Source organism: Tachysurus fulvidraco, chromosome 3, assembly GCF_022655615.1.
Source record: "Tachysurus fulvidraco isolate hzauxx_2018 chromosome 3, HZAU_PFXX_2.0, whole genome shotgun sequence".
Lineage (NCBI taxonomy): Eukaryota > Metazoa > Chordata > Actinopteri > Siluriformes > Bagridae > Tachysurus > Tachysurus fulvidraco.
Genome location: NC_062520.1, coordinates 32,437,933 through 32,503,019, shown reverse-complemented (window position 1 = coordinate 32,503,019; position 65,087 = coordinate 32,437,933). Strand labels below are relative to the sequence as shown.

At 42.5% G+C, this 65,087-nt stretch overlaps 1 protein-coding gene and 1 long non-coding RNA gene across 3 annotated transcripts; both read left to right on the top strand.

Moving 5' to 3' along the window:
* The first annotated feature begins 22,495 nt into the window (after positions 1–22,495).
* LOC125140907 lies at positions 22,496–23,913 on the top strand. 2 transcript variants are annotated; one of them, XR_007140227.1, is made up of 3 exons: positions 22,496–22,559; positions 23,012–23,128; positions 23,864–23,913. It is a non-coding gene; the product is annotated as an uncharacterized LOC125140907 (long non-coding RNA). The 2 variants fall into 2 exon arrangements; XR_007140228.1 differs by lacking the exon at positions 22,496–22,559 and adding an exon at positions 22,775–22,834.
* Positions 23,914–24,585: 672 nt separating this feature from the next.
* On the top strand, positions 24,586–33,490 carry LOC125140905 (NLR family CARD domain-containing protein 3-like; the record flags this gene model as incomplete). Its single annotated transcript, XM_047811738.1, has 4 exons — positions 24,586–24,636; positions 24,866–26,636; positions 30,055–30,231; positions 33,325–33,490. Coding segments are annotated over exons 1-4 (2,151 nt in total), but the record flags the coding sequence as incomplete, so codon positions are not given.
* Between the last annotated feature and the right edge of the window lie 31,597 nt (positions 33,491–65,087).

Here is a 65,087-nt window from a genome sequence, read left to right as displayed (position 1 = left end):
AAATGAAAACTGGAAAGTTTAGAACTTCATGCCCTCACCATTGGGTTGGATGGAACCAAACGAAGGAAGTAGGAGAAATCACTTACCTGGGAGAAAGACTGTCTGAAGAAGGAATACAACCAGACAAAGAAATCAGAGCAATAGACGAAATGCCAGAGCCAAGAAACAAAAAAGTCCTCCAAAGAGACTTAGAGTTAATAAACTACGCAGGAAAATTTGTGTAACCCAGAGAGATTACAGTAGGAAAAATAAAGAGAAAATGGAAATCCTGTGGTTCCCAAACCGGACTCCCTCCGGCCCCAGACTGCGCCTAGAAATCCTGTCCATATAAGTAATGAACAGGACCGGTGACAAAGGGCAGCCCTGCCGGAGTCCAACATGCACCGGGAACAAGTCTGACTAACTGCCGGCAATGCGAACCAAACTTCTGCTCCGATCATAAAGGGACCGGACAGCCCTTAACAGAGGGCCCGGACCCCATACTCCCACAGCACCCCTCACAGGTCACCATGAGGGACACAGTCGAATACCTTCTCCAGATCCACAAAGCACATGTGGACAGGTTGGGCAAACTCCCATGCACCCTCCAGCAACCTGGCGAGGGTATAGAGATGGTCCAGTGTTCCATGACCGGGGCGAAACCCGCATTGTTCCTCCTGAATCCGAGGTTCGACTATTGGCCGAATTCTCCTCTCCAGTACCCTGGCATAGACTTTTCCGGGGAGGCTGAGGAGTGTGATCCCCCTGTAGTTGGAACACACCCTCTGGTCCCCCTTCTTAAACAGAGGGACCACCACCCCAGTCTGCCAGTCCAGAGGCACTGTCCCCAACCTCCACGCGATGTTGCAGAGGCGTGTCAACCAAGACAGCCCAACAACATCCAGAGACTTGAGGTACTCAGGCGGACTTGAGGCGGATCTCATCCACCCCCGGTGCCTTGCCACTGAGGAGCTTCTCAAGTATCTCAGTGACCTCAGCTTGGGGAATCCACGAGTCCACAACTGAGCCCCCGCCCTCTGCTTCCTCGGTGGAAGACATGTCGGTGGGGTTGAGGAGAACCTCGAAGTATTCCTTCCACCGTCCGAGGATGTCCCCAGTCAAAGTCAACAGATTCCCACTGTAAACAGTGTGGGCAGGGCACTGCTTCCCCCTCCTGAGGCGCCAGATGGTTTGCCAGAATTTCTTCAAGGCCAAACGATAGTCCTTCTCCATGGCCTCACCAAACTCCTCCCAGACCCGAGTTTTTGCCTCCGCGACCACCCGGGCTAAAGCTCGCTTGGCCCTTCGGTACCTGTCAGCTTTCTCCGGAGTCCCCCGAGCCAACCAGGCTCGATAGGACTCTTTCTTCAGCTTGACGGCATCCCTTACTTCCGGGGTCCACCACCGGGTTCAGGGATTGCCACCACGACAGGCACCGGTGACCTTACGGCCACAGCTCCGAGCAGACGCATCGACAATGGAGGTGGAGAACATGGTCCACTCGGACTCAATGTCTCCAACCTCCCTCGGGATCTGGTTGAAGCTCTTCCTTAGGTGAGAGTTGAAGATCTCTCTGACCGAAGACTCTGTCAAACGTTCCCAGCAGACCCTCACAGTACGTTTGGGTCTGCCAAGTCTGTCCAACTTCCTCCCTTGCCATCAGATCCAACTCACCACCAGGTGGTGATCAGTTGACAGCTCCGCCCCTCTCTTTACCCGAGTGTCCAAGACATATAGCCGGAGGTCAGATGAAACAACCACAAAGTCGATCATCGACCTCCGACCTAGGGTGTCCTGGTGCCATGTGTACTGATGGACACCCTTATGCTTGAACATGGTGTTTGTTATGGACAAACTGTGACTAGCACAGAAGTCCAATAACAGAACACTCGGGTTCAGGTCAGTGGGGCTGTTCCTCCCAATCACGCCCCTCCAGGTGTCACTGTCACTGTGTTGAACTGTGCGTTGAAGTCCCCCAGTAGAACGACGGAGTCCCTGGTCAGAGCACTTTCCAGCACCCCTTCCAGAGACTCCAAGAAGGTTGGGTACTCTGCACTGCCATTTGGCCTGTAAGCACAAATAACCATGAGAGACCTGTCCCCGACCCGAAAGCGCAGGGAAACGACCCTCTCGTTCACCGGGGTGAACTCCAACACATGGTTGCTGAGCTGGGGGGCTATGAGCAAGCCCACACTAGCCCGCCGCCTCTCACCATGGGCAACTCCAGAGTAGTAGAGAGTCCAGCCCCTCTCAAGGAGTTGGGTTCCAGAGCCCAAGCTGTGTGTGGAGGTGAGCTCAACTATGCCTAGTCGTTATCTCTCAACCTCCCGCACCAGCTCAGCCCCCAACCCCACCCCGACCCCAGTGAGGTGACATTCCATGTCCCTAGTGCCAGATTCCGTGTCTGGGGATTGGGTCGCCAAGGCCCCCACCTTTGACTGCCACCCAATCCACATTGCACCGGCCCCTTACGGTTTCTCCTGCAGGTGGTGGGCCCACAGGAGATCGGCCCCACGTCGTTCTTTCAAGCTGAGCCCGGCCGGGTTCAGGACCTGTTTGCCTTGGGAGACCCTACCAGGGGCAAAAAGCCCCAGACAACATAGCTCCTAGGATCATTCAGGCACGCAAACCCCTCCACCACAGTAAGGTGGCGGTTCAAGGAGGGGAATTACCAAAAGTAACATATGTAATTAATTAAAGTAAAGTTAAAACTTTTGATAAGGGAGTGTGTTTTTTGTTATTTTTTGGTTTTCATATGTTGAGTGTAAGACATATACATAAGTAATGTTTCTTTAAGGAAATGTGAGTTCATTGCCGACGAATCAGGAGAGCAAAAAGCGAAGCAAGCGGATGACGTCACCGTCTAGCGCGAAAAGAGAGAGAAAGAGATGATGCAAGCAGAAAGATTCTGATAAAAAATATCAGTGATTTTGAGCAAAACTCAGAGAAAATATTTTGGAAGACATTCATTAACCATTGGACTGGACTCTATCCTCTTTTTGGGCGATTTTGAGTCATTTGAGTTTTTTCCATGTGAACACGGCAAGGACACGTGTAGAGTTCGTCGCCTCGTGGAAAATCGCGAGCCTCCCAGCAAACTTTGATTTCACCACACATTTTCAGCGGATTTACTGCTAGTTTTCCCCGGACGGAGGAAAAGAAATTGTGAGTTGAACTGAAGTTGAATTGTTTTTTTTTCTCCTTTTTGCCACATTTTCTGTTCATTACAACCGAAGGAGGCCTGGACTGTTGCATCCAAGTTTCATTCGGTGTGGACAATTGTTTTTTCTCTTTTTCTTTATTCAGAGTCTGATAATTGAAAAAACTATTGAACCTATTGGTATTTGAATCAAACATTGACAATTGCATTGTTTTTTTTTTTTTTTGTTGTTGTTGTTCCTTTTGTCATTTCTTGATTTAAAGATGTTTTTTTTGGGTGACACATTTGAAATATTTTCTTGCAATAATTTTATTTCTGAATTGAATTACACACTCAAAGTTAAATTTGATATAAAGCACTAAAAGATAAATAGGAAAAGGGAGAAATGAATTGCCACTTAAACTAAAGACGGTCTTAGTTAAAAAGATTTAAAAGCAATAACTCTTAAAGAGACCTTAAGGAAGGCTAATAACAGTTCATGGTAAGAAAAACTCAGAGCCCAGTTTAAGTGTTGTTCCATTTATTCAGTAGCCTCATTGTTGTTTTATTGACCACTGTCTGTTTTTTTTTTTGTTTCTCCGTTCTTCCTGAAAGAGAAACAGTTGATTAATTCAGTTCATTTATTATTTTCATTATATAAATCTTACAACAAAAATTTAGACTTACTTATGTTGGCTGTCTGTTCTTTCAATCTCTCACCACTGCTCCTTATGAACCTAGAAATACTGGTCCAAGTTTCCTCTAGTTTAACTCACCTGGGTGTCCATTTAGCCGCGGTATCCTGGTGACCTGAAGGAGGCACTACAGTTTTGGTGAGCCAGCTAGGAGCAGTGAGTAGAGAGATATCTTAATAACATAGAACAGACAAATGTGAAGAGATATTTCACTGTAGAAATGGAAGTAATTGAGCAAGAGAATGTTAAGGTCCCAAACTCACTTATTGTGAGCGGTATTACAAATACAGAGAGAGATAACGATCTTACTGAGCGTCTCAGCAGATATTTATGCATTGACAGGATTGTTCACATTGACACTCCTGGAGTGGGAGTGCACTGAAGAGCTTAGAGCCTCAGTTGCCATTCATTTTTGAAAGCCCACATTGGCCCAATATCAAGTATGAGATTAAAGCTTTGTCCAGTATCTATGTACAAACAGTCACTAGTAGCGCCACCAAGGGCTATATGGAGGAATTGAAGCGCATTGCAAAGCTGAGTGGTAAATCTTTTGAGGAGCTTTTAAATGAGGAGTTTTCAAAATGCAGAGAACCTGTATCTCAAAATAAAGATGACACTGAGAAAACACTTCAACCACCCAATATTACACATGCTATGCATGAGATTCAAACAAACCTTCCCAGGGTTAGTTCAGTTCAGAGAAATCGTGAAACACTCAGTGATCCTGCATTTTTTTCATTAACCAAAATGCCTTTTTCTAATTTGAATCCCCCAGAAGTACAAGGTGTTGTAGTTGAACATATTGTGAAGAGTGAGGATGCTGCTACTCGCATGCATGCTCCTCTCAAGCTACGGTTCTTTTCCGGAAGGTCCCCACGCCAGGGAATGAGGTGGACTATGATTCATGGCACAACAGTGTCGAACTTATGCTACAAGATCCCGCTCTTTCTGATCTTGTCAGATCTCAAAAAATTCTTTACAGCCTTTTGCCTCCAGCAGCAGACATTGTGCGGACACTGTGTTTACATGCTACACCTAGAGCATATCTTGATCTTTTAGATTCAGCTTTTGGAGCCGTGGAAGATGGTGATGAATTGTTTGCTAAATTCTTGAACACTCTTCAGGACGCTGGAGAGAGACCATCTCGGTTCTTACATCAACTACAAGTAGCTTTGACGCGGGCCATAAAAAGAGAGGGATTGTCTTCTAGTGAGGCTAATAGACACTTGCTGAGACAGTTCTGTAGGGATTGTTGGGACAATGCTCTCATTTCAGAGTTTCAGCTTGAACAAAAGAAAATTGACCCTCCTTCTTTCTCAGAACTTTTGCTGCTCTTGCGTACAGCAGAAGATAAACACAGCACAAAAGAGTTTCGCATGAGAAAGCATCTTGGTACATCCAAGCAGCGCACTTCATCTTACTCCTTGTATGCTACTTTGGATGAGGTGTCAGCTCAAACATCGGTTTCTGAATTGAAGAAGCAAATTTCAATGCTTCAGGTCCAGTTTGAGAGCTTAAAGAAGGGCAAAGATCAAACCAAGGATTCTCACGAGAGTATAAAATGACTAAGCCACAAAGATGACTAAGTCACAGTCTGTGCAAACAAACCTGAGTAAAGTTTCTCACAGCTCTTCCTCTAAGCAGACTAAACCCAAACCATGGTACTGCTTCTGCTGTGGCAACGATGGCCACATTGTCTCTACTTGTGATAATGCTGCAAATCCTTCACTGGAAGCATCCAAATGGAAGTTTCTAAAAGAAAGACAGTCCACTTGGGAGACTCATGGGTGGTCATACCATTCTGCTCCTATAAACTAGAACCAGCTCCAGTTGTGGGACAAATGGGGGCTAAAAAGTGTATGGGGTCCCAAAGATTATGAGAGCAGAAGCTGCACTTGGCATGTTAGCACCAGAAGAAAACCATTTGTTCTGCCCCAAGGATTGGTTGGGGCAAAGTGCACGGCTGAAGTCATGATTGCAGGGCAAAACTGCAGTTGTCTTCTGGATACAGGCTCACAGGTGACCACTGTTTCGCAGTCATATAATGAGAAGAATCTGTCCGACTTGGAAATTAAGCCTCTTGAACACCTTCTTGAGGTGGAAGCAGCAAATGGTCAGCTTGTTCCTTACCTTGGGTATATTGAAATTGATTTAGTGTTCCCCAAGGAACTCCTTGGAGCGGAGGCCAAAATTTCCACTCTTGCTTTGGTCACTGCTGACATTAGCCGTAGTGCGCAGTCTTCTGTACTTATAGGCACAAACACACTTGACTTAGCCTATGAGAGTCATTCTGAATCTGAAATCTCATTACCTTCTCAGACTTTACCTTATGGGTTCAAAGCAATTTTGAATGTGCTTGGACACAGATTAAAGCAAAAGTCCAATAGCATAATTGGGTCTGTGCGAGTTCGGGGTACAAAGCCTGAAGTCGTTCTTGCTGGACAAACTTTTGTTCTTGAAGGTTCAATCAGTACACAGGAGCCATCTTCTGAAAAATGGGTTCTTATGGAGCCTCCTTCTGAGTCGTCTTTGCCAGGAGGTCTCTTGTGTGCCTCTTGTCTTGTCACACTTCCAGCAAAGACAACACGGAAAATTCCAGTGATCCTAAAAAATTAAACACAGCATGACATTTTAGTCCCTGCAAAGACTGACATTGCGGAATTACATTCTCTGCAAAGTGTGATCACTAAACAAGCTGTAACTGAGAGTGGCAGTCAAATGGAAGCTGCTAAGCCTTTCACTATTGATTTCAGTGACTCACCAATTCCTGGGGAGTGAAAGGACAGAATTTCACAAAAACTATGGTCAATGCCAGAAGTTTTCTCCCTTCTTGATCTTGACTTTGGTAGAACTGAAAAGGTTACACATCAAAGACAAAAGGTATATTTGCACGAAATGTTATTCCAATGAGTTTCAAGCACATAACGTGAAGCCCTCTGTACCTGCAGTCCAACGATTTAGCAGAGAAAAGAGTTCAAATAGTGAAACTAAAAAAAGCCACTGAGACAGTTAGTGATCCGTACCTGGCTATTCTGAATTACAGAGCTCATGAATATGAAACTACAGACAAAGCTACCGTCGGTAAAGCATCAAATGGTACGGAGTAGGTGGAATTCTGCAAATGAAAGACAGATTAATCACTACAACAAAACAGCAAGACCACTGAGCCCACTTGCCCAAGAGGAAATTGTATGAGTGACATGTGATGGGCAGTGAGGACCATTGGCCAAAGTGATTAAAGAGACTACGCCCAGGTCACACGAAGTGCTAACAGAGCATGGGACAAAAATGAGTAGTGATGGGAAGTTCGGTTGTTTTCTGTGAACCGGTTCTTCCGGACAGTTTGTTTTAATGAACCAGTTCAATAATCCAGTTCACTAGTTGTTTTACGTTCTGGTGTAATTCACAATGACGTCATGCTTTAGTTGAATACGTTTTGTACATTTAAGTTTTGCAACTAAAACACCCAGTACAGGCATTGATGTGCAAACGTGGGTGTTTTACGTGTCTTAAAGATATAAAGTTAATAAAATAATCAACTTACAAAAACTTACAAAAAAAAGCATAATTTTGAAATGTTTCTTTTGCTCCATCAGTTGTTTCAAAAACTAATGTAACTGAGTTAAACACTCATACGTCGATAAGACATTAAATCATAACCATTTACATTTGTTGCTGTATCAGTTAAGTGATTTCCGCATGCGCAGTAACAACAGCTCATCAGTTCTCAGTAGGCAGGAACTTATTTCCAGGGATTTCAGGACAGCATAACAGATATTGCGTCATCGGGGAGGCGTGGCCTATTTGATAATTTGCATAGGTCAACGATCATGCGCAGATTGTGAGGAAAGCCGTTTGCATACATTGCTTCAGATAACGTTACATGTCCGAGACGGTTGGTGTCCTTTTTTTTTTTTTAATTATATTCATACTGTTATAACTTTAGATAACCTTTCCGCAGTCGCGAGTGTTTTGTGACATTCATACTAATAAAATACCTGTCCTGATCTCAGGTGTTTCATGTCAAATTACATTGACAGTTATAACTTCAGATACCTGTCCTGATCTCAGGTGTTTCATGTCAAATTACATTAACACGGTTATAACTTCAGATACCTGTCCTGATCGTTCCATGTTCGCAATATACTATTCGGTTATGGTATGTCCATTTCACTGTTTTTAATTAAAGCTTTGATAACTGCTAGCTTAAAATATTTTAATTTTAATGTCACGTGACTTCACGTGAAAATAAAAAAATTGCACATGTGGACATGTGACATGTGGACATGTGGACATGTGGACATGTGGACATGTGACATATCAAAACACTCAGCACAATGAGGGTAACTGCCTCACGGGTATTCGGATCACGTCACATGCTCATGTCTGCACGCCTCCAAAAGTATTGGCACCCTAGCGGTCCTATTAGCTTTCACAATCTTTTTGTCCACTTGCCTCCAAAAGTAACGCTGATCCTTATGTCCACTCGCTCCCAAAAAGCACCGGCCTTTGCAAATACTTGCACCGTTAAAGCCAACATCAAAGTTTGTCATGCCGAACTTTACAAATCTAGTTAACGGTGCTTGCTAAAGCAACATTCTTATTCTCTTGCATACTTATTATTATTATTATTAATGTTGCTTGCAAAGCAACATTCTTGTTATTATGCAAACTTATTATTATTAATGTGCTTGCAAAGCACATTCTTATTCTCTTGTAAAATAAATATGTTTTTTTTAATATTCATGAATGTCAAAAATCACATTCTCTAAACAGAAAGAACAGTTCAAGTTCAAGTGCAACTTTATTTGTATAGCACATTTACAAACAGCCAAACGACTGACCAAAGTGCTTCACAGTGCATTTGACATTGCACATACACTTAAAAATACACAGATACACAATAAGATAGTTCAAGAAACTAAAATATGAATTATGAATTGTGTGACATGAATATAAACCATAAGATATAAACAGACATAAACCCCTGGGCAATCATGAAAAGGCTAGAGAAAATAATTGGGTCTTTAGCATGGACTTAAAACGAGAAATGGAGAGTGCCATCCTAATCTCTAGTGGCACGGAGTTCAATAGTCTAGGACCGGCCACAGAAAAGGCACGCTCTCCTCTACGCTTGAGCCGTATACGAGGGACAACCAACATAGCCTGGTCAGATGTACGAAGACTTATAATAGGAAAGTAGGGATGAAGAAGTTCAGATAAGTAGAGAGGAGCGGTATTATGGAGAGACTTATAGACAAAGAGTAAAATCTTAAAGTGGTAAAATCAAGAAAATTTAAACCGCCCCTTGTCTATGGTATTCATAAGTACAGATTTCCTGACAAAATTAGTTTTATTCTTCCGTACAAAGTTGAAGATCATTGTATACATTTTTTTAAGAATGGCGGCGTCGACATTCAGAGAAAGTGCGGAATATGTTAATAAGCCCTCATCTTTGGCAAGTAAAATTCTGCCCTTTACATTTACATTTACAGCATTTGGACACCCTTATCTAGAGCGACGTACATAAGTGCTTAAATCTCTAACATTGAATACATTAATGCTGGCTCACTAGGTTACCTACTTAAGATACCATGAGTTTATGAGTAAGGTGCAGTGCGAGGAGTGATGAGGGCTTTGAGGTAAGAGGGATCTGGTCCATTTTTGGCTTTGTAGGCCAGCATCAGTGTTTTAATCTGATGCATGCAGCTACCGGAAGCCAGTGGAGGGATCGCAGCAGCAGGGTGGTGTGGAGAACTTAGACAGGTTGAAAACAAGCCGGGCAGCTGCATTTTGGATCATTTGTAGAGGACGGATTGCGTTCATATGTAGACCTGCCAGCAGTGCATTGCAGTAATCCAGTCTAGAAATGACGAGACTGAACAAGTACCTGAGCAGTCTGTGTGGACAAAAATGGCCGAATCCTTCTAATGTTGTAGAGAAGAAACCGACATGAGTGAGGAACATTAGCAACATGAGAGACTAGTCCAGAGAAAGGTGGTTCTACAATGTATTGACTTTCTCTGGATGAGTTGTAAAATCTCTTCTGCAGCTACAGTTGAGAAATGCGAAAACGAAGGTGTAGGGGAATCTAAACTAGGGTTGCCACCCATCCCGTGAAATACGGAATCGTCCCGTATTTACAGGCAAAAACGATTTGTCCCGTATTTTACATAGGTCCACATTATACAGCATCCCATGCAAATCACCCCACCTGCATTGTGTGGATACGCGTCCTATTCTGCCCCTGATTGGGTAATACTCGTTGCCATCGTTGGTTTTATTTGTTTGTTTTACTGTTAAGGGCCATGAATCACGGCCAATCAGAGTCAGAGGATGGCGGGATGCCGCCTCGCCGGTTCTTTTGACAGAGTCAGAGTGACAGAAAATCCATATGAAACGATGGCATCTCCAGATACCTGACATGCTCCAATACTACACACTACTACTTCTGGTCCGCTGATATTCACTGATACACTGATATACATCCACTGATGTTATTATGTTCATGATGTTCATGGAAGATCTTTTGCAAGTTTGCAAGTTATAATTACTAAGTTATTGATCACACTTTGTTGGTGTATATTTATTATTGTCATAGCTGTGTATTCTTTATGACTACCTAAGTTGTGATAATGAGAGACTGTATCTGTTCACACTGATTTCAATAGCAGATATCTTATTATAATGTCCATTGGTATCAATCTTAATATTTTTATGAATACATATGATATACCACCACTGGCATGCCATCGGGACTGAGGTCATCGTGGCCCCGAGGGGTGTGGCCCCCGCTGCGGCAGGCGTCCCTTATTTTTCTGTATTGAAGTTGGCAACCCTAATCTAAACTCTGAGATGCAAGTGCAGTCAGGGCTGAAGTGAAGGTTTTTTTGAAGTGAAGGCAAATTTCCTCAAACTTCTCCTGGTAGAAAGTAGCAAGTCTTCTGCAGTCAGGGAGGATGAAGGAGGAGGAGCCAGGAGGTTGAGCAGAGAAGAGATGATGTTGTTGAATTTCCGAGGGTCATGTGAGGAAGCTTCAAGCTTTTCCTTGTAGAAGGAAGTCTTGGCAGAAATCACATCTGAGGAGAACTTGGCAAGGACTGTTCGGTAAGAATTAAGATCTGCGTCAAGTTGTGATTTCTTCCACTTTCTCTCGGATGATCTTAGCTTTCTTCGATTGTTGCGCAGCACATCCGAAAGCCAAGGAGCAGAACAAGAAGTTTTCTTGAGTTTAGTGGAGGAAGTCCATAGTTGAGGAAAGAGATGAGAGGAAAGTATCTGTGGCTGAGTCCAAGGGGGATTAAGGAAAAAGACTCAGGATCAGGAAGAGAAGAAAGAGTGCCAGAAGCTACAGAAGAAGGAAAGAGTGAAGGTTGCGGCGGGTAAAAGCGAGGGGGTGAGAGATAGTTTTAGGTAGGGTAGGGAGAGTGATGGTGAAAGATACCAGGTGATGATCAGAGACGTGTAGAGGGGTAGCAGTCACGTCTGTAGCTGGAGAAGGACGGGTGAAAACCAGGTCCAGGACATTGCCTCCTTTGTGTGTGGGGATGTAGCTGTTGAGTGTCAGGGCGAATGAGCCGAGAAGAGTCAGGAGGGAAGAAGATTGAAGCTTGTCAGAAGGGAAAACACTAAGTAGTGTGTCCATTTCTTCCAGGAAGTCTCCCAAGGGACCAGGTGGGCAGTAGACAACAATGATAACAAGGTTGATTGATGATGTAAATGAAATGGCATGGAATTCAAAAGAGGAGATGGTTAAATGAGACAAGAGTAGAGGTGTAAAGCACCAACCTGTACCACCACCTCTGCCTGTTTCTCAGGGTGAGTGAGAGAAAGCATAGGCAGAGGGTGGAGCAGCTGGTGTAGCAGTGTTCTGTGGGATATCCAGGTCTCTGTTAGCGCAAGAACATCACAGGAGTAATGGGAAGTTAAGGCAGAAATAAAATCAGCTTTCTTTACAGCAGACTAGCAATTCCAGAGCCCACCTACCACCACTGTGTGAGACTTACACAACAGTGGAGGGTAGATGAGGTTACTAAGATTGTGAACTTCGCTCTGTAGACGAAAGCGTCTGCGACAGTAGGGTTTGAGTACAGAGATGAGTTTGAGGCAAATATTTGCAGTCAATCCAAAAGTGAGAATTATGGTATGGTATAATATATCAAAACAGTACTAGACACTTTTGTTACAATGTGAGATAGAGAGATAATTACAAACAGTGGAGAACCTTCAATTTAAATAGGTAAGCCCTGCGCACAATTCACACCTTAAGGAAGACTGAAAATACTCAAAAACTGAAAATACTCAAAACAAAATTCAAATCACACTTCACTAGAACAAAGTGAGCTAAGCAGATAGTATACAAAAGTCAGGAACCTACTTTACCTGAAGACAATATATTCTAATGTAGAGAGTTAAAGCACACAGATAACAGTTAAAGCACCTTTAATGTCACTATGTGTAATGTAATAATAATACATTACATACATAATCACTATGTTTTTTTGTAATAATAATAATACCTAAATAAGATACCTCATCCCTATTATAAATTTCTGTGAAACTACATTCTTTGATGGACATCAATTCACATTTAGAAAGGGTCAAGGATAAGCCTGAAGTCTTGGAGAATTGTTGGATATTCTCTAGTGCTAATGGAACTTGCTTAGCATCTTGCAAAAAAAGTGTGGTATCATCAGCCAATTGAATGATGAGTATTTGTTTGTTAGCAATAGAGATACCACAAAGACTATTAGAAATTGTAAGAAATTACACATAACTGTACCCAAATTCAACTCCAAGATACACATCTAAAAGAGCTTACAGGGCTGCCAACTTTTGAGTTCAGCTTAGAGTGAGATTTTGGGGGCGGGGCTTGGTGTGAAAAAAATACAAACACAAAATCTTTGCATTAGCAGAAGTGTATTAAGTATATACTGATTGTCAAAGTATTTAGTACAGAATTTTTGGGGAGATTTACATTACATTTAATTTTCACAAACATTTTACAGAAATAGGATTAACATGTGATTAACATGTTCACAGATTAACATGTGTGCTATTGTAAGTGCTGGTGGGTGATTTTCAGCCTTAATCATTGATGTCGTTGACTTGACATTTTGTTCTTAGAAAACAATAATTAACATTAACTACTAAACATGTCCAGATATTTGTAATCTGGAAATGCTTTTGTACTTTTTTTATGATAAAGTTATGTAAAATAACTGCTCAGTGCTGCAAAACAAACAACTCTGCTAATGCTAACTTCATTCTATATAAACTATATAACAGCATAGGCCTATTAGTTACTAGTCTAAACTGGACTTAAGTAAAGTTGGCCACATATTCACAGATTGGAGTTTCCTGAGTCAATAACTCCTGAGCTAAACACTTTTATTACACAAATAACACCTCTTTTCTATTGTAGTAATGTAGAGAAGCAGCTACAACCCAATTTTCCTTGGTGGACAAAATACATAAGTCTCTATGTGCAGATGACTGAGAGACAGATTCCAAGGGACCACCTGCAAAGTGCAAAACCCGAAAAGCGAATACTAAAAAACAGTCAATAACTTCACTGTAATACACTGTACTCGTAAGGAACTCATACTCATACTCGTACTCATCCGTCGCTTGGACAGGGTAACCCTCTTTTCATTACCAGAAAAGATTGTTTTATGCAACTATTCTCACAATTCCCCTCTTTTATCCATGATAAACTTATAATGGATAAACAACTCATATATGATTATCTATCTTTCTCTAGAAGCCAGGCTAACCGAGTAATCAATATTAGTATGTTGCCTAGCCTGGGCCAGACCCTCAGTCACTTCTCAGAATTCGTTGTCATGAGGATGCTCTTGGATGGGTAACCATGTCCCAAGGCAGATGATCAAGATGAGGAAGATGACAACCATACTGGTCATTGGTTGTGTGTCCTGTACTCAACTAGAGGTGGTCGTTCAGTTCTTTGCAGCCTTTTCCGTCACCTCCTGCAGCTGTAATGATGTCCGAAGAGCCGGCACAGAAGGGTTCGTTGGGTCACTGCTGAGCATCGTGGAGGGATGATGGCAGAAGCCAGGAGATTGAAAGCACCTTCTAGAAAACTCATGGAAGGGTTAAAAGTCTGTATCTCTGTAACATAAAGAAAATGGTATCACACAGAGTACACTTTTATACATTCACAGCGGAGTCGACCCCTGGAGGACATCTCTTAACCCTGGTAGCATGGATCCACTATGGAAAAAGATCAGTTAGTACACCTGTGCGCGTAGTCGTGACTATTTCCACTGGCCCATCATATTTATTTTTGCCCAATGGTTTAGATTTTAATGTTTTATTTAGGACCATATCTCCCACTTTAAAGGGATGTGTCGGCTTAGAAATGACAGGAATAGCTGAAATTTGTTCATAATGTTTTGATAAAATGTCAATCAGGGCAGCGGAATACTCAGCGATGTGCACATCAAGATTAGTTGTACCTATAGCTGGCTTACCCTTCTTCAAGGGTTTGGGAAATGGACGACCAAAAATAATTTCTTGTGGTAATAAATGGACGTCTTTTTCATTTCTGCTAGAACAGCGGGTAAAAAGGCAACCCAATTTTCGCTACCCGTCGCCTGCATAGCTTTAATCAACTTATCCTTAATTGTTCGTTTAGTTCTTTCCAATATCCCTGAGGATTGGGGATGATAAGGAAAATGAAAGTGCATTGACAGAGACAGGTACAGTACTTACACAGATCTTGTGTTATTTTAGAAGTAAATGGGGTTCCTTTGTCTGAGTCAATAGTGTGTGGGACACCATACATCGGCAAGATTTCTTTGGCCAGAATACGTGTAACAACCTTAGAATTTTCTCATTGACAGGGGAAAGCCTTTACCCACCTTGAAAACTTATCTACTGTACCATCACCAGTAGATATTTAAAAGGCCCCTGTGGTGGCATAAGTGTAAAATCAATTTTAAAAAAGTCATTCAAAAATGGTGCAGTTATTGGAAGATTTTCAGGTTTAGCTGTGCTTTTATTAGGATTATTTTGAGCACAGGTCAAAAATCTAGATAGGATTAAGTCTATTGTACCTTTTGAATTAGCTACACAAAAGAGTTTATTCATATCTTCCCATACCCTTCTTCGGGCATGATGTGTAACACTGTGAAACTCAGCCACGACCTGCACATGTGAAGAGTGGGAAATAAGTTTCTTCTCTGCAAAGCAAAAGCCACGTTTTTGCCAAATTTGTCTGAAATCATTAGCAACGCCAAAAGCATAACGTGATTCAGTGTAAATTGTTACATCCTTACCCTCAGAGAGAATACACGCACGAGTTAGAGCAAAAAAAATCAGCTGCCTGTGCAGACATAAAAGGTAAAGAATAAGCTTCAACAACAACATCAGGCAGAGCACACACACAATACCCACACAGAAAGTGACCTTCATGTGTCTTTGAACAAGAGCCATCAACAAATAGCAAATCGCCTGTATTTAATGGAGTGGAATCTAAATCAGGGCGAATGCTAGTAGAGTGAATGATTTCAGCACAGCAATCATGCGGAGTGTCGTGCAGTGTGGCATCCTGAGTTCTAACTAGACGTGCAAGACCTAAGTATGTAATGAGGAGATTACTTAATTCTTAGATTACTGGTTGAACATAAGATAGATTCATAACCTGACATCTTTTGTGCCATCATGTGTTGAGTCTGTAAGTTCTGAAGTACCTGTTTTACCTGATGTGGTGAATGTAGGATCAGGGGATGAGACAGAATAATTTTCTCAGCATCTTGTACCATCACAGCACAGGCATCCACAGCCCGGAGACATGCTGTTAAGCCCTGGGCAACAGTATCAAGTGTTTTAGACAGGAATGCACATGGTCTCATGCCCCCTATGCTCCTGGGCCAAGACTGCAGAGGCAGTGCCCTTATGATCGCAGGCATAGAGATGAAACTCTTTCGCATAGTTCAGGAGCCCCAGAGCAGGAGCGGAACATAGAGCCGTCCGCAGAGCCTCATACACTTCGAGCATTTCAGGAGTCCATGTTAGCAGACGTTGTATTGGGTCCTTGTGGGAGATTGTGGACCGGAGACATTTGTCATTGTAAGAACAGTAAGGTATCCATTGACGGTAGTAGTTTAACAGCCCCAGGAAAGCCATGAAAGCGTGTTTTGTGTCAGGACGCGAGGCTTGTTCACAGAGTTTTTTAGAGGCTGCGGAGACTAAGAGGTCATCTGCATACTGTAAGACAACAGAACCAGTGGGGAGAACATGATCACATAATCCCTTACAATGGCAGAAAATACTGCCGGAGAATCAATATACCCTTGTCGTAGGCATGTCCACGTATACTGCCGCCTCCTGTGTGTGAAGGCAAAGAGAGGCTGCATCTGCTCTTCGACAGGAACACTGAAAAAGGCAGAACTTAATTCAATAACAGAAAAGAAAGTATGTTCACATGGAATTGAGGTGAGAATTGAGGCACAACAGGTGCCACAGGGATGATGATGTCATTTATTTTCCTCAAATCTTGTGTGAAGCACCAGGAACCATCCGGTTTAGGGACGGGATTAACAGGAGTGTTGTATGAACTTACACTTCGTTTGACTACCCCCTGTTGTAGAAGAGATTGTAAAACTCCATCCACACCCTGCAATTTAGCTTCAGACAGAGGATATCTAGCACCCGCACCGTCAGCACTGGCGCCCCCCAGGGCTGTGTTCTCTCCCCACTACTCTTCTCCCTGTACACAAATGACTGCACCTCTAATGACCCATCTGTCAAGCTCCTGAAGTTTGCAGACGACACCACACTGATCGGCTTCATCGAGTCTGCTTACAGACTGGAGGTTGAGCGGCTGGCTGTCTGGTGCAGCCTTAACAACCTGGAGCTGAACACGCTCAAGACAGTGGAGTTGATAGTGGACTTCAGGAGAAACCCCCCTGCTCTTCCCCCACTAACCATCATGGACAGCATTGTTACAGCAGTGGAGTCATTCAGATTCCTTAATTCAGATTTTCATTAATTATGTTTACCTTCTGCTCTATGTTTATGTTCTGTAAAGCTGCTTTGAGACAATGTCTATTGTAAAAAGCGCTATACAAATAAACTTGAATTGAATTGAATTGAATTCCTGGGAACCACAATCTCCCAGTACCTGAAGTGGGACATTCACATTGACTCCATTGTGAAAAAGGCTCAGCAGAGGTTGTACTTCCTTTGTCAGCTGAAGAAGTTCAACCTGCCACAGGATTTGCTGAAACAGTTTTACACTGCCATGATCGAATCCATCCTTTGCACCTCAGTAACTGTTTGGTTCAGCTCAGCCACCAAATTCGATCTCAGAAGACTACAGAAGGTAGTCCGGACTGCTGAGCGAATCATTGGCACAACTCTCCCCACTCTCCAAGACCTGTACTCCTCCAGAGTGAGCAAAAGAGCAAAGAAAATCACCCTGGACCCCTCACATCCAGCACACTCCCTCACCCTGGACCCCTCACATCCAGCACACTCACTCAGGACCAGTCACATCCAGCACACTCACTCAGGACCCCTCACATCCAGCACACTCCCTCACCCTGGACCCCTCACATCCAGCACACTCACTCAGGACCCCTCACATCCAGCACACTCACTCAGGACCCCTCACATCCAGCACACTCCCTCACTCTGGACCCCTCACATCCAGCACACTCACCCTGGACCCCTCACATCCAGCACACTTCCTCTTTGAACTGTTGCCATCTGGTCGGCGCTACAGAGCCCTGAGCTCCAGAACGACCAGACATAGGAACAGTTTCTTCCCTCAAGCCATCCACCTGATGAACAATTAACACCATGGAACACACAACACATAATATTTGCACTATGTATACCTTAATTGCACATTTCATACTTGCACTCTGTACATACATGCATACATATTGTCTGTACTGTTTACTCCAACTGCACATTTCACAATTGCACATGTGTACATACAAATTGTATATATTGTATACTTATTTGCATATGTATATTCATATGTTTATTTAAACTGCACATTTCACACCTGTAAATGTGTACATACAATCTTTTCTATACTGCATATGACATCCTGTTACACTGTGGAGATTATGTCACTAAAACTAGTTCCTCACATGAGTAAACATGCCTGGCAATAAAGCTGATTCTGATTCTGATATTGTTTAACAAACACAGGGTCAAAATGTTTTAACTTAGCCTCACAGGGTGTACACTGCACGAGACCCACATCATTCTTATGATCAGCCCACAATGAGGGTGGTAGAGTGTCTAGTAAAGCAAAAGATGGGGATGGTGATTTCTGTGTGGTACAGAGAAAACAGTTGTTAAATGTCATATCAGATAAATGTGACAGTGGAGCAGACTCAGGAACAGAAACAACAAATTTAGAGCCTGAAAAGCTAATAGAAACGTGTAGCCTGCTCATGAGATCACACCCCAAAAGATTAAAAGGACACTCTGACATATAAACAAATCAGTGATATAAAAAATGTTAGGATCAGAAGGACATGTGAGGAGGAGGGCTGGAATAAAAGGCGTTTTTTTTGTGACCCCTTCTATTCCCACAGAGCTAACGGATCCCCTGAAAGAGGACCCTCATATTGCTTCCCCATTACTGACATTGTAGCTCCTGTATCAAAGAGGAAAGAATATACTGTGCCACTTACACATAACTCAAGAAAAGGCATTTCATTTACCTGATGTGATTGATATGTACAATGTAGTATGGTTGGGGTCGCGCTCTGTTGGCATCCCTATGCGTGATAAGGATTTGCCTGCATCCCGGTGAAAGGGCAGGGTGCAGCCTGGAGTGGTTGGGGAGGCAGTGCTGGAAGGGGACCTACGGGAACGTCTCCCATCTCTCTAAGTCTTTTCCTACATTCATTAATCCAATGCCCATTCCATACAATAAAAACAGGCGCCGGGGCTTCAGGAGTATGAATTACTTCCTCCTCTTCCCCGGCCTCTCCCTCGGGCAGAGTCACCATTATATACATTGCCTTCAGCCACAGCGAGGCATACTTAAAACTCTAGGAGAGAGAGTGCGCACCATGGAAGGCGATGGTGCGCACTCTCTCTCCTAGAGTTTTAACTATCATATTGCCATGATCTGTGAGCTGATATTTAAGAACCTTCTGCACCTCAAATCTACAATTATGCATGAAGGTTGTGAGGAACAAAGGATTAGCGATTTAGCTTTAGTTTGAGGATCAAACTTCGGAAGAAATTTTAATACTTTTTTTTTTTGAGTTTAGAATAGAGTGATATTTATCCCAGATCAGTTTCATTTCTAGCCATTTCTTATAACCGTCTGTCATGTACTGATAATCCCAATCAGGATCCCCGAAGCCGTCAAGAATTTGAATGTAAACAGATGGCTTAGGATAATTTGTTCCTGAATTACCCATGTCCAACTACAGGTACAACCAATATTGTTACACACAAACAACACAACACAATTGACACAACACAATTGACACAACACAATCAACACAACACAACACAATTGGAGACCAGCGACCGAGACAGAGAGGGCGATCAAATAAATTTATAGCCTCTAACTGTCAGGGAGCTCTCTGACTCTGCAATCAGTAAGCGGCTCGCCTGCTTACTGATTGCTCTCACCTGACTCTCATTTCACTCTCATCAGCCACCATATATAATCCCCTCTCTCACTCCCACTCACCGTCAGTTATTATCCATGGTTTCACTGAACATTTCTCGACACTCCCATGTTCATTTTCAGCTTCGTGCTTCTCCCACGCGCTCCCGTGGTTAGTACACCGACTGCCTTTCATCCCCTACTCTCTGGACTTTGTGGGCCGCGCTTCCACCGCGCACCACCGGATTACACAGACTGCCTTGCTACTCTGGATCTTTGTGGGCCGCGCTTTTCCGCGCACCACCGGATTATTCTACTTCCGTGTTTTCACAATAAACTCTGTTTGCTTCCACTCCGGCTTCCTCTTCTGTGTCTAGCATAACACTAACCTTAGAGACATTGTGCGCGCTATTTCACTGTTTCAATAACCAGTGACGAATTCCCTTACACATCGTGCATACATTCTACACACGAATATGGATATCAGCACAGTAGTGCCTACACTTTGAACAGTATGACTAGATACCAATCAGCACTTGCCCGCACTTCTCATATCCCCCAGTATAAATACCAGTACACGAGGTAAGTGCCTACACTTTAACTGGTATGACAAGATACCAAATCAGCACTTACCCGAATTCTGGTATCCCGGACGAGCCCCCAAAGAACTGTAAGGAATTCTCATCTGTTGCTTGGATAGGGTAACCCTCTTTTCATCTGCCGCCTGGGCAGGGTAACCTAAAATTCAGCTCGGTTTCTGTTCTCCACAAGGCCTTGGGGAAGTCTCAATGAAAAACACACGTGTCAGTCTTTCAAAGAGAAGTTCCAAAGTTTATTAGGACAAGGCAGGAATATATAGTCGTACAAGAAGAGGGAGGGTGTAGTGAGTGTGTGTGTTGGTATGTGTGTATGGATCTGTGGTGACCTCTCAGTTAGCCCAATGAAGTCATATCTTATCAGGGAAGTGAACCTATACTTCCCTTAGTTCCCATGGTTGGTAACATAAAGAATGATTATGGCAGGGCCATCTGTGGTAAGGCTAATTATGGTAGGGACGAGTGTGTCTGTGTCTGTCTGTGTGTGTGTGTGTGTGTGTGTGTGTGTGTGTGTATGGGGAATGTATGTCTGTGTGTGTGTCTGTGTGTGTGTGTGTGTGTGTGTGTGTGAGAGAGAGAGAGAGAGAGAGAGAGACAAAGAACAATGTGCTCTTTACAGTGCTCTTTACTGTAAAGATAGTCTATAACATTACCAGAAAAGATTGTTTTATGCAACTATTCTCACAGTACTGTCACCAGGCCACACATCACTGAAGTGCCACTGTACTATCACCACTGATACTACAACACTTACTTGGTGGAAATGTCTTTTGTTTAATTTTTTATGATTTTTCATAATAAGAAAAATAACACGACTATTACTGAAATTATATTCAGTAACTTCACTGTAATACACTGTAATGTCACCAAACTCAGATCACACATCACTGATATTATAGTTACACTACAACACTTGACCTTTTTTGTATAATTTTTATTATTTTTCATTAAAAAAATCAATAACTTCACTGTAATACACTGTAACTATCAGTTCATCAGTTATGTGTGAGCTGAATTTGATGACAGTACAGTGTATTACAGTGAAGTTATTTTTTTTTCATTATGACAAATCATAAAAATTTAACAAAAAGTAATTTCCCCCAAGTAAGTGTTGTAGATGTCTGATCTGAATTTGGGGACAGTACATTGTATTACAGATTTTTTTGTATTCACTCTTCGGGTTTTGCACTTTGCAGACGGTACCTGGGAATCTGTCTCTTAGGTGTTCACACCTATAAGTAGAGACTTATGTATTTGAGACATGGGATTCCAATGACTGTGACAGTTTGCAAGTCAGAGTTTCAAGCACATAACGTCAACCCCTCTGTACCTGCAGTCCAACGGATTAGCAGAGAAAGAAGTTAAAAAGCCACAGAAACAGGGAGTGATCCATACCTGGCTATTCTGAATTACAGAACTTCACCACTGGAGAATAGACTTTCACCGGCAGAAATGCTCATGAATAGGAAACTACAGACAAAGCTACTGTCGGTAAAGCATCAAATGGTACGGAGTAGGTGGAATTCTGCAAATGAAAGACAGATTAATCACTACAACAAAACAGCAAGACCACTGAGCCACTTGCCCAAGAGGAAATTGTATGAGTGACATGTGATGGGCAGTGGAGAGATTGACCAAAGTGATTAAAGAGACTACACCCAGGTCATACGAAGTGCTAACAGAGCATGGGACAATAATCAGGACAAACACAAGACATTTGCTAAAAGTGCCTCAGAGAGAAATAAAAATCAATGAGAGTGAGACAAATGATGTGGAAATTGCAAAGCAAAACGAACAATTAGAAATGCAAAGCAATACTAAAGAGTCTGTAACTGTAAATAGACAGGATACTGTAGGACAAACAAAACGTCCTAAGAGACAAATGATAAGGCCAAAAAGACTAATAGACGAAAAGAGGAAATGTTACAAATTGTGGATAAATGAAAACAATTTGGTGTAATATTTGTAGTCACGGGCGTCAGAACCATTACATGACCAATAATATTGGACCCACACACTTTTACTGTCTCTATTCAGCACATATGTCTTTTTTATTACTTTTCAGAGCGCCGACAGTCAAATCCATTCTGCTTGTGGAATGTCCTAATAAATTAAAGTCCATTCTGTGTTTTACCTACAGAAATGACCACGCTGCTGCTTCCTGACACCCATGGGCGTTATATATATGTGTGTGTGTGTGTGTGTGTGTGTGTGTGTGTGTGTGTGTGTGTGTGTGTCTGCTTCACTGCCCTTCCCCCCTCTGCAGTATAAACTGTAATGAAAGTGAAAATCAGCAACTCCATTTTATGTGGAGTGAAAAATAAAAGATCTCATATAATATAATCCTCACATTATGAGTCCACACACACACACACACACACACACACACACACACACACACACACACACACACACACACAAACACACACGTCAGCATAAACCAGACAAACCACTTAGACCAGTGTCAGTAAGAGTGAAAATCAGCAACTCCATTTTGTGACGAGTGAAAATTAAAAGATTTGAGGAGTAAAAACACAGTGAGTATCTAAAGCTCTAATATATAAACACACTGAAGTGACACTAGATACAGAAGAGTTTTGTGGGTTTGTACTGAAGCTTTAATGTACACAGGTTGTTTTATAACTTGATAGCGTGACTATTTCCTGTAAGTGAACTCTGTGCTGATTCAGGGTTTAATTTAACACACCGATGTTGGAGTGAAGTAAACGTGTGTCCTGCTGTAATCTGGAGAAGGAGACATGACCTCCAACATGAGTGTGTCTGGGAAACAGGACTTAAAGAAAGACGAGAGGTGACTTACTTTTACATTCACCAGTAATAAATACACACCGTCTCATGGGAACACATCTGTATCTCTAAACACTCACTAGTTAACACAGGAAGTCAACTTTAAGGTGTTTAATGTTTAATGATGAACACATTGTTTAACAGTGCTGAGTATTAATTATTGCTGATACTTCTGTTCTAGATTGATGGAGGGAAAGAGATCAGACTCACCAGAACCCAGCTGTGTGTCCATGAAGAGTGATGCGTCAATGGATTTTCATATTACCTTCAGAGACGGAGACAGTTGTACTGATGTGAGGTCAGTATAGTGAGGTGTTTTACAGCAGTGTTCCACCTGATCAAACTCACTCGTCTCATTATGAAGCCCTTCATGAACTTTATCAGGTGTTGAAGCAGTAAAACACTAAACTGTGCAGTGCTGCAGCTCTCGGACTGGCAGTGAGGAAAAGTGCTTTAAGAGTTCAGTTCAGTCTGCAGTCCCTGAGCTGGAGGGTCTGTGGTGCCAAAGAAGAACATTTACACCTGGGACATTAATGACTATATAAAGATTTTATTCATTTATTCAAACATTTGTTTCTAAACATGTTGATGTCAGTTAGGAAATCCTGAAATCAGTGTATTGTGTTAAGAGGATGATCAGGACCCGGACGGAGGTGGATTGGAGACAGACCCGTACGCAGGATAGCTTCAAATAAAAGGGGTTTAATACATGAGGAAGACAAACATAATCCACAACACACGGGGAACTAACATTATTATTAATGAAGCCGCGCTGCCTAAGGCAACGCGGCTCACGAATATACCGACAGGGACAATCACACACAATGGGGAACAGGTGTGATGACCGGGAGGAGCAAACATGGACGGGGCAATCACGTGACACAAACAAACACAAACGCACATGGCCATAAGTCTGCGCTGATCCGTGACTAGGATAGTGTTAAATATCTGTGTCTGTATTTATTAGTGTGTGATTTGTGCAGCTATGAATACATATAGTCCATATTACATGATGGGTTTTGTTTGTTCACAGACCACAAAAATCAAACATCAGCACAAATCAGCTGGACTCTATATTCAAGGTGTGTGTGTTGTTTTTAAAGTGTGTAATGTGTGTGTTGTGTTTAAAGTGTGTAATGTGTGTGTTGTGTTTAAAGTGTATAATGTGTGTTGTGTTTAAAGAGTGTAATGTGTGTGTTGTTTTTAAAGTGTGTAATGTGTGTGTTGTGTTTAAAGTGTGTAATGTGTGTGTTGTGTTTAAAGTGTGTAATGTGTGTGTTGTGTTTAAAGTGTGTAATGTGTGTTGTGTTTAAAGTGTGTAATGTGTGTGTTGTGTTTAAAGTGTGTAATGTGTGTTGTGTTTAAAGTGTGTAATGTGTGTGTTGTTATTAAAGTGTGTAATGTGTGTGTTGTGTTTAAAGTGTGTAATGTGTGTGTTGTGATCCTTGTAATGTCTTGATGTGCAGCAGCATTATGGGTAATCAGTTGTATGAGTTTTAAATGTGATAATAAAAATAGACTTTTCTTCTTGTGATAAAATAAAAGTCTCTCTCACTGTAACATGATAATATTTAGATCTGTTCCTGTGTGTTTCTAACCAGGAGCTGGAACACAAAGTCATCACTCTGATAAAGAATGAGCTGAAGAGGTTTAGGGAGCTCCTGAGTCCAGATTACCCAGCATGCACTGAGAGGGAGGTGGAGGATGAGGAGGATCTGCACAGTGTCAGAGACGGAGCGCTGAAGATCACACTGCACGTCCTGAAGAACATGAACCACACAGATCTCGCTAATACACTGCACAACAGTAAGAGCTCTGAGTCATGACTTTATTCCATCAGCTTCACTTTAGAGAGAGGAAATAGTTTTAGATATGAAGACTTTTAGTTTTACATTTAATTTTAATATCATGTTGTATCTGTTCATGGTCCAGCTTCAATAATATTTAGTCCATCAGTCAGGAATTAATAGCAGCGTTTGTACGATTTTGCATTATAACTATTTATTACTAAACTAGATATTACTTTGTTTATTAGAACTCGCCCCTGTGTATCAGACAAAGTTGAAGTCCAATCTGAGAAAGAAGTTTAAAAGAATTAATGAAGGAATCACACAGCATGGAAACTCAGAGCTTCTGAATGAGATCTACACTGAGCTCTACATCACAGAGGGTTGGAGTGGAGACGTCAATAATGAACATGAGGTGAGACAGATTGAGGCAGCGTCCAGGAGACCAGCAACCCAGGAGAAACCCATCAAATGTAATGAGATCTTTAAAGACAAGTCCATCAGAACTGTGCTGACTAAAGGAGTTGCTGGAATTGGAAAAACTGTCTCTGTGCAGAAGTTCATTCTGGATTGGGCTGAAGGAGAAGTAAATCAGGATGTCACCTTCGTGTTCCCACTTCCCTTTAGAGAGCTGAATCTGATGAAGCAGCAAAATCTCAGTCTGATGAAACTTCTTCATCACTTTTTCCCAGAAATAAGAAAACTAGAATCAATAGACTGTGACTCCTACAAAGTGGTGTTGATCTTTGATGGTCTGGATGAGTGTCGACTTCCTCTAAATTTCCAGAAGAATGAGAGATTGTGTGATGTGACAGAGTCAGCCTCAGTGGATGTGCTGCTGACGAACCTCATCAAGGGGAATCTGCTTCCCTCTGCTCTCCTCTGGATAACCACAAGACCAGGAGCAGCCAATCAGATCCCTCCTGGGTGTGTAGACCAGGTAACAGAGGTACGAGGCTTCAGTGATCCTCAGAAAGTGGAGTACTTCAGGAAGAGGATCAGTGATCAGAGCCTGGCTGATAACATCATCACTCACCTGAAGTCTTCAAGAAGCCTCTACATCATGTGCCACATCCCAGTCTTCTGCTGGATCTCAGCCACTGTTCTAGAGAGAATGTTGGGTGGAGCAGAGGGTGGAGAGATCCCCAAGACTCTGACTCAAATGTACACACACTTCCTGATCTTTCAGATCAAACACAAGGACCAAAAGTACCATCAGAAATGTGACCCTGAACCTCAGCAGACCAGAAAGAGTATCATGGCACTGGGAAAACTGGCTTTCCACCAGCTGGAGAAAGGAAACCCGATCTTCTATGAGGAAGACCTGAGAGAGTGTGGCATTGATGTCAGAGAAGTGTCAGTGTACTCAGGAGTGTGTACCCAGATCTTCAGAGAGGAGTTTGGGCTTCACCTGGGGAAGGTGTTCAGCTTCGTACATCTGAGTGTTCAGGAGTTTCTGGCTGCTTTATACACATTTCTCTCATTTATTAGCAGAAATGTAACAGAACATCAAACCTCTGATCTGTCTGATCTTTTCAGGAAGTCAAACCTGTCTGATCTCCTCAGGAGTGCAGTGGACAAGGCCTTACAGAGTGAGAATGGACACCTGGACCTGTTCCTCCGCTTCCTTCTGGGTCTCTCACTGGAGACCAATCAAACTCTTTTACGAGACTTAATGCCACAGACAGGAAGCAGATCTCACAGCAAACAGGAAACAGTGGAGTACATCAAGGATAAGATCAGGGAGAATCCATCTCCAGAGAAATCCATCAATCTGTTCCACTGTCTGAATGAACTGAATGATGATTCTCTAGTGCAGGAAGTACAAACTTACTTGAACAGTGAAGGTTACAGACGTCTCAGTGACACCAGACTCTCTCCTGCTCAGTGGTCAGCTCTGGTGTTTGTGTTACTGACCTCAGAACAGGAGCTGGATGTGTTTAATTTGAGGAAATATGATCCATCACATGAAGGTCTTCTGAGGCTGCTGCCAGTGGTCAAAGCCTCCAGAAAAGCTGAGTGAGTATTTTTATTTATAACTGTATTACTGCATGGTTTATTATTTTAATGTAACACTGAACTGCACTGTTTGGATTAATGTGTGTTAATAGTTCCTCTAATCATCTTTACACAAACCTCTGGTACTTTTACAGAAGATTGTGTCACTTTGAAAATGTTCAGCTCTATCTTCTTATTATGTTAGAAACAAGCTAGGCAGCGACCTCAGATGTGTGATGAAGATTTTCTTTCTCTAACAGTGACCTGTTTTTAGACGATGGAGTTTAAATGTGACTTTTTATATGAAGACATTTATTTTGATGGGGTTCTTTGTTCTTTGCTTATCAAGTGTACAAGCAGGTAAAAAGAGAGAGGATGAATAATTTGTCACAGGTGAGTGTAGTGTCGTGACCGCTGTTATTAAAAAGTCCTGTTTTGTTCTACTTGGAGCTGGACAAAGACACCAAACTGTTAATGAGCGATCACATTCTTGTTCTTGGGGCGTGATTGTTGTTAATCTGTTGTGGTTGAATTATAGACACAGTCTGTTGTCTGGTTCATTGCATCAGAAGATGGTGGATGTGGTAAAAACAGACGGTGAACACAAAGACGGTTGCACTTGACGGTCGGTCAGGTTTATCACCGTTACTGTTGAAGAGACATCAGGATTCGTTCTTTCGGTTCGTGTAGTGGCGGCGGCGGCAGAGCAGGTGGCCAGGGCGGCGCCTGCAGAGCAGGTGGCCAGGGCGGCGCCGGCAGAGCAGGTGGCCAGGGCGGCGCCGGCAGTGCAAGTGGCCAGGGCTGCGCCGGCAGAGCAGGTGGCCAGGGCGGCGCCGTGAAGAGCAGGTGGCCAGGGCGGCGCTGGCAGAGCAGGAGGCCAGGGCAGAGCCGGCAGAGCATGAGGCCAGGGCAGAGCCGGCAGAGCACGAGGCCAGGGCGGAGCCGGCAGAGCAGGTGGCCAGGGCGGAGCCGGCAGAGCAGGTGACCGGGGTGGTGCTGGAGGTGGAGCCAGAGACCAGAGTAGGACCGGAGACCAGGGTGGTGCTGGAGGTGGAGCCAGAGACCAGAGCCGGACCAGAAACCAGGGTGGTGCTGGAGGCGGAGCCAGAGACCAGAGCAGGACCGGAGACCAGGTTGGTGCTGGAGGCAGAGCCAGAGACCAGAGCCGGACCGGAAACCAGGGTGGTGCTGGAGGCAGAGCCAGAGACCAGAGCAGGACCGGAGACCAGGGTGGTACTGGATGCAGAACCAGAGACCAGAGCAGGCCCGGAGACCAGGGTGGTTCCACAGGTGTAGCCAGGGACCAAAGTGGAGTTGGCGGCCAGGGTGATGCTGGAGGCAGAGCCAGAGACCAGAGCCAGACCGGAGACCAGGGTGGTGCCGCAGGTTGAGCCAGGGACCAAAGCAGAGTTGGCGGCCAGAGTGGTGCTGGAGGTGCTCTTAGCCTGTAAACAGGGAGAGGAGGTAGAAGGGCTGGCAAATCTAGTGAAACAAAACACAGGACAGATGCCACAGGAACATTGGTAGGTTCAGGCCAGGCAGAGACTTCAGGGATTTTGGGTGTAACCATGTCGACTGCGTTCTCTGACTCAGTCATTTCGGTTGACCTGGCCGGTTCGGCTGGTTCTGTCGACCCAGTTGGCAAATCTGGTTCCGTCGACCCGGTCGGTTCGGCAGGTTCCATCAACCCGGTTGGCCCATCTGGTTCCGTTGACCCGGTCGCTTCGACAGGTTCCGTCGACCCGGTCGGTTCCATCAACCCGGTCAGTTCAGCTGGTTCCGTCGACTCGGCAGGTTCCATCGACCCGGTCAGTCCGGCAGGTTCCGTCGACCCGGTCGGGCCGGCAGGTTCCGTCGACCCGGTCGGGCCGGCAGGTTCCGTCGACCTGCTCAGTTCCGTCGACCCTGTCGGTTCGGCTGGTTCCGTCGACCTGCTCGGTTCGGTTGGTGAGGCTGACAGCTTAGGGATGCCGGCCGCCCGAACTGACCTCATCGGGGCATCTGCCAGTTTGGAGATCAACCGGTTCACACGGACCCCAGCCGAGCTTGCCGGTATCGTAGCCATGTGAACCGGCTCGGTCACGGGTGTGTACAGGACTGGGCTAGACGGAGGTACTGTAGGGCATTCGGGCGTCCGTGGCTGGTTTGGCTCCGTAGCCCACGGACCCCGATGCTTGCTGCCCCCCCCAAAAATATTTACGGTCGGCTTCAGTCTCTACACTGCTCAAGGTTAGCGCAGACCCGCCCAGGAGCAATGCCAAGTTGACGAACTCCGAGAATGATTCTATCTCTTGGGTAGACGGCATCAAGTATCGCAGGATGTCCTTTAGTCTGTACTTAAAAATGTCCTTGAGAGCCTTCTCCCCACGAATATCTCCGCATATTCCTCGACTGGGGAGTCCTCCTGACATAGACAAAACAGGATTTCTGCTGGATCCATTTGGTGAGTTGTTCTGTCACAATTAGTCACAGGCGAATGCGGATCCAAATGCAGTTAAATCTTTTTAATAGACAAAAACAGGAAACAAGAAACAAACAAGCAGGCAAAAACAGGGCAGAACACTGAGCAGGACAGGGAACAGGAACAGAGACATGAACAGACAGCGTCGCACATACTAACAATGACTCACAACAGGGAAATGAACAAACAGAGTAGATATAGGGAACAAGAACCAACCACGAGATGGAGCATATCACAGACTAAGACAAAACACCTGGGGAAGAGAATGAGTGCAGTTAATGTCCATGGTAGCAAATATGTGGGCGGGGTCAACAATTAACAGCAGGGAATGACAGCAGACAGAAACAAGGGAAAACACAGACAGACTCGTTACTATAAGGTTAAAAAATATAATCTTTCTCTTTAGTTTGGATGTGTTTGGACGTATGTGAACACTCCACCTGTACTCAGGTCCACACCAAACACCTGAACTAGTGTGTGTGTAAAATCAGAGGTCTGGAGGTGACAGATTTGCACGTGTACGAGCTCAGAGAACAACACACACCAACTGTTTTAGTGTCTCTGTGAAATCCAACATATAACTGAGTGTAAAGTACGACTAGTATTGTCATGTTATTACCTGGTAGTGTACAGCTGTATAATTCTTTATTTTCTGTAATAAAATGCACTGTATCTGCAGTGTTGGGTGTAGAAACTTGAACACAGATCAGAGTGTAGTGTTTGTAGGCTGCTCGCTCTCACATGTGTGTGCTATGTACATGACCTAATGGTCTTATAATAAATTGTAGCTGAGAGATTGTGGAGTGCAGAAAGACGTCCCTGCTCCTGTAAATGTGCTGATGTGGTGTCCTGTCCTCTGATTTGTGTGTGTGACACAAACACACTGACATTTCTGTTACAGCTTCAACTTTAGCTGGATTATGGCTGTGTTTGTGTGTTTGAGATCAGTGTTCTGATATTTCATCATTTCTCTTCCAGGCTGTGTGGGTGTAATCTGACAGAGGAAAGCTGTAGAGTTCTGTCCTCAGTTCTCAGCTCAAACTCCTCCAGTCTGAGAGAACTGAACCTGAGTGGCAATGAACTGCTGCAGGATTCAGGAGTGAAGCTGCTCTCTGATGGACTGAAGAATCCACACTGTACACTGGAGAATCTGTGGTACATACATACACACACAAGCACACACGCACACACACACACACACACACACACACACACACACACACACACACACACACACACACACAGTGTTTAAGCTGCTTTGTAAATGTATTTAGTGAAGGTGACTGATGGATAAACACTGAGAGTGAGATCCACATCCTGGAAGCTGCGACAGTAAAAGCAGTTTGACTGAAGCTTCTTCTTATTAAAATTCACCTTAAGGAAGTCAGAATTTGTTGATGATAAATAAATATTTGAGATGATATTAAAATGATTGTGGATGTCACAGGTAACCATTACAGTTCCTGTACAATAGGAGTGATTTGGTTACTAACTGTAATGTATAAAGGGTTTTTTTTGTGAAATACATAAAAGAACATTACTGTAACGAGTCTGTCTGTGTTTTCCCTTGTTTCTGTCTGCTGTCATCCCTTGCTGTTAATTGTTGACCCCGCCCACCTATTTGTTACCATGGACATTAACTGCACTCATTCTCTTCTCCAGGTGTTTTGTGTTAGTCTGTGATTGCCTCCGTCTTGTGATTGGTTCTTGTTCCCTATATCTACCCTGTTTGTTCATTTCCCTGTTGTGAGTCATTATTAGTATGTGCGACGCTGTCTGTTCATGTCTCTGTTCCTGTGCCCTGTCCTGCTCAGTGTTCTGCCTTGTTTTTGCCTGCTTGTTTGTTTCTTGTTTCTTGTTTTGTCTATTAAAAGGATTTAACTGCATTTGGATCCGCATTCACCTGTGACTAATCGTGACAGAACGACTCACCAAATGGATCCAGCAGAAATCCTGTTTTGTCTACGTCAGGAGGACTCCTCAGTCGAGGAATATGCGGAGGTATTCGTGGACCTGTGCAACCAGGTCAACTTTGGGGAGAAGGCGCTCAAGGACATTTTTAAGTACGGACTAAAGGACATCCTGCGATACTTGATGCCGTCTACCCGAGAGATAAAGTCATTCTCGGAGTTTGTCAACTTGCCGTTGCTCCTGGGCGGGATCTCCAAACTGGCAGATACCCCGATGAGGTCAGTTCGGGCGGCTGGCATCCCTAAGCCGTCGGCCTCACCAACCGATCAGGTCGACGGAACCTGCCGGGTCGACAGAACCTGCCGGAGCGACCGGGTTGATGGAACCTGCCGGGTCGACAGAACCTGCCGGGTCTCCGGTCGTGCTCCGGACTCTGGCCCCACCTGGGGCACCGCCATGGTCTTTGGTCCTGCTCTGGTTTCTGGCTCCGCCTCCAGCACCGCCCTGGTCTCCGGTCCTGCTCTGGTCTCTGGATCTGCCTCCAGCACCACCCTGGTCTCCGGTCCTGCTCGGGTCTCTGGCTCCGCCTCCAGCACCACCCTGGCCTCCTGCTCTGCTGGCGGCGCCCTGGCCTCCTGCTCTGCCGGCGGCGCCCTGGCCTCCTGCTCTGCCGGCACCGCCCTGGCCTCCTGCTCTGCCGGCACCGCTCTGGCCTCCTGCTCAGCTGGCACCGCCACTACATGAACCCGACCCGCCCTCCCACCCTGGTTGCGCTTTCGCTCCCGCCTCCTGGACTGGTTTCTGTAGACTTGGGAGCATCTGGAAGCCGCTCGTAAAGGGGGGGGGGGGTATGGTTCTGTTACGAGTCTGCCTGTGTTTTCCCTTGTTTCTGTCTGCTGTCATCCCCTGCTGTTAATTGTTGACCCCACCCACCTATTTGTTACCATGGACATTAACTGCACTTATTCTCTTCCCCAGGTGTTTTGTCTTAGTCTGTGATTGCCTCCGTCTTGTGATTGGTTCTTGTTCCCTATATCTACTCTGTTTGTTCATTTCCCTCTTGTGAGTCGTTGTTAGTTAGTTCCTGTGCCCTGTCCTGCTCAGTGTTCTGCCCTGTTTTTGCCTGCTTGTTTGTTTCTTGTTTCCTGTTTTGTCTATTAAAAGGATTTAACTGCATTTGGATCCGCATTCACCTGTGACTAATCGTGACAGTTACATTAATCTACTTGGAATAACTGAATGTAGAAAAAGTTTTTCTGTATCTTCTTTACTCCAAATGAAATTTCATGTTGTCTTGATGAGTGACTTCACAATTGACCATAAAACTGTCTAGCACACAAGTATGATGTGAACCAGTATAGTACTGGTCCTGAGAGACCTACCCAGTGTTCAAGTCTGTGTAGAAGAACATCCTGGTCTACAGAATCAAAAGCTGCACTCAGGTCAAGAAGAAGAAGAATGGAAATGCGATCAGAACTGGAACTTAGTTACAGATCATTTAAAACCCTGAGCAAATGCTGCGCAACACAGAACATTTGTGTTTAGTGACACTACAAGTCTATAAAAGGTCAATGGGAGTTATTGTGACTTATTAATGTAACAGCAGCTGAAGACCAAAATGTGGAACCAGTTTACAGGAAAGGTGAATTAGGTGTGAATGTTGTGAAGGGAAAGAAAACGGTTGGAAGGAGAGAAAAAGAGATCTACACTGTACCCAGGTGATCATGAACACTGTAATGACCAGTCGGCAAAATCCATGTGAAGAAGTTTTAATGAAGAAAAGATAAGACAAACAATCCAAAATCAGTAAATAAAGGCCGGGTCAAAAAACAGGCCGAGTCTGAAATAAGTGTAACAAACAGTCCATGAGGAGAACAAATCACATCCACAAACCTGAAGAAGCAATAATCCAAAGAGCAAAAACAGGGTCAATAGTGATAAATATCACCATCAGAAACAAAGCTCATTCATACCATATAGAAAAACACTTATTTATTAGATCTGTGTATTGAGGGTATTATGGGATGTGTCTCTGTGTGTGAAGGTTATTAAAACTGTATGTACATCTCTCTGCTAGAAATAAAGACACGTATTTGTTCAGAGTGACGTCTCTGTTATTATCTTCTTCCAGAAAGTTAAATACATCTCAGTCTCATATGAGCTGAGACACATGGATCTGTCCAAGAGCAGTCCAACTTTATACACAGATGTTCATGTTATATTTTTATCCTGATATTAGAACCTTGTGTTCAGGTCCACACTTTATTTCTCACTGATGGTAACACCTCAATTCACTATCAGACAAATAAATCAAACACTTTATCATTTCTCTTCCAGGCTGTGTGGGTGTAATCTGACAGAGGAAAGCTGTAGAGTTCTGTCCTCAGTTCTCAGCTCAAACTCCTCCCGACTGAGAGAACTGGACCTGAGTCACAATAAACTGCAGGATTCAGGAGTGAAGCTGCTCTCTGATGGGCTGAAGGATCCACACTGTACACTGGAGATACTGAGGTACACACACACACACACACACACACACACACACACACACACACACACACACACACACACACACATATGCACACACACAAACACACACACACTCACACATAGACTACACACACACACACACACCCAGACCACACACATACACACACACACACTCACACACAGACCACACACACAAACACACACACTCACACACAGACCACACAGACATACGCACACACTCACACACACATGGACCACACACACACACACACACACACACACACACACACACACACACACACACACACACATGGACCACACACACACACACCCACAGACCACACACATACACACAGTTTTAATAAACACTACAACATCCAGGTCTCCTCTGTGGTAACTGTAACTGTAGTGATCTGATATATTGTCATTGTTGTGTGTGTGAGATGGAGAGTAAATGTACTGTATATAAAGATTTTGTGTAGTTCATGTTTTCAATACTAAACCTGAGTGTGTTAAGTGTGAGAAGGTTTTCTTTCTTGCAGGATGCAGGACTGCAGTATTACAGATGAAGGTTGTGCTGCTCTGGCTTCAGCTCTGAGGTCAAACTCCTCATCACACCTGAGAGAACTGGATCTGTACAATAATTATCCCGGAGAATCAGGAGTGAAGCTGCTCTCTGATCTACTGAAGGATCCACACTGTAAACTGGAGACACTACAGTGAGTTACTGACTTACTGTCTCTTTACTGTATGATATTGTGTAATATTCACTGTGTGCTGTAAAATGTCACATCTAATGTGTGTATTTATGTTTCTGTTGTTCATAAGTAATGTGTTTAAATGTGTCTGTAATTCTGTCCTGTTGTGTTTTTCAGCATTAATTTAGATAAATTCACCAGGTCTGGTGTATATGACAGGAGTCTCTCCTCAGACCTTTTTTCCAGGATAAAGCAGTTATGGTGGTGAAGCGTTAGAACACGTCCCACATTTCCAGCAGTTTGGGAGCTGAATCATTCATATTCAGATGTAGAAGATCCATAACAATAACTGTGACTGATCACATCCTTTTATCCTCTCAGCTACAACTTCACACTTTAACATCTTTTACAATCCAAAGTCAAATCCTTCAGCATCTACACACAACACAGAGATATCACCACATCATCACACTGCTTACACAAATACACATCCATGTGTTACAGATGTTTACACAATATTTTTACCTCTTTAATTGGATCTCAGATTAGTTTCTCCACAGATGATTGACTCATAGTTGTGATCTTGATTTATTTCTTTTCCTTTAAAAGTCTCTTCTTTTCAAACCCTTTTCACCAAACCCTTTTAAAATCTTTATTAAAATCCCTTTAAACATTAAAGGAATCTTTTTTGTGTAGTTGATCTATTTTTCTATATTTCAATTTCTTCTTTCTTAATTTCCTCATGACATTTTTTTATCTTGTTTTTATATAATTTAACTTCTTTCTTTTTTCCTCTTTCCACCATATATTTTGCTTAATTTCTTCATTTTTCCCCTTCGAATTCTTTCTCCTCCCTTTTTTATATTTTTGTTCTCTTTGGCCAATTCATTCTCTAATTTAAAAAAAATACTTTTACTTGTTTTTTCTCTTTTCTTTCTTTCTTTCTTTCTTTCTTTCTTTCTTTCTTTCTTTCTTTCTTTCTTTCTACAATATTTAATTAAAAAACTTACATTATCTACCTCATTCATTTCATTTCCTTTTTCTTTTTCTATAATTTCTCTAAACATAAAATCATAGTTGTTTTTCTTTAAACTTCCTGTATTTAGAACCCATACACTTTGTCCCCTTTCTACATTATTCCAGTCTTAATAAATAAAAACTCATGATACTGAAACTTGTTCCTTATATCTGATTTTGTCTGTAAAGTTTTCTACATTTCTTGTACATAAAATAAAGACAATCATTGTCCTGCAAGTTTTTCACTATATCTCTTCTTTCCTTCCTACATTTCTCTCTCTCCACACGTCTATCAGGTTGTTTTCACTCATTAGATCCTTTAGTTCTTTTCTCTCTGTATCTGATTTAATAACCATCCCATCTGCCAGATCCAGTTTACAGAAAACAGTCCCTGAAAGTCCCATCATTATTATTTCTTTATGCTTCTTTAAAATCCTCTCTTCATTACTCGAAGCTTTTCAGCTCGATGCTGACCTCTGCTGGTGAAAGCGCTATCACACAATGTTCCACAACCAAACAACGTATTTATTTTAGAATAATGGATGGATTGACAAATTAAGATAGAGGATAATTAAAATTAAAATAAAGTGTGTTTTAATTATTTGTTCATTTGTGTTTATACATTTTATGTAAAAAGCCTGGTGAGTAAAATAAAACATTTACTATCCAATGGTGACTCAGGCTTCATTGTGTCCGTAGAGGGATGTGGAAGTATAATTATGTAAGAGTGCAAAGTATCATTCCAGTAAAATGGAAACAGCCCAAAGTAACACTTAAGTAGAATCAGAATCAGAAAGATCTTTATTGCCAAGTATGTTTTCACATAAGAGCAATTTGTTCTAGTACAGAAGCTCCACAGTGTAACAGAATGGCAATGACATGACATGAATATATATAATAAAGACAGTTTGTATGTACAGTGGAAAAATGTGCAAATTGAAATATAAATAAGTAAGTATGTGTTTTATGTAAATAATGTAAGAATAGTGTTGTGTGTTCCGTGTGTGTTAAGTGTTCATCAGATGGAAAGCCTGAGGGGAGAAACTGTTCCTATGTCTGGTCGTTCTGGTGCTCAGGGCTCTGTAGCGTCCACCAGATGGCAACAGTTCAGAGTGAGTGTGCTGGATGTGAGGGGTCCAGAGTGAGTGAGTGTGCTGGATGTGAGGGGTCCAGAGTGAGGGAGTGTGCTGGATGTGAGGGGTCCTGAGTGAGGGAGTGTGCTGGATGTGAGGGGTCCAGAGTGTGTATGTATATGTGTGTGTGTATATGTGCGTGTGTGTGTGTGTATGCAATATAATAAGGTTAACACACACCTTGACTCTAGGGGTCTAAAGACACAAAATAAAGTCAGAAATCTTGGTATAATTTTAGAGTCTGACCTTAATTTCAGTAGTCATGTGAAAGCGATAAGCAAATCAGCTTACTACCATCTCAGAAATATAGCCAGACTTAGATGTTTTGTCTCAAGACAGGACTTAGAAAAACTTGTTCATGCTCTCATCACCAGCAGGGTGGATTATTGCAATCGACTCCTCACTGGGATCCCCAAAAAGTCCATTAGACAGCTGCTTCCAGAATTCTGACCTGAACCAAAAAATCTGAGCACATCACTCTAGTCCTCAGGTCCTTACACTGGCTTCCAGTTACATTTAGAATAGATTTTAAAGTATTGTTACTCGTTTATAAGTCACTTCATGGCTTAGGACTGAAATACATTACAGATATGCTAATTGAATATAAACCAAGCAGACTACTCAGATCATTAGGATCAGGGGTCTCATTTATAAAACTGTGCGTAGGATCCCTAATAAAAGTTTACGTACGCCCAAAAGCCAAAAATGGCGTACGCCAAAATAAATTCCGATTTATAAAACCGTGCATACGCATGTTCCCTTTATAAATCACAGATCACCCGCAGATGTGCGTACGTGAACCAGCCTCAAATCCCGCCCTGTACACACCCATTTTTAATCATAAATAGTCAATGCAAAAACACCAGCGTCTCAGGGGTAGCCACTGTCGCCTGAAGGTTATAATTATATTAAAAGCAACATTGTTATAATTATATTGAAAACAAAATTGTTACATTTTCTACTTTTTAATATCGTTAAACTCACCAAGAAGCCAGCCATCACGTACTGCGCCTGCATTTAGTCTGTTCTCTATACACTGTTATGTGTCAAGATAAAGGAATCATGTGTTGAACCAGGCCAGCATGCCACAATGTTTGTGAGGGTCATGTTGGAGTCACATATGATTTGCACATTAATAAAATGCACATGCTTTCTATAAACATAAGCAAATTCATTTTCAGATGGTGCCCTTATAGCAACATGAGCGCAGTCATTTGCGCCGATTACAATTGGGAAACCAGACATTGCTGCAAATTGCATTTTAATTTTGGCCTGTTCTCACGCAGTGTAGGGGAACCTGATGTATCGACTACCCATATTAAGTATACCATTCCAAACGACAGATATTATGGCACTCAGGGACGGCTGTGATATACCATAGATAGATTCCAATAAAATTATTTCATATACAAAAAGGTCTTAGACACAAAGTTGAGGATTACTTATAGTTCTTTTTTTTATATAAATAATTTACCTGTCTGCCAAGAACCCCAGAGTGGTTAGGACTTGTATTTGGACTGGGATGGCATGGTTCCGGGATGTTGCCCTCTCTAATACTGGAGACAATTGAACACATAGATCTAAGAGCACAGCTCTAGGGAATCTAAATCGGCTTAATAGCCTGTCATCATCATGGGTCAGGAAATCATCATGGTCCCTGAAAACTCGTTCTCTCCTTATTCTGCCATTGGCGTACTCCTCCAGCAGTGCCAGCAGTGCCATCATGAAGCATTACATACCCGGGTCACCAGAGGATTTATATGTTTCTATCAATTAGACTGATCGTTAACACCTTGACAAAATCACAGAATTAATTTATGGGCAAAAATTTAAGACAAAAATGTTATAGTGAACACACTGCTTCATGACGGTTTTGTAATGAACACCGTAATAGTTAGGACCGATGATGAGTAGCGATTGTGCTTCATGACTGTATTTGCAGACTTTGAAATTTTATGATATATGTACATTAAGGAAACACTGTGCTCTGCAGTTCTCTAATACATGGGTATTTCATGCTATTCTGTATCACATGTAGTCACGCCATCTCCTCCTGCGCTCCCGTTGTGGACAATGTGACTGTAAGGCAGCGCTGATTATTCATTCATTCATTCATCTTCTACCGTTTATCCGAACTACTCGGGTCAGGGAGCCTGTGCCTATCCTCAGGCGTCATTGGGCATCAAGGCAGGATACACCTTGATGGAGTAGCGCTGATTACTATTATTATTATTTTTAATACATTTTGAATTACGTTTGGATTTTACTAGATGTATATAGCCTAAAACAATTGGCACAAATAACACTGTTGGATATAATCTTCATGATAATTTGGATATAACGTATGAAATGGAGTGAAAATTAAATGTCATTAATTCTTATAATCGTTCTTCTCACATGAATTTTCTACAATCTAACTTCAGTTCACGACCTCACCATCTGTGTCGCCAATTCCCTTTGTCTCCAGAATGTGTGTACGCACGTCTCAAAGTTTGCTTAAAGGTGCGCACACTTTCCCATCAAGTTTGTTTTTTATAGATCACAACCTTTGTACGAAAACTGGCGTACGCATGTTTCCAGCCCCGTTTTGTGAGTACGCACGCTTTATAAATGAGACCCCAGGTCAGTTAGAGATACCAAGGGTTCACTCAAAACAAGGTGCATCAGCATTTAGTTATTATGCCACCTATAGCTGGAATCAGCTTCCAGAAGGGATCAGATGTGCTTCAACAGTAGACACTTTTAAATCTAGATTAAAAACACATCTGTTTAACTCTGCATTTACTGAATGAGTGCTGTGCTGCTTCACACTGACTGTGCTGCTTCACACTGACTGCACTTTTTATTCAAATCACTTTTAATCCTGTTTTATTCTTTAACATATTTTAAATAGTTTTTTTTATTAAAATCACATTTATTTTCTTTAATTGCTATTTGTTTTTGTTATGATTTTATTGTGTGTTTCTTATTTTTCATTTTTTTCTCTCTTATAAATTGTTTTCTAATTTCTATGTAAAGCACTTTGAATGACCTCTGTGTATGAAATGTGCAATACAAATAAACTTGCCTTGCCTTGCCTATGTTCTGTGTCTACTTTCCCTGTTTGTCTGTGTCTCCCTTGTTTGTGTATCTTTTGTAAGTGTTGTGTGCAGGGCCTCTGAGGGTTTTTCGCTCACTCCCGGTTCACCCTTTGAGAATGAGCACGTATGTTTCTGGATATGTGTGTGATACATGTATTGAGGGGGGTAATGGTTATACTAGAGTGGTAATGTTGAAATTTCATTTAAAGTTTAAAATTTGTTGAAGTTTTGTTTAAGATTATTGGTTTGTTTAAATGTTGTTTGAAATTTTTGTTTTGTTTAAATGTGATTTATTTTTTTTGATTATAACCCCTGTTGATGTTCATAAGGTTAGGGTTAGGATTTATGTCAGGATTACTGCAACATAGGTTTGGTTGAGGCTTTACAGCCTCAAAGGGGGGAGTAATGCACTTTGAATGACCTCTGTGTATGAAATGTGCTATACAAATAAACTTAACTTGCCTTGCCTTGCATATGTTCTGTGTCTACTGTCCCTGTTTGTCTGTGTCTCCCTTGTTTGTGTATTTTTTGTAAGTGTTGTGTGCAGATCCATGGAGTACCACCCATCCCGACGTCTCTGACCCTAACCGCCTCGAGGACACCACAAGGCCTGTCTTGAACACGGCCCTGAGGGACCAATGATAAAACTAATAATAGTGTGACTCTGAGTATACCCTGACTCTCTTTCCTGTATGTTAAAGCTGTTGTTATATGTATATTCTGTATATTACGGTGACCCTGGTGACACTGACTTCACTGTCGTGCTATATATGCGGGCAGAGTGAGAATTTTCCCCCAGTTGGCCTCTGAGGGTTTTTTGCTCACTCCCGGTTCACCTTTTGATAATGACGTATGTTTCTGGATATGTGTGTAATACATGTATTGGGGGGTGTTAATGGTTATACTAGAGTGGTAATGTTGAAATTTTGTTTAAAGTTTAAAATTTGTTGACGTTTTGTTTAGAGTTTAAGATTTTTGGTTTGTTTTAATGTTGTTTGAAATTTTTGTTTTGTTTAAATGTGATTTTTTTTTTCATTATAACCATAGCCCCTGTAGATGTTCATAAGGTTAGGGTTAGGATTTATGTCAAGATTACTGCAACATAGGTTTGGTTGAGGGTTTACAGCCTCAAAGGGGGGGGAGTAATGTGAAAAATCTTAATAAAAATAATTAAGGTATTATTCCTTACAATACTATAAGTAAATATTACAATTGGTGTCATAAGACATATGTATGTAGGCAAGGTTGTAGGCCCCAGATGTAATAGTTTTAGGGTAATATATGACTAACATATAAATGGCCACACCTGAGTCAATGTGTAAACAAGAAAAGAGGTTTATTGTAATCATAAACTTAGTAAAAAATAACCAGACTCCGTGCTATCAGGCCTAGTCAGTCTGAGCTCTCTGATCAACAATGTGTGAGGAAGTGAAAGTCAAAAGTTCAGCTGAAACAGGCCTCATGTAGGGAGTAGGGCGAGACAGCTGAATCAGGCGACCAGCTGGACGGACCTGCTGATTCTGAGATTGAGGCTTTAAGGGGAACCTGACCTTTAGTGGAAATAGAGAAACTAAGGCTTAAAATATGCATGTGTGTGCAAGCCCAGTCTGGAAAGTGACATACTGAGATCATAACAATGTTCAGTTCATAGGTTTAGTAAGCTTAAGGAGTCAACATAGAACTCCACATATATACAAAGCAATATTATAACAGCAAGGGCTTAGCAAAAATAGCAATACAACATAACCAATATAAAATCAAGAACTTTTATCATAATTTAAACTAATAAAGATAACATATATCCAATCAATTATATATTCAGTAGAAATCATATACAGTATAGAATAGGAAGAAATGAAATGAGGAAACTTACTCAATGTAGCTGTAAAAGAGGATTAATACACAAAACATCTGTGTTATGGAAGATTGAGTGGCAAATAACTCAAGAATAAGAAGAGACGAGAAGATCTCTGGAGCACATTTTTAACAACATTTTTAACAACAAAGCATATTTTTTAATAACAATGCAGAAGTAAGTCTGGAAAAAATACAGGACAGACTTGTTTTTCTGAAATTAAAAAGGCAGACTTGTTTTTCTGGGAAATAAGGGGAAGTCTTATTGTGTATTCTGCAAAGTAAGGGGAATTTAGAAAGGATGAATTACCTGAATGTATAGAAGGCACCTAGAGGTGCCAGGGTATATATTGAGATTTCCTTTGGAGAGGGCTGGTGTCAGACAACAGGTCCGACAGGACCCGCTGTCAGGCGTAACTGTGTTTTCCCAAAAAAAAATAAATAAATAAAAAAAATGATGGCAATACTCGCAAAGATGTAAAGGTGTATAAGTGCTATTTATTTTACAGTGCCCAAGAGATGAATACCGACCCAACACTATGTACAAAAGTAACAAAGGAGCAAAACTGTGAAAAACAAAAGAAAAGAAATATATAAATGTATATATATATATAAAGTCCACTACTTCAAGACAGACAAAAATAACTTGCTCACGGCACCACACTTGCACGCTCGCTAGCCAGGTAAACTGACACAGATCTTTCTCTGGGGCACCTTCTTATAGGCCAAGCCCCGCCCCTTTTATTTAAGACCAATATTAACACAAGCGGTAAGTAAAAGGGTAAGTATGTACATTTACCCAACACAACACAATTTTATATAAATGTATATAAACATATATCAATGAAATATTTCTAGAAACCAAAAGATGATCAAAATAACAAAAACAAAAGATAAACAAAAATAATAAACACAGAATAATTATATTTAATTTATTTATTCCCCTGTAACAGACAGGATCATTCCGGCTGCTTCACACTGACACGCCCACTCACAGAGGACCCAGCGCTATTTATCCAGGACACTGGTGGCACTCGGGTTCGACCGGCTGATGATGGAGATGCAACGTGGAAGACCGCCAAACACCAGACACTGACAAACGCTCATAACAGGTAAGTATAGACACACAACAGGACGAAACATTAAACGCAAGACAAAGCTAATGTGTGTGTGTGTGTCTGTGTGCTGCACGGATCAACGGGCATTGGGACAGGTCACTCTGTCACATCACACACACACCCCGTCCAGCAATCTTGTTCTGGACCCCAGGTCCATGTCTGACCTTGAACTGATAGGGTTGCAGGGAAAGGTACCACCTAGTCACCCAAGCGTTGTGGTCCTTCATGGTATGGATCCATGTCAGAGCTCGGTGGTGAATTATTTTCCCAGCAGGTAATATCGGAGGCTCTCCAATGTCCACCTGATTGCCAGCCCCTCTTTCTCCACGGTAGAGTATCGCTTCTCTCGGTGTAACAGTTTCCTGCCCAGGAAGGCTATGGGCCTTTCTTCACCCATCTCGCACTGGGCCAGGACTGCTTCAATCCCCACAGCTGGCTTGCTTTTTTGTGTTCAAACTGTTTGGTTGCAGGGGGATGCTTGCTTGGGTTTTTTTTTTCATTTGATTGCTTTTGACTTAGAAATTTTTCTTTGAGCTCAATGGAATTGTTGGCTGACTGGCTCCTATAAAGATGTTTGGAGAGTCTTCTCATTGTTTAATTTGTATCAATTATAGTGTTAACAGTAAATTTTAGTTTAAATAAATTGTTTAATAGTTAATTTAAATAGTTAATTTAATAGTAAATAGTTAAATAGTTAAATTAAGTATTTAACATTCATTATTTGGCTAAAAGTCTGAAAGTGTGGTTCACCCTGCGATATGTCCACTCGGAGGCGGGGTCTGAGTTCTGACACGAGCTCACCCATTGTCTCATGCAGGGGACGCATTTATGGCCAAGCTTGCACCTAAGTGGCAAGGGCCTGCTGTCACAACCGGCTCAAGTCATGACAAAAAAAAGGGAGGATGCACTGAAAACCAAAATACCAGTTAATCTTTTATTTAATAAATAATTGTGAATAATTAATCTGAGCTTTGGCAGAATGTTTTAACAGTTTACATGTGACAGGGTAGCGGTGAACTCAAATGAAAACAACACCTACAAAATAACAAAGAAACAAAACAGAAAACAACCCCAAACAGATCCCAAGCGGAAAAAGATCTGCTAAACACAATCAACACCAAACTTAAATAAGGAGAGATAACAAGAAACAGGTGCACCTGAATTAACAACACAGCTCCACCCACTGGCCGGCCGTAGCAGGGAAACAGGAGACCCATCAGACTGCCAAAGTTTTTAAACAGTTGAATAATGTAAACTACAGAGTTGAGAAGTTAACCGAACCCAAACAAGTTGAGATCTACCATGTAGAAACTCTTAAAAAGTTCTACGACCTTCTTCTGAGAGGAGGGGTGTATAACAGTTCCAGTAAACTGTTCCCCTGTGTTCCTTACTTTTTGTTAGTCGTAATTGTACCCCCTGCAATTAGAGGGCAATAGGTGTCATTATCAGGGAGATTTCTCCAGGTTAGGAGAAAAAGTTGGGAGGAAATGTGAGGGAAGATACCTCTTAGCTGGGAGTGTTTGCTCTCCCCATGCTTTGATTCTTGTACGTACACCCTGATTGAGGAACATTTATGTTAGTTTGAGGACATCTCATCTGGCTCAAGATTTTGATTTGTGTTTCTCCTCAATTTGGGAATATATCTGAGCTCCTTTGCAAAAACCTATAATGGAATGAAGAACCAAGGACATTTGTGGTAACTCAAGACTTTAATGTTGGATGGACATTTATGAGCACTTGCTTTCAATGGTGAAAAGTTTGTGTTCGAAATTGTATATTTTGATAACAGGGGAAATACGATGTTGATATAAGTGGTGATTGGTTCCTCATTTATTTATGTGACTCCTTCATAATTGTTAAAATGTGATCAAAAAGTCATTGGAGTACAAGATAAGAGTCAGGATGTAATTGTTAAAAGAGATAAACCTCACTGCGGAAAGGCCAATACAAATTTGCCAGGCCTCAGAAGGCGATGAATGATGATCTTCGTTAGACTCAATTGAAGAGAAACAAATTTATCCAGGAGGAGAGGGGATGGCTCACATGGATGTAAATGGCACTGATGTCACAATAAAATTGGAAACAGGGGCACAAGGTAAACATCCTCCCTATGAAAGACTTTCTGAGACTGAATAGAAAACCAAAAATAAATCAAAGAAAAGTGCATCTGAAAACATATGCGAACAAAACTATACCTACAAAGGGAATATGCAGAGTCAGTCTATCCTACAAAGGAAAGAAGAAGGATGTGTTTTTTGTACTTGTGGATGGAAACAGACAAGTTATTACTAGGGCTGAAATCATGCATACAGTTTGGATTGATAAAGAGAGATGTTGTAAAAAATCTTAGTAGAAATAATTAAAGTATTATTCCTTACAATACTATAACCAAAGTAAAGTATTAGGCCTTGCAAAATATTACAATTGCTGTCATAAGACATATGTAGGTGATGTTGTAGGCCAAATATGTTTATTGTAATCATAAACTTAGTAAAAGTAACCAGATTTGGGGCTGTCAGGCCTAGTCAGTTTGAGCACATTTGTAATAACAAATACAAACTTGTTATGTAGAATGGAAAAGACCATGGTTCCCAGACCTTAACTCATAAATTGTTATGGAAAATGAAGAAGACCATGGTTCTCAGACCTTAGCTCATAGCGATAATGTCACGATGTGACACGGTGAAACAAAAGGCAAGAGAGGATCCAAATGCAGATAGGACTTTACTGGACAAAAACAAGAAACAAACATACAGGCAGGCAAAACAGATCAGGACACAGAACAGGAACAGAGAACAACATGAACCAAACACCTACAATGACCAACATTAGGGAAGTGAACAGACAGAGTAGATATAGTGGACAGGAGCCAATAACCAAGCAGAGACGATTAGAGACAAAGACAAGACACCTGGGGAAGAGATGGAATGTGATTAGTGTCCATGGTGAGCAATGAGTGGGCGGAGCAAAACAATTAATACCAAGGAGAGACGGCAGACAGAAACAAGGGGAAAACACAGACAGACCCATTACAGAGCCCCCCCCCACGAGTGGCTTCCAGACGCTCCCAAGTCCACAAAACCCAGTTCAGGCGGGTGGAACGAAGGCGCAACCAGGGTGGGAGGGCGGGTCGGGTTCGTGTAGTGGTGGCGCCCGCTGAGCCGGAGGCCAGGGCGGCGCCGGCAGAGCAGGAGGCCAGGGCGGCGCCGGCAGAGCAGGAGGCCAGGGCGGCGCCGGCGGAGCAGAGGCAGGGCGGCGCCGGCGCAGGAGGCAGGCGGCCCGGGAGAGCCGGAGGCCAGGGCGGCGCTGGCAGAGCAGGAGGCCAGGGCGGTGCCGGAGGCAGAGCCAGAGACCAGAGCAGGACCGGCGACCAGGGCGGTGCTGGAGGCGGAGCCAGAGACCAGAGCAGGACCGGAGACCAGGGTGGTGCTGGAGGCGGAGCCGGAGGCCAGAGCAGGACCAGAGACCAGGGTGGTGCTGGAGGCGGAGCCAGAGACCAGAGCAGGACCGGAGACCAGGGTGGTGCTGGAGGCGGAGCCGGAGGCCAGAGCAGGACCAGAGACCAGGGTGGTGCTGGAGGCGGAGCCAGAGACCAGAGCAGGACCGGCGACCAGGGCGGTGCTGGAGGCGGAGCCAGAGACCAGAGCAGGACCGGAGACCAGGGTGGTGCTGGAGGCGGAGCCAGAGACCAGAGCAGGACCGGCGACCAGGGCGGTGCTGGAGGCGGAGCCAGAGACCAGAGCAGGACCGGAGACCAGGGTGGTGCTGGAGGCGGAGCCAGAGATCAGAGCAGGACCGGGGACCAGGGTGGTGCTGGAGGCGGAGCCAGAGACCGGAACGGAGTTGGCAGCCAGGGTGGTGCTTTGGGCCTATGAACAGGGACAGGAGGTAGAAGGGCTGGCAAGTCCAGCGAAGCAAAACACAGGAAAACAGAAACATGCATAGGTTCAGGCCAGGCAGAGAGTTCAGGTAGTTTGGGTGTCATGATGTCGACCGCGTCCTCTGACTCAGTCATATCGGTCGACCCGGCTGGTTCCGTCAGCTCGGCCGGTTCCTTCGACCCGGTCGGTTCCGTCGACCCGGTCGGTTCAGCAGGTTCCATCGACCCGGTCGGTTCCGTCGACCCGGTCGGTTCGGCAGGTTCCGTCGACCCGGTCGGTTCCGGCGACCCGGTCAGTTCGGTAGGTTCCATCGACCCGGTCGGTTCCGCCCGAGCCGACCTCATCGGGGTATCCGCCAGTTTGGAGACCAGCCGGTTAGCACGGACCTCAGCCGAGCTCGCCGGTACGGTAGCCATGGGAACTGGCTCAATCACGGGTGTGCACGGGACTGGTCTGGGCGGAGGAACTGTGGAGCATTCGGGCGTCCGTGGCTGATTCCACTCTGTGGCCCACGGACCCCGATGCTTGCTGCCCCCCCCCAAAAAATACTTACGGCCGGCTTCCGTCTCTACAGTGCTCACGCTCAGCGTGGACCCGTCCAGGAGCAACGCCAAGTTGACGAACTCTGAGAATGTTTTTATCTCTCGAGTAGACGGCATCAGATACCGCAGGATGTCCCTTAGTCCGTACTTAAAGATATCCTTGAGCGCCTTCTCGTCAAAATTGACCTCGTTGCACAGGTCCAAGAATACCTCTGTGTATTCCTCAACTGGGGCGTCCTCCTGACGTAGACAAAACAGGATTTCTGCTGGATCCATGTGGTTGGTCGTTCTGTCACGATGTGACACGGTGAAACAAAAGGCAAGAGAGGATCCAAATGCAGATAGGACTTTACTGGACAAAAACAAGAAACAAACATACAGGCAGGCAAAACAGATCAGGACACAGAACAGGAACAGAGAACAACATGAACCAAACACCTACAACGACCAACACCAGGGAAGTGAACAGACAGAGTAGATATAGTGGACAGGAGCCAATAACCAAGCAGAGACGATTAGAGACAAGACAAGACACCTGGGGAAGAGATGGAATGTGATTAGTGTCCATGGTGAGCAATGAGTGGGCGGAGCAAAACAATTAATACCAGGGAGAGACGGCAGACAGAAACAAGGGGAAAACACAGACAGACCGATTACAGATAACTTGTTATGTAGAATGAAAAAGACAGTGGTTCACAGACCTAGGCCCTGAGAACTAAGGGGAGGAAAATCCATAAATGGGCATATGGGGAAAAGGTAATGGGAAATAAGGGAAAATTAGGTCAGTGTATTTAGAAAACATAGGAGGTGATGCCGATAAATAAGGTGATATGGCACCTGGGACTCCAAGAAATACTGGGAACCAAAGAGGAAACTAGGAGCACCAGGGTAGATATTGAGAAGATCGGGGTGAAGGTGTGTGTCAAATTCTTCTGGCCAGATGAAGGCAGCCCCACGAGCGTGTGTGTGTGTGTGTGTGTGTGTTTGTGTGTGGAGGTGTGTGTGTTTTTTACTTTTGCAAGAACATCGTGAGAGTTTTTGTTTTTGATTGATTTTTGCATGACATGCTCTTTTTGGGGTTTTCATTTGTTACTTTCAACTTGGCAATTTCTCTTAGAAGATTGTTGGCTGATTGACCACAATAAAGAAGTTTGCTCATTCTCATCCAGGTCTGAGGAGTTTTCTAAGTGTTTTTTGTAGTAATTATCGAGTTATCAGTTAAGTCTAACTAAAACAGTCTTTAGTAACCAAAAAGTCTAACTGTAAAGATCACCCTGCGATGTGTCAACTTGGAGGCGGCTTTGAGTGCCGACATATGTACCGTAAAGTGCATGGTATTTATATGTATTTATGAGTATTCATATACGTGCACATTATCATCATACGTATACGGCGATAAGTACACATTCATGAGTAAACAGCGATAAGTACACATTCATAAATATAGGGCGATAAGTACACATATTCATAAGTGTACGCCATAAGTATACAATACAATAAGTGTACGCCATAAGTATACAATACAATAAGTGTACGCCATAAGTATACGAAGATACGTGTACGGTGTGTAATGTGTATGAATTGTTTATGTGCGCATGTGTAGTTGTGTATTGTCAAACTGAATGACGATTCAGTTTGATGTGTGATAAAGTACAAGCAATTGTGAAGTGTTGTATGGCACTTATAAAATAAGTTGCAACGGAAAAAAGCGCTAAGTAACACAAGCAGAACATAACATCCATTTATAATGGCTAAGTAACACAAGCAGAATATCCATTTATAACAGAGAACTGTATGAGACACAGAGTGGTACACTGAGTGAAAATAAGATTCACTTGAATTAGGTGGCGCTAGTTCAATTTGTTTACTTATTTTTAAACTCTTCCCTCGCTTCATAATTTTCAATATTTTTTCATAGATCCCCAAGGGTCCAAGAAATATCTAAGCCTTTTAATCCAAATTGCTGTGCTCGTCTTACAATAGTTATTTTTCTGACCGAAGACTGTAAACGGAGTTCACTCCCGTCCATTTTTTTTCCGGCTCTCACTTCCCAGTTGATGAACTACAAATTCGGTGTCATATTTGCAGTCCAGCCTTCACATGAGCCAATAGGTGCCCGTAGAGCAGAGATAGACAGCTTAGAAGCCAATACCCGGAACACCCTCCGTTTGTATGGCAGCTGGGCCAGCCAGTAGCAAGTAGCGAGAACCTGATATCTCTTTAGCCAATAAGGAGACGATTCCAACGAGGAGCGATAAGGGCCATCTGGCAAGGGGCCAGCTGTGCCAGCTAGAGCGCTGTGAAAACAGTTATGACTGTTATGACTTAATTCCCAAGCTGTATCGTGCAATCCTAGAACACACACCCATACACACAGAACAGCTTTCCTGAGTTTTTTCTCTTTTTTGTGAGCAGATACTAATGCCTAGTGGGAAAAAACATTCATATAAAATCCATTCTTGGGCCTTTTTTTTTTCATAAAAATTTATTTTTGTAGGGGAAAGGATTTTTTAGCCCCGATGTTTTCCGTAGTGTTAAACCAGGTGTAGGTTATTTTATTTTATTTTATTTATTTTATTTTTTATTTATATGGATCCCATTAGCTGAAAGTCTAAGCAATCAGCGAGTCTTCCAGGGGTCCACACATATGCATACTCATACATACATAAAATCTGGTTTTAATTCATAACAGGACTATACATAAATACAATATGATTTATAATTACATTAATCAAGACAAACCTAATGTAGTGTTTTTGTTTCAGTGAAAGAATCCCTCCGTTCTAGCCTCTGTAACTCTGTGCCAGTAAGGCCTAGAATCACCCTGACACTTGTATCTGTAACTAGAGATTGTTTTTTTCCCCAATGAGATTGTTTTTTCCTCTTTCCTGAGTGTCAAAGTTTTTGGAAGCTGAAAACTTGGAGCATTATCTAACCGAGTAGTTACATGGTGTTATAAGTGAGTCGTTAGATGAGACAATTTAATTTTCTTTTTGACAATTTAACAACAATTTAATTTTTACTGGATTAATTATCTAATTGATTTAACTGGTAGTTTACTTGATTGATTGGTGAGTTAATTAATTGAATGGATCAATACTTGGTTGAGTATGTAATTATTTGAATGTGCAGTTGATTGATTTTAATCAATTTTAATTTTTAATTTTAATTGAAGTTGTACTTATTGGACTTATACTCTGATCCTAATATCTGCCTTGTCTTTCTTGAGAATTATACTAGAAGGAATCCTGCACAACCACGTTTACCAGAACAAAAGAATAAACGGTCAACTGAAATAGTCACAGAACCACGTGACAGTGCCACAAGGGCGAGACAAGGGTGCATGATGGAGAAAGGTAAAAGTCACAAAGATGCTGAAAATGAATAATATGTACATGGCAAGAACGGACAAAAGAAGAGTTGCAGTGGCTTGAAGGAGGGACGTTTGATGAGTTAAAATATAGGAAGATGAAAGTAAGAATAAAATGCTGGGGTGAAGTAAAAAGAGAAAGCATGAGAAATTTTTCAATTTTTTTACATTTTAGTAAGTTTTTTTAGGAAAATGTAATATTGCAACGTTGGGCCCTTCTAGGAGCAGAATTTCTGTATTTATACTCACTTTGTCTGATCAGATATATAGAGCATTTAGGCATTCATTTGCAGGGTTGATTGCTTACTGTGCATAATCATATGATGTATGAATGGCCATTTATTGATATGGGTATTGAGAGGGAAAAAAAATTAGGAGAGCTTTTGTTTCTGTCACTTTTGGTGTGGTTGGAAGTCTGTGATTGGTTGCAGTGATAGGCCCTACGACAGCTCTTTTTCTACTGAAAAGCACAGGTGAACATTGCACTTGCTACACAGTGTGTTTGTGTATCCATTATTGCAGTAAACTGGAAGTATAGACTAACTGAAAGAGAGATCTGTATATTATCCAGCATATCCATTTGCACCTGTCCCTGAACAATGCAAAAGGCATCACCCCAAAAATCTGATTGTTTAGTTAAATAACAAACAAAAAACTACAAAGATACAGGGAGTTTCAGATACTGCTCTATATGATGGAGTTTCAAGTAGCAAATAAAATGTATTCTTGTGTGTAATTATGGTCTAATCGAAAATAAATTTAACAGAAAAGCACATTTAGAAATTAATTACAATGAATCATCTAACAGTTTATGATGTGAGTAGTGCAGTGTCCTTATGTAAGGCATATTATTATTTTATTTTATTATTTTAATATATACTATTGTGCAGGCTATTTTGACTACCACTTTGGCCCAAAGTTGTAGAATTACAGCATGGAAATAACAAGCTCTAGTTTTCCAAAATAACTAAATATGTATGTGTTCTAGACATTGTAATAAATACAGAAAACAAATTTTTGAGGAATTTTATTCGGATCTTGACAAAGCCAGTCATGAAAAAAAATAAAAATAAATAATAATAATAATACAAATAATAATATACAAGGTGGTGTTGTAATTCTGCAACAGTGGGCTTTACAGGGTTAAAGGGGTTAAAGGGAGAACAAAGTAAAGAACAGGACAGGAGTAAGAGAAGGCTACAGCCCCACCCACAGGTGAATGTGAGGAGCAGCTCCAACCCCCATCTTATAACGAACATTACAGATCCGAGTGCAACGGGATCCATCAATACAGTTGGGAGAAGGAAGCAAAAGCACGTGAAGTAGTGGAGATCACAAGTCAAAGTGTTAATATGACAGGTATCAACAGGAGAAAAAGACATGAAGAGAAGACATGAGGAGTCCAGCTCCCCTCTCCCAGATGACCAAGATAGAAAGTCAAAGGGAGGCAGGCACACTACGTTCCTTGGACATTCATGGACATAACTGAATTAATACAAAGGTTGCCAAATGTGTGTGGGGGGCACAAAGGTGGATTACCAGATTTGAAGAACAAACAACCGGACAACTCTTGGCCATACTCAATCTGAAGGCAATCCTATGCCAAACCGTAGGAAAAGCCAAAATGTTGGAAGTACTCAATAAGGCTGGGTTGGAAAGAATGGCTGACGATCCAAGGGGAGATGGAATAACCTTCGGCCCATACAGGAATGACCTGTGGGATCAGTTGAGGATGGCCTACCCAACCAAGGCAGACCCAAGAAAAGTTGAAAAAATAAAGCTGCAAGAAGAAGAAGGGGTTGTCCAATTCATACTGAAACTCCAGGAGTCCTGGAGAGAGGAGATGGGAGCAGCATGGGATGAGAAACCCGCAAGTGAGACACTGTTTAAACTCATGTTAAAACAGCACTCTCTGAGGAAGTCCGAGAACAACTGGAAACAGTGGTGGGTCTAAACACCATGCCATGGGCCACCTTTGAAGCGAATGTAATACACCATACAGAGTTACACAGAAAAAGAAAACTGGAGGCAAAGAAGGCTGCAGAAGATCTGCTAGTGCAACTACATAAAGCCCAGCTGGAGGAGCTGGTGAGAAATAAACAAGAAAGCCATGAAAAGAAGAAGAAGGAAGATAAAGAGTATGCCTCAAAACAGGCAGCAGTCATGGTGGCTCCAACCGCTGCTCAGGCTGTGCCACCTCAAAATGGAGGAGTACCACAAGTGATGATGACACAGCCACAGCCTTTGCCCCCAGCTATGATGCAATATCCAATGGGATATCCAACGAATTATCCCATGAATCTTCAGTATGCTCCTCAACAGCGTCACTGGGGACCAGACTGAGGTCAAGGAACAAGAGGAGGAGAGACAGTTGCGCAATATTTCCATCGCCTCACTGACAGAGACCATGTCATAAACAAGGAAATGATAAAGATGCAACTACAGAAGGAATTACTCAGAATGACTGGATAAAAGAATACAAAGAAGTTTTCAAAGGAATAGGAAAATTCAAGGAAAAAACAAGATAAAGCTGAAGGAGAATCAGAACCGGTCATACATCCTGCAAGAAGGGTGCCATTAAAAGAAAGACTGACAGAGAAAATAGAAGTTCTGATGAAGGAAGGAATAATCAGAAAAATAGAAGAACCTACAGAATAATGGTAGAAAATCAGACAGAGATCTAAGACTATGTATAGATCCAAAAGACTTAAACAAGGCCATCCAACGTGAGCACTACAGACTTCCAAAATAGTCAGACATTACTAGTGCAATGAGTGGAACATATTTCTCCAAATTGGATGCCTCATCGGGATTTTACCAGATAGTGCTAGATGAGGAAAGCACACAATGATGAACCTTCAACACACCGTTTGGAAGGCATTGTTTCCAAAGGCTACCTTTTGGCATAAGCTCAGCAAGTATTCCACAAAACTGTGCAACAGCTTTTTGATGGAATAGAAGGAGTCGGTGTCTTCATTAATGATGTAGTGATATGGGGCCACTCAAAAGAAGAGCATGATGAAAGACTTTGCAAGGTCATGGATCAAGCACAAAGAAATGGATTAAAGTGGAATGGAATAAAATAAAAACAAATGCCAGTTCGGAGTAAGAGAAAGCACTTACCTGGGAGAAAGACTGTCTGAAGAAGGAATACAACCAGACAAAGAAATCAGAGCAATAGATGAAATGCCAGAGCCAGGAGACAAAAAAATCCTCCAAAGAGACTTTGGGTTAATAAACTCAGGAAAATTTGTTCGAAATCTGTTAGCAAATACAAAGTCACTGAGAAGCTTGTTAGAAATGGACACCGTGTGGCAGTGGAACAATGAGCAGGCAAAAGAGTGGTCAAAAAAGCAGGTAAAAAGCAGTTTAACAAGAGAACCTGTTTTGAATTTTTATGACCAGGAAAAGCCTCTAAAGGTCTCTACAGATGCATCACAAGCGGGTTTAGGAGCCGTTTGCAACTACTGAGAAAGATGTGCAAATTTACAGATGTCAGTGTCAACAACAAAATGGGTTGAAGCAGCCAAAGAAACAATGAAAGATGAGCAGTTATAAAAGTAATTGACAGGATTCACATGCCTGGAGATGGAGATGAGACAATGAAAAATTATTTCCAGCATTTTAAAGATGAACTGTCAGTGCTAGATGGAGTTTTGCTAAAAGGAACAAGAATTATTTTGCCAATCTCAATGAGAAAAATGATGCTGAAACTTGAAGGATTTTTTAGGAATCGAAAAATGTAAGAGAAGGAGCTGTGGGGAAAAGTTGGTATGGACTTGTTTCAGCTTAATGACAAAGATTACTTGTTTCTCATGGACTATCATTCAAAGTACCTGGAATTCGTGCAGCTGACAAGCACACAGTAAGATCAGGTCATTGCAAAGACAAAAGGTGTATTTGCATGAAATGGTATTCCAATGACCGTAATAAGTGACAACGGACCACAGTTTGCAAGTCATAGATTCAAGCACATAGCGTGAAGCCCTCTGTACCTGCAGTCCAACGGTTTAGCAGAGAAAAGAGTTCAAATAGTGAAACTAAAAAAAGCCACTGAGACAGGGAGTGATCCGTACCTGGCTATTCTGAATTACAGAGCTTCACCACTGGAGAATGGACTTTCACCGGCAGAAATGCTCATGAATATGAAACTACGGACAAAGCTAACGTCGGTAAAGCATCAAATGGTACGGAGTAGGTGGAATTCTGCAAATGAAAGACAGATTAATCACTACAACAAAACAGCAAGACCACTGAGCCCACTTGCCCAAGAGGAAATTGTATGAGTGACATGTGATGGGCAGTGGGGACCATTGGCAAAAGCGATTAAAGAGACTATGCCCAGGTTATACGAAGTGCTAACAGAGCATGGGAAAATAATGAGTAGTGATGGGAAGTTTGGTTCTTTTCCAAGAACCGGTTCTTTCGGACAGTTTGTTTTAATGAACCAGTTCAATAATCCAGTTCACCAGTTCTTTTATGTCCTGACGTAATTTACAATGACGTCATGACATAAATTCCTTCATCCCGCCACTGCCGGCAGATATTAATACAATAAATTTAACACATTTGAAAAGTTCTTTGTAATCATAACTTTAGTTGAATACGTTTCTTACATTTACATTTTGCAACTAAAACACCCAGTACATGCATTGATGTGCAAACGTGGGTTAATAAACTAATATTCATCAACTTACAAAAACTTACAAAAAAAGCATAATTTTAAAATGTTTCTTTCGCTCCATCAGTTGTTTCAAAAACTAATGTAACTTTTTTCACTCATATGTTGATAAGACATTAAATCATAACCATTTACAATTGTTGCTGTATCAGTTCAGTGAATTACGCATGTGCAGTAACAACAGCTCATCGGTTCTCAGTAGGCAGGCACTTATTTCCATTGATTTCAGGACAGCGTAACATATATTGCGTCATAGGGGAGGCGTGGCCTATTTGATAAGTTGCATAGATCTGGAGGAAAGCCGTTGGCATAAATTGCTTCAGATATCGTTACTTGTCCGTGATGGTGGGTGGTTTTTTTTAATTATATTCATTCTGTTATAACTTTACATAACCTTTCTGCAGTGTTTCGTGACATTCATACTAATAAAATACCTGTTCTGATCTCAGGTGTTTCATGTCAAATTGCGTGCCTGAATGATCCTAGGAGCTATGTTGTCTGGGGCTTTTTACCCCTAGTAGGGTCTCCCAAAGCAAACAGGTCCTAGGTGACAGGCCAGACAAAGAGCGGTTAAAAAAGCCCCTTATGAAGAATTCAATATCAAGGTCCGTGACGTCGCCCGGTATGGCGCAACCGGGGCCCCACCCTGGAGCCAGGCCCAGGGTTGGGGCGCGCATGCGAGCGCCTGGTGGCCGGGTCTTTCCCCACGGGGCCCAGCCAGGCTCAGCCCAAAGGAGCGACGTGGGGCCGATCTCCTGTGGGCCCACCACCTGCAGGAGGAACCGTAAGGGGTCGGTGCATTGTGGATTGGGTGGCAGTCGAAGGCAGGGGCCTCAGCAACACAATCCCCGGAAACGTAATCATGCTCTATGACACGGAATGTCACCTCGCTGGGGGGAAGGAGCCTGAGCTGGTGCAGGAGGCTGATAGATACCGATTAGAGATAATTGGGCTCACCTCCATGCACAGCTTGGGCTCTGGAACCCAACTCCTCGAGAGAGGCTGGACTCTCTACTTCTCTGGAGTTGCCCGTGGTGAGAGGAGGCGGGCTGGTGTGGGCATGCTTATAGCCCCTCAGCTCAGTCACCATGCTTATAGGCCCCCAGCTCAGTCGACCTGAACCCAAGTGGTGTTCTGGTTTTGGACTTCTGTGCTAGTCACAGTTTGTCCATTACGAACACCATGTTCAAGCATAAGGGTGTCCATCAGTACACGTGGCACCAGGACACCCTAGGTCGGAAGTCGATGATTGACTTTGTGGTTGTTTCATCTGACCTCCGGCCATATATCTTGGACACTCGGGTAAAGAGAGGGGCGGAGCTGTCAACTGATCACCACCTGGTGGTAAGTTGGATCCGATGGCAGGGGAGGAAGTTGGACAGACTTGGCAGACCCAAACGTACTGTGAGGGTCTGCTGGGAACATTTGGCAAAGTCTCCAGTCAGAAAGATCTTCAACTCCCACCTCCGGCAGAGCTTCAACCAGATCCCGAGGGAGGTTGGAGACATTGAGTCTGAGTGGACCATTTTCTTCCCCTCCATTGTCGACGCGGCTGCTCAGAGCTGTGGCCGTAAGGTCTCCGGTGCCTGTCGTGGTGGCAATCCCCATACCCGGTGGTGGACCCCGGAAGTAAGGGATGCCGTCAAGCTGAAGAAGGAGTCCTATCGAGCCTGGTTGACTCGGGGGACTCCGGAGGCAGCTGATAGGTACCGGAGGGCCAAGCAAGTTTCAGCCCAGGTGGTCGCGGAGGCGAAAACTCGGGTCTGGGAGGAGTTCGGTGAGGCCATGGAGAAGGACTATCGGTTGGCCTCGAAGAAATTCTGGCAAACCATCCGGCGCCTCAGGAGGGGAAAGCAGTGCCCTGCACACACTGTTTACAGTGGTAGTGGGAATTTGCTGACTTCAACTGGGGACATTCTCGGAAGGTGGAAGGAGTACTTCGAGGATCTCCTCAACCCCACCGACATGTCTTCCCCTGAGGAAGCAGAGGCCGAGGGCTCGGTTGCGGACTTGTCAATCCCCCAAGCTGAGGTCACTGAGGTAGTTGAGAAGCTCCTCAGTGGCAAGGCACTGGGGGTGGATGAGATCCGCCCCGAGTACCTCAAGTCTCTGGATGTTGTGGGGCTGTCTTGGTTGACACGCCTCTGCAACATCGCGTGGCGGCTGGGGACAGTGCCTCTGGACTGGCAGACTGGGCTGGTGGTCCATCTGTTTAAGAAGGGGGACCGGAGGGTGTGTTCCAACTACAGGGGGATCACTCTCCTCAGCCTCCCCGGAAAAGTCTATGCCAGGGTACTGGAGAGGAGAATTCGGCCGATAGTCGAGCCTCGGATTCAGGAGGAACAATGCGGGTTTCGTCCCGGTCGTGGAACACTGGACCATCTCTATACCCTCGCCAGGTTGCTGGAGGGTGCATGGGAGTTTGCCCAACCTGTCCACATGTGCTTTGTGGATTTGGAGAAGGCAATCGACTGTGTCCCTTGTGGTGACCTGTGGGGGGTGCTCTGGGAGTATGGGGTCCGGGGCCCTCTGCTAAAGGCTGTCCGGTCCCTATATGACCGGAGCAGGAGTTTGGTTCGCATAGCCGACAGTAAGTCAGACCTGTTCCCAGTGCATTTTGGACTCTGACAGGGCTGCCCTTTGTCACTGGTCCTGTTCATTATTTATATGGACAGGATTTCTAGGCGCAGTCAGGGGCCGGAGGGAGTCCGTTTTGGGGACCACCGGATTACATCTCTGCTTTTTGCAGATGATGTTGTCCTGTTGGCTTCCTCAAATCAGGACCTTCAGTGAGCACTGGGACGGTTTGCAGCCAAGTGTGAAGCGGCAGGGATGAGAATCAGCACCTCCAAGTCCGTGGCCAAGGTTCTCAGCCGGAAAAGGGTGGCTTGTCCCCTTCAGGTTGGCAGAGAGCTCCTGCCTCAAGTGGAAGAGTTTAAGTATCTTGGGGTCTTGTTCACGACTGAGTGAAGGATGGAGCGGGAGATCGACAGGAAGATCGGTGTATCTTCTTCAGTGATGCAGTCGATATACCGGTCTGTTGTGGTGAAGAAAGAGCTGAGCCGCAAGGCGAAGCTCTCTATTTACGTCGATCTACGTTCCTACCCTCACCTATGGTCATGAGCTTTGGTTCATGACCGAAAGGACAACATCCCGGACACAGCCGGCCGAAATGAGTTTCCTCCGTAGGGTGGCTGGGCACTCCCTTAGAGATAGGGTGAGGAGCTCGGCCACTCTGGAGGAGCTCAGAGTAGAGCCGCTGCTCCTCCACATCGAGTGGAGTCAGTTGAGGTGGCTTGGGCATCTGTTTCGGATGCCTCCTCGACGCCTCCCTAGGGAGGTGTTCCTGGCATGTCCAACTGGGAGGAGGCCCAAAGGAAGACCTAGAACACGCTGGAGGGACTATGTCTCTCGGCTGGCCTGGGAACGCCTGGGTATTCCCCCGGAAGAGCTGCAGGAAGTGTCTGGGGAGAAGGAAGTCTGGGCATCCCTGCTTAGTCTGCTCCCCCCACGACCCGGCCCCAGATAAAGCGGTAGAAGATTGATGGATGGATGGATCTCAGGTGTTTCATGTCAAATTACATTAACAGTTATAACTTCAGATACCTGTCCTGATCTCAGGTGTTTCATGTCAAATTACATTAACAGTTATAACTTCAGATACCTGTCTTGATCTCAGGTGTTTCATGTCAAATTACATTAACAGTTATAACTTCAGATACCTATCCTGACCTCAGGTGTTTCATGTCAAATGACATTAATAGTTACAACTTCAGATACCTGTCCTGATCTCAGCTGTTTCATGTCAAATTACATTAACAGTTATAACTTCAGATACCTGTCTTGATCTCAGGTGTTTCATGTCAAATTTCATTAACAGTTATAACTTCAGGTACCTGTCCTGATCGTTCCATGTTCGCAATATACTATTCAGTTATGGTATGTCCATTTCACTTCAATAAGCTTACTGACTTCACATCAATTCTATCATGAGTTCTATCACACAAGACAAGACAAGGTTAACACAAGACAAAACTGCAGTTTAACCTCAGATTTTATTCAACTTCATACTTCATCTTCAGATGACATCAGATTTTATTCATCTTCAAGCCCTTGCAATTATTCATTGTTTCATACTAAATTTAATTTACACAAAAAGAACATAAGATGTTTCATTATGTTTGAAGGAATGGTTGCTTCAGGGCTTACAGAATCTTCTGATGTACTATCTCCCAAACATCACTTTTCTGAAGAGTGGAATGTCACTACAGAGAAAGACACAGATGAATCAGGAGCATAATAAAATGTTTGAGGATTAAATGTGAACAGGAGCACCGTTGTACCTGTCTGAATGTGAATGGCTTTCCTTGAGAAAGGAAGTCTGCATATTTACAGACAAAAACACCACAGTCATTGCCATTCTACTGTTTAGGAATTGCCTAGACACAATAGCAGAACATTTAGTCTTAAAATTACACCTAATTCAGAGAAGACACATATAATTCATTATATGGTGTCAGAAAAGTTCTCATTCGGCCGATGGTCCATCTGGAAGCCTCCAAGATGCATCCTTTCTTGACCCTGTGCTCCTTTGTGAGGTACTTTCTGTTAAATAAAACATCTGGATATCTGGATATGCAAAGATGAATGATCAAGCCACAGAATAACAGTTCAATTTAATTCAAGTTTATTTGTATAGCACTTTTTACATTGACATTGTCTCAAAGCAGCTTTACAGAACATAAACATAGAACAGAAGTTTTATTAACACACACACACACACACACACACACACAAACACACACACACACACACACACACACACATACACAGTATATATATATAAAATATATAAATAATTTAATTTCACCTCTGACAGCCTGGGTAAGTGCTCACTATCGGAGAAATAAGAATATCTGTCACCGGGTCACATTCACTAAGCAACGCACAACTTTGTGCATGAAATCTGTGTATAAATATTTTCATGATCAAATCATGTTTCATCAATAACTTTGATTCTTAAATGTATTCTAAATTTACTGAAAAATGTAGGAACTAATAAAAATAAATTGAATACTGTTGATGGCCTTATAAACATGTTAAGATGAAAATTACACAGTTATTAGTGAATAAGACCCAATGTTCCCACTGTTTTAAAGCTACATTAAGTTGTGCAGCTATTTGTATTCAAAAGTTTAGTAAATATTAAGTAAAATTTAAAAAAAGAGAAATAGCTTTTTTTTTTTCAAACTTTTTTGTATATCGATCACTTTTAAAAATATATTCCTGTCTACATATTATGTAAAGTGTATATAAAGCCATGCTAATGTAATACTTACCTTTCTACATATCAGACATAAAGTTTTGCTGGACAATCCACATGGAACCTTTTTCTTCTTGTGTATTCATGTTCAGTTTGCTGCAGAACAAAAGAAAATTAAACTTAAATATTTTTTGGGCCAGGCACTAACATTTATTTGTGAGTGAACAAACAGTTTCATATAGCATACAGTGACCTCCATAAGTATTGGAACAGTAAAGACAAAATTGCTCTGTTATCTGTGGTGTCAAGACATTTATAAATATGATTAAAATATTAATGAGGAAGAAGTACAAAATGCCACAATTTATTATTGACTGTTTCAACACAAAATGCTTTACAGACTTTTAAAGTGTCAACCCCCTGCCTAATGTGAGCATAAGTATTGGAACAGTTTAACAACGTAAAAGTAAAAGCTAATATTTTATTGTGAATCCCTTGCAATCTGTTACAGGAGTGAGTCTGTGAGCCATAGACATCACCAGACTCTTGGTTTCACACTCTGAAATGCTTTGCCAGGCCTTTAATACAGCTATATTACACTGTGCTTGTCTGGGGAGTTTCTGTGTTAAGTATCCTCTTCAACTGCTTGTTCAATAGGATTTAAATCTGTAGATTGACTTGGAATGTCCTGAAAAAGATAGAAACCACTGGCAAGCTTCAGCAACCAACCAGGACCAGGACAGCCGAGAAGATCAACAGCACTTGATGACAGACAAATGAAAAAAAAATCTAAAATAACTGTCAGTAAAATCACATAAAACAAGCAACTGTTAAATTGGCTGTATTAAAGCTCTGGAAAAGTGTGAACCCAAGAGTCTGGTGATGTCTAGGGGTCACAGACTCACTCCTGTGACTGCTTACAAGGGTATCTACAATTAAATATTAGCTTTTACATTTACTTACGCCGTCCCAATACTTATGCTCACATTAGGCAGAGGGATGAAATCCTGATGAAAAGTGCTGAACTTCTTAGTTGGTAAAGCATTTTGTGTTGAAACAGTCAATAATAAAATGTGACATTCTGTACTTCTGCCTCATATTAATATGTTTTGACACCAAAGGTAACAGAGCAATTTTGTCTTTACTGTTCCAATACTTATGAAGGCCACTGTATATAAATTTGTTGAATGACTACAGAAACCCTGTTTCCCTGCATTAAAAAAAGATTGAATGTTTTCTGCTCAAATGGTACAAATTAGTTATGTAGACAAATATAAACTGTGCAAATATATGATTTCTACATTTTAAAGGCAGTCTATATACCTTTTTTTACAACATTTACATAATGGATTTGAAGAGGTGTTCATGGTGTACTTAACCATGTTTATGTCTTTTGTCCTGAATCAGTACAGTACACCTGTAATCTTTTATGTGTTTACGTATTCATATTATACTATTTAAGACCAAGTGAGACACCGATTGCTGTGGAGGAGCTCTAGCTGCAATGTTCTTTCGCTAGATACATAAAATTTTATTTATTACCCACTAGCATGGCAAAAATGACATAGTGTACCTTTAAAGATTTTTGGCACTAAAGGGTTACAGTAGTTCACCCAAAAATGAAATTTCTGTCATTTACTCACCCTTACGCATGAAATTCATAACCAGTGTGGTGAATAAAATGTGTAGCGATACATACCAAATCATCTGTTGTGGTTGTCTTCTTGTAGTTCTTTCCGTGCTGACAAGCATACAGTATATCACCCTTCTTTTAACAGAGAGTGGGACATGTTCTGAATAGTCTTCTACTTTCCATACACATCGTGGTGTCACTTTCTGTTTTTTTGTGACTGTCATCAGACCTGTTATGAGGAAAAACACAATTAAAATTAAAAATGAAAGAAAAACAGAACATTATGGGACAGACACAGCATGAATAAATAAATGTATTGCTCACTGTTAGTTAATGCTTTAACTGTTATTAAATGAGACCTTATTGTAAAGTGTTACCCTCTGCTACCTGTTATCTTCTTACACTGCATATTAATGTAATTTGACATGAAACACCTTAGATCAGGACAGTTATCTGAAGTTATAACTGTTAATGTAATTTGACATGAAACACCTGAGATCAGGACAGGTATCTGAAGTTATAACTGTTAATGTAATTTGACATGAAACACCTGAGATCAGGACAGGTATCTGAAGTTATAACTGTTAATGTAATTTGACATGAAACACCTGAGATACATTTGATAAGATATATTGTAAGATATTTTTACATTTGTTGGGATCCAGTCTGACAGAACAAAGTATATTAATAACGTATTAAAGTATAAAGAGTTTCATTACTTTGGCACTACTACTAATACTGTTTTGTCCTTCATTATCTATCGTAGCTTTGCTTTTATTTCTCCTTCATTATCCATCTGAGATGATCCTCGGATTGGAAATGCCCGCGCAAATGAAACAGCATTCTGAGCATGATCGGTGACCTGTCTTTTGGTTTTTTTTTTAAAGAGGGCGTTTTCCAAGACCTCTGGAAACACGCCCACTTTACGTCGTGGAACGAAATCCCTGGAATTTAGTGCCTGCCGTTCTCAGTATGTCGGACGTGTCAGAAAGAAACAGTTTTCAGTTCAGTGTACTGATGATTCGCTGAATCGGTTCAGTTATTCAATCATACTCAGTATAAACAGCTCGAGCTCACAGTTCTCTCAGCACAACATGTCTCAGTTCAGTGTACAGGAGTTACATATACTCCGGGATATTAGTTTATTTAGAGTCGAACCTGCGCAAATTTGCATAAAAACCCTGGACCTGACACCTACTAGCATCCCTACAGCTCCATTGTTCTCCTGCTTTTGTTGTGCAAACACCCCCATCACCCCTGAGGCCTGGCTCTTTTGCATTTGTTCACTCAGAGTAGCTCAGATCCAAGGCAGGCCAAACCTCTGTGTGTGACATGGAAACCTTCACGGCCTATCTGTACAAAATAGTCTGTTTTATTTATAAAAAAAAATTGTGTGCTAAGGTTTGTCATTGCCATAGTACATATCATATTTATATAACCCTTGTGCAGACCTGGGGTCTATTTGATTCATCTGGAAAGTTTAATGTATCATAACTTGGGTTTCCTTCCACATATTTGCCTGAAATTTACCAGGATTGTTCCAACTTATGAACTTTTTCATTGAACTATGTGTTCGTAAAATAAATACATTCCTCCTCAAGTCCTCCCGAGTCAATTTGACCCGGCCACATTTAGTGGGGCAATAGGTCACACTTTTGCCCTTTTCAGAGCAATGAACATACAGACACAAAAATGCACACATAAAATGTCCACTAACACACACACCCAACACACACACTCACTCACACACCACACACACGCGCACTCACATGCACACACACACACACACACACACACACAAAAAGGTCAAAATGGTTTCAAAACAATCTCCTGGCTTTCAAAGAGACAATGCCAAGAGATAGATTCATTTCAATTATGCCACACCTTCTAATAGACAAATTTGCTGCGGTCTCCGACATCTGGACACGCTTCAACAAGAACTGTGCTGAGAGTTTCACTCCAGGAGAACACATGACCATAGATGAACAGCTGTTCCCTACCATGGTTTGTTGTCCATTCACACAGTATATCGCAACCAAGCCAGACATATTTGGGATCAAGTTCTGGATGGCCACGGATTTGGAGACCAAATCTGTCTGCAAAGCATCTCCTTAGTTGGGAAAGTACCCCAGTCACCCAGGGTCCAGCTTACACAGTGAAGCAGGAGCGATTTGCTACTGCACTGGGCATTCCAATGCTTCTGTGGAGGCATGTTGGGTTCTTGTTCCATCTCAAAATTCACTTTTGGTGTTATAATTCATTGATGGCCAATGAAAATGAAATGACATCATTTCATTCTGTATGTGTATGAACATGTCAAAAGCCATGGACCATAACTTCACTCTGCTTATGACATTTGTCTACAAACATACATTGGAGACTGAAGTGTTAGCAAGTTTTCATTTTATTCATGTATTAGCAACTTTTCATTCTTTCTCAAGTAATGGATATCTCATACACACTCCTCTTCATGTCTCATACACACTTTTACTGTTCCATACACACTCCTCATATCTCATACACACTCCTCATGTCTCATACACACTCCTCATGTCTCATACACACTCTCACTGTTCCAAACACACTCCTCATGTTACATACACAGTCCTCATATCTCATACACACTCCTCATGTCTCATACACACTCTCACTGTTCCAAACACACTCCTCTTGTCTCATACACACTCCTCATGTCTCATACACACTCCTCATATCTCATACACACTCCTCTGCTAGGCAAAGGCATATCAAAAGTGTGAAATATTTACAAATGTGTGAAATATTTTTTCTGGAGTCCTAATTGAATGCAATGCCCAATTTGTGTGTGTGTGTGTGTGTGTGTGTGTGTGTGTGTGTGTGTGTGTGTGTGTGTGTGGTGTGTGAGTGTGTGTTTTGGGTGCGTGTGTTAGTGGACATTTTATGTGTGCATTTTTGTGTCTGTATGTTTATTGCTCTTAAAAGGGCAAAAGTGTGACCTATTGCCCCACTGAATGTGGCCGGGTCAAATTGACTCGGGAGGACTTGAGGAGGAAAGTATTTATTTTTCAAACACATAGTTCAAAGAAAAATTAATTTTCCTTGCAAGGTTCATAATTTGGAACAATCCTGGTAAATTTCAGGCAAATATGTGGAAGGAAACCCAAGTTATGACACATTAAACTTTCCAGATGAGTCAAATAGACCCCATGTCTGCACAAGGGTTACATAAATATGATATGTACTATGGCAATGACAAACCTTAGCACACAATTTTTTTTTATATAAATAAAACAGACTATTTTATATAGATAGGCCATGAAGGTTTCCATGTCACACACAGAGGTTTGGCCTGCCTTGGATC